The 63,744-nt window shown below is 39.3% G+C and overlaps 6 protein-coding genes across 7 annotated transcripts in view; 1 reads left to right on the top strand and 5 right to left on the bottom strand.

Annotated features, from left to right (window-relative positions):
- Positions 1 to 4,621: 4,621 nt before the first annotated feature.
- Positions 4,622 to 10,584, top strand: LOC147861734 (benzaldehyde dehydrogenase, mitochondrial-like). Its single transcript, XM_087322913.1, has 12 exons — positions 4,622 to 4,737; positions 5,078 to 5,175; positions 5,998 to 6,108; positions 7,067 to 7,209; positions 7,276 to 7,429; positions 7,983 to 8,212; positions 8,646 to 8,735; positions 9,128 to 9,301; positions 9,384 to 9,521; positions 9,634 to 9,771; positions 9,916 to 9,977; positions 10,071 to 10,584. Exons 2-12 carry the CDS (start codon positions 5,094 to 5,096, stop codon positions 10,342 to 10,344), a joined length of 1,596 nt encoding a protein of 531 aa, XP_087179039.1. The 5' UTR covers positions 4,622 to 4,737; positions 5,078 to 5,093; the 3' UTR covers positions 10,345 to 10,584.
- Positions 10,225 to 15,533, bottom strand: LOC147861733 (protein NEN4-like). The gene is made up of 6 exons (XM_087322914.1): positions 14,813 to 15,533; positions 13,142 to 13,299; positions 13,005 to 13,051; positions 12,836 to 12,899; positions 11,536 to 11,664; positions 10,225 to 11,398 (listed from the first exon to the last, which is right to left on the bottom strand). Exons 1-6 carry the CDS (start codon positions 15,417 to 15,419, stop codon positions 11,222 to 11,224), a joined length of 1,182 nt encoding a protein of 393 aa, XP_087179040.1. The 5' UTR covers positions 15,420 to 15,533; the 3' UTR covers positions 10,225 to 11,221.
- Positions 15,534 to 26,414: 10,881 nt separating this feature from the next.
- Positions 26,415 to 28,724, bottom strand: LOC147861732 (uncharacterized). 2 transcript variants are annotated; one of them, XM_087323120.1, is made up of 4 exons: positions 27,774 to 28,724; positions 27,454 to 27,578; positions 27,269 to 27,373; positions 26,415 to 27,114 (listed from the first exon to the last, which is right to left on the bottom strand). In XM_087323120.1, the coding sequence occupies exons 1-4, from the start codon at positions 28,173 to 28,175 to the stop codon at positions 26,763 to 26,765; spliced, it is 984 nt and encodes a 327-aa protein (XP_087179246.1). In that variant the 5' UTR covers positions 28,176 to 28,724; the 3' UTR covers positions 26,415 to 26,762. The 2 variants fall into 2 exon arrangements, with proteins under 2 accessions (XP_087179246.1, XP_087179247.1); XM_087323121.1 differs by having other exon boundaries at positions 27,454 to 27,575; positions 27,774 to 28,723.
- Positions 28,725 to 34,013: 5,289 nt separating this feature from the next.
- On the bottom strand, positions 34,014 to 35,324 carry LOC147861731 (uncharacterized). Its single transcript, XM_087322725.1, has 4 exons — positions 35,213 to 35,324; positions 34,862 to 35,121; positions 34,205 to 34,781; positions 34,014 to 34,148 (listed from the first exon to the last, which is right to left on the bottom strand). Exons 1-4 carry the CDS (start codon positions 35,288 to 35,290, stop codon positions 34,053 to 34,055), a joined length of 1,011 nt encoding a protein of 336 aa, XP_087178851.1. The 5' UTR covers positions 35,291 to 35,324; the 3' UTR covers positions 34,014 to 34,052.
- Positions 35,325 to 54,821: 19,497 nt separating this feature from the next.
- LOC147861730 (uncharacterized) lies at positions 54,822 to 58,103 on the bottom strand. The gene is made up of 2 exons (XM_087322522.1): positions 55,923 to 58,103; positions 54,822 to 55,835 (listed from the first exon to the last, which is right to left on the bottom strand). The coding sequence occupies exons 1-2, from the start codon at positions 57,966 to 57,968 to the stop codon at positions 55,155 to 55,157; spliced, it is 2,727 nt and encodes a 908-aa protein (XP_087178648.1). The 5' UTR covers positions 57,969 to 58,103; the 3' UTR covers positions 54,822 to 55,154.
- Positions 58,104 to 63,416: 5,313 nt separating this feature from the next.
- The window catches only part of LOC147861729 (putative ADP-ribosylation factor GTPase-activating protein AGD8), a 5,385-nt gene continuing 5,057 nt past the window's right edge, over positions 63,417 to 63,744 (bottom strand). The window contains exon 7 of the mRNA XM_087322332.1: positions 63,417 to 63,744. This exon is cut by the window's right edge and continues 76 nt beyond it. Within this exon, the coding sequence (XP_087178458.1) occupies positions 63,713 to 63,744 (32 nt within the window). The 3' untranslated portion in view covers positions 63,417 to 63,712.

Genomic DNA, 63,744 nt, shown 5'->3' with positions numbered 1-63,744 from the left:
AGTGCCACGCGGCTTGCTTTCTCTTCTCGCCCGTGCTAACAAACATCTCTTGTATCCTCTTGAGCATATTGGGTGGGATGCCCATGAAGCTCCTCCTTGTTAGGTCATGTGATCCAGACGCACCAATCCCCACCTCGGAGCTATCTTTGATCACTATCTGGCACGTATTGGGGTGCGAGTTTCCATCTCTGAGCTCGGCAACTTCATCACCCACATAGACACAAAAATCAAAGGTGTGGAAGCCGACAAGCTCGCCCCTATAGTTAGTGATGACACCCGCATGAGGAGTCGAGAAGCGTAGGCCGAAATGGGCGACAATGCCATAAGAGGAAAGGTCCGGGGGCAAGGACACCGAACCCTGGACAACACAAGGCCGGGGCTGGGGTTCATCACGAGGGAAAGTGAAGCAAAAGACGGGAGCTCCTTGGGAGAGGTCCCGTCCAAGAGGATCCGGGTCTCGTGGTGAGACGGTAAGGAAGGAGGTGATAATATTTAAAGGAGCCGAGGGTGAGACTATACACACTTCGCATGAAGGTGAGGCTGAGGCCGAGGTGATGTCAACGGAGAAGAGGAGGGGTCCTGTGGGGTAACCTGGGTATTTGACAAAGAAGAGAGGCCGGATGCTTCGACCATGATTTGGGCGGACATTGTTGTCACCGATGCAATGATTTGGGCACCCATTTCGATCCCCGAATGAGTGGCTATATCCATCGATTTGGCCATTTCGGCTGGGGCCATTTTCATGAATGCAATTTGGAAATCTATGATTTCCATCCGATGGACTGGTACATTCAGGAATTCCATCATTTAGTCCGTAGTAGTTTGGATCATAACATGAGTGGACACCCCCACAATTATAGTTTGGGCAGACTTGTGGACCATATTCCCCAACGTTTTGTTGGGCGACCTTTATTTTTGAGATGATGGGTGCAGAGGGAACAAGAGATTGGCCACCATCGCCAATCAGGCAAGCAAACCCTAAATACTCTGCACAATGCAAAAACCTAGCAGGCCTGCTCTGAGCTATGAGAAAAGGATCAGAAGCTGAGGTTGAAACCTGATGGAAATTGGAAGAAGAAGAAGAAGAAGTTGAAGAAGAGCTTAGAGATGTCATATCCACATAATACACAGAACCCACCAGGGGAGATACCTTCTCGAACAAACCCATATCTCCGTTTCTGTCGTTTATCTGTCTGTCTTAATTCAAATTTAAGAAAGAAAAACAGAAGGCTCTTTTAACTCTCCAAAGAGAAACGATAAGTGAAAAAAAAAAGCTAGGCGAAAACGCAAAAGAAAAGAAAAGAAAAAACAAACCAAACACAAGAGAAAAAAAAAAAAAGCAAATTGATTTTTGCTTTTTCGCTTCTCAATTAATTTTCTATTTCTATTTCTCCCGGCTTTTGTCGAGCCTTCCGGAAGCTTCCGGAAGAAGGTTTTATCGGTTTCTTTCACATGTGATTCGGATCACGAAGCCTCTAGTTTAATCGGACACATGCATTGCACGGCCAGTCGCAAACACCTTGGAAAGGATAGGCCATAAACATGGCCTTTGAGAATAACATGGTGTCCATAAACACGAAGACAAATGCTTTTTTGAGCGTTTCTTGATCTTTTATGGCCTTCTATAACAAGGATCGTAGGTACGTTTCGCATATGGTTCAGATTTGTCCACCTCCATTATTGATTCACCCAATTATTTTGCTTGAATCTCACCTACGCAACCTGATTACTGAAATTTTGGTCAAAATTCAACATAGGCTTATGACTTTGGTGACGCATGCTCAACCACAAAATAACCTCAGAATTGAAAGGTCGTCTGGGTAGAAACATGGCCGGTCTTTCATAAACGCATGTCATTGTAAACTCAAAAGGAAGATGTAAACAAATATAAATTATTCCTCATCACTAGGGTTTGAACTAAAATATGAACACTAAATAATTTCTTGTTTCTTGTTCTTATGAGATGAGTGTTTCTCCCCCTCTACTCTTGTAGATGTTTAGAATAAGTTTGGATTCACAAGGTGTTGTGAATGTTACTCACACATGATATGGTGGTAAGTGATTGGTTGCATTGCTTGGGGAAGGAACTCGACTTGGACATGAGTGAACCATTAACTTCTCTCCGACTCCATAAATGCAAGATAAAATGGTTAAAAAAAGGAGCTATATGCAAATCCATTTAGAATTAGCAACTTAATCTCTCATTTTTGGTTTCTTCGCATTCAATACAAGTATGTATCTTTTATTTTTGGTCTCTAGTTTTAAAAGGACAGTTATAATGCTTGATTAACATATTAATAGACAACTAGGTTTACATGTGAAAGAAATAGTTGGAAAATGGTTCTAGGTGTTGACATGGTAGGAAATGCTTGCCTGCAAAAGGCCGATTCTCGCAAGACATGAAAAGCAACCCACAAAAAAAGAGATGGGATGGTTACCATTGTAACTCTTTAGTTGAAGAAGAGGTAGGGCGATAAAGTTGTGAGAATCTTTAGTTGCAAAAAGAGGTAGGGCCAATAAGATGATGATAAAGTGCACATTTATTCCCAAGTAGCCCCGAAACAGGGACAAAAGCAAAGATGCATCATGCTAACATGTCAGAAAATGATTGGTTTTCGAAATTTGAAGGGCGGGAGGAAGTTGGTTTTGAACTCTTACCTTAGCACCATAAGATGTTATGGATAAAATATGAGAAGAAATACCAAAAGATTTTACACGCATGCAAAAAAGAGGGTGGATTGACTCATGCTTACATGGAATGGAGCACACAAACGAGAAAAAGAAGAAGATTAATCTATTATTAGCAAAGTACTCGAGCACAATGTTAGAGGTTTGATTCAACAAGAGCTCTAGATGGTGTGCTCCTAAGTGAGCAAATATAGATACAACCTTGATGGGTTAAATGAGAGCTCACTAAATGAATGCACACTTGAAGTTTGTTTGTATACATTAGGTTGTTATACCCAACAACTTATCCACATCCTACATTCAATGCAACCCTGTTCCACTGATTGCACATGTGAGGACTCAATGCTTATTCACACCTAACCTTCTCTATCAAGTGGATTTGCTTTACTTTATGCTTCATCTTTTGTATAGCATTCACACACAACTTGTGAAAACCCAGTTTGTGTACCGATACACATGGAACTTTATTATTGAGGCAGGGTGATGGTATCATGATTACACTAATTATAGTAACAGTTCATATGTAGTATTACATCACTTCAATGATAGTTGTTATAGCCTTTTATATTGTGATTATTGTAATTATCCACATGATAACCAAGAGGCAAGCATGCATTATAGTAGGGGTACTAATAATTGTTATATCATGAAGTTAAAATATCTCAAAACCCATTCCGGTTGAATGCTAATCTTCGATTAACACATTCGAAACCTCTCTTCTAGCGTTGTTCTTCTTGCATATAAATAAATAATCTCTTGTTCTTTCTCTTTTCCGATTCAATATTGTGTTTGGCTTCAACCTTACCAGCATGTGAATAGAATGAAAACAAATTGTGGCCTATATTATGCGCTTTGTGTAGTGTAACAAGTGTGCATACGCAAATTGTTTTTGAGGAAGGGGATTCTAAAGAAAGCATCAGAGTTGATGGTATAAGCTTTAGTTTGAGATGGACACAAACATGTATACACACACACACACAAACAAATGCATAGACATAAACAATGACAGTGACATAGACACAAGCACATAGACTCAAACACATTGACATTGACATTGGCATGGAAATAGACACAAGCACATAATTACAATCACATATAGACCAGAAACATAATAGACACGAAGGACACAAACACAAACATCGACGAACACAGACACACATGTAGATGTATACACATATACAAGCGCATACATAGACACATACACGGATGCATGTACAAGCGCATGCACATGCACATACACAGGTGCATACACAGGCAAATACACATACACATACACATACACATACACAAATGCATACACAGGCACATACACATGCAAATACACAGGGGAATACACATACACATACACATACATCGGCACATACACATACACAGGCACATACACAAGCACATACACATACACATACACATACACATACACATACACATACACATACACATACACATACACATACACATACACATACACATACACATGAGCTTGAGCCTGAGATGATATCAAATAGTTAGGGTTTTAGTGATTGTGGTGATGATGTATGTATGTGTGTGTGTGTGTGACTCATGAGTGACTACAAAACACAGACTTCAAATTGGAAAAGGAATATCATATGACATGCCTTTTCCTTCTTCTATTTTTTTTTTTTTCTTGAAGAAGAAGAATCGAATTGGATGGATAGAAATATATGTATATATGATCATGATCATGATGACCTTTTCTTCTTCTATTTAATTTTTTGTTTAAATTGAAGAAGAAGAAAAAGGAGGAAAATATTTATGTATAAGAATTGAAGGTTCTACTTACAGTACTCTGTTCCTGCTGCATATATATATACATAACATACATACATACTCTGTTCCTGCTGCATATATATATATATATACATATATACAGTATATGCTTCCTTCTTCTGTCTCTGTCTCTGTCTCTGTCTGTCTCTGTCTCTGTCTCGCTGTCACCATTATCTCCTTACATTCTCGTATTTGCCTTAATCCAGAATAAGGAAGAAATTTATAGCCCACTCACCATACTCCAAATCTTTCTCTTCACAGGTATAAAAACAAAAAAAGAAGATAGGAAAGAGAAGAAGAAACATCAATCCTCCCCTCCACTCATTCTCTCTGTCTCTCTCTCTCTCTCTCTCTCTCTCTCTCTCTTGTTTCTTGCTGTTTCTGCAGTCAGGCTCAGGTTGAGGTTGATTTTCTTTCTTTCTTCTTCTTCTTTTTTTGATTTGTTTTTCTGTATTGCCCGTTTTGCTGCGCATGATGGCCTCTTGAAGAAGCCTCTTGTTGCCGAAAGTGTGTGACCTTTGAATCAAACTGTATGATAAGAAGAGCAAGGGGAGAAAGAAAAGATTTCATCTTTGCTAATGTTTTTAGCTTGAATCTGTAGGTAGAAGGGACAGGAAATGGTTATGTCCGCATTTCGTGCTTCATCTCGGCTCTCTCGAGCTTTCATTCGAGCTTCAAAATACGCTCCTGCCAACACAGGTACTGTATCATCTACTCCTTCCGATAATCTGATCATATTTAGATTACATAGCCATGGCTATATGCCGATCCATGTTTCTCTTAATCTTTACTGCTTCCTCCTACAGGGATTAAAAATTAGGTTTCCCCCTATCTTCTCTTTACTTACCTTTCCTTAAGCTGTGATAATCATGAGAGATCCTACCGTTTGTTCATACTATCTTATCCCGAGAAGCTTCACAAACATTCATCAGCTCCTTCTTTATGTGTTTTTAAGTTAGCCTCTCCACAACTTCTGCTGACGGGTTTTCAAAAATTGAGCTCATCATAGTTATGATAGCCACGGGTTTTTCAAAAATTAATCTCATTAGAGCTATGATAGCCATACATATCCTGAGAAATCAGAAGATACATCCTTTGTAGATCTTATGCTGGTTTAAGTAGTACTTATTCTCACACGAATGCTATTGTGTTGTGTTTATGGAAAATTGATCCTTTTTTTTAGGTTCCGTTTTGAAATGATGAAGAGATATGGTTCCAAACCCATTATAGCCATGCAATCTACAACCTGATATATCTTAATTTAAACCTTAGAAGAACAAACAATAATGGTTAGAGAAGCGCTGTGATGTTTGTTATTAGTGTTTTGCTTCAGCTCTGGACTTTCCAATCCCGGAATTATTTAAGAATAAAGATCTAACCCTGTAGAAGGTGCTAAATTTTAACCTGAGAAATAGGAAACAGTGATTTACAGGTCTGTTATGATGCGATGCTATTCAGATATACTTGTTGTGATTTCTGGAAATTTGATTCTCCTTTCCTTTACTGGGTTTTTTATGCCAGTTGGAGGGAATCGTTACATATATAGCCATGCTGCTGAAGTAATAAAGCCATCTGTTTCCATCGAACTGAAACAACTCCTCATTGATGGGAAATTTGTGGACGCAGCTTCTGGTAAAGATTATAGTCTTTAAAATAACATTACACTTAAATCCTATCTTTGTTGCTTAACTCCTACTTTTTCTTCAATAGTTTCATTTTGTGAATTCTTCTTCTGTTTTTCTCTTTCTCTGCATTTCATTTTTCGTATACACATATCAATTATATGCCCATGCCCTTCTTGACTGATATTTTGTTTTTGCTTATCTTATGGTTCAAATGTAGATTTTGTTCCTTTTAACTATCGCTTGTGTGCCAAACTAATGCTCAATGCTATGTATTAGTCCTCCTGGGTTCATATTCTAAAAATTGTAACCGAAATTTTGGCTTTCAATGCTTTCAATGCTTTCAAAGAGTGGTTTAAACATAAAGCAATTGACCATCTGAAATAATTTTGAGCATTAAACAAAAATTTCTGTCAGGATGGGAAGGGGGCTCTTAAGATGTTTCACTGATAGGGCCTAAAGTTGGAATCCAAAGAGGATGATTGAATTTGATACAAGTCAGTTGGTCTCTTCGGTTGCAACTTTCAGGGACTTGAACACTTTTCGTTTGATGCTCTCTGAAACATAGAGTACTTCCCAAGGGACCAAGATGCATCACAAGAAGGAGGGGGATGCAACCTTCAATAGACTCATTTACATAGCCATTGAAGGTCCCATACAATCTCTGGACTGATTTTGAGCATCCCATTCAAACTGAGGCCCAACTTTGTTTCCTCTTATCTAGAAGAATGGTGAAACAGTGTTTTCTATGGTGTAAAAGGTCTGGATGATGTGTCCAATGGTACTATAGGCCCTTCATTGTCTTCTATTATCGTGCTCCTCTTAAGAGGGTTTTGTACGTATTGTAGTTCTTATCGATACCTGTGGCCTCTAGATGCCCATGTGTGATCTTTTCAAGAGAAAGAAAGACATAGATAGATAGATAGAGGTAGATGTAGAGAGAGTGAGAGTCAATATGGTACTTTCAGGCAAGACATTTCCAACTATAGACCCACGGACAGAGGAAGTTATTACATATGTAGCAGAAGGTGATGCGGAAGATGTTGACAGGGCTGTGAAGGCAGCTCGGAAGGCGTTTGACAAAGGACCCTGGCCAAGGATGACTGCATATGTAAGGATAAGAAGATTATAGAAGAGAATGTAAACACTCTTTTAACTTACTAGGTTCCATTTACAGGAGAGATCGAAAATCCTGCTTCGATTTGCTGATTTGATAGATGAACACAATGATGAGATTGCTACTTTAGAGACTTTGGATAACGGGAAGCCCTATGAACAAGCGCGAGCTATCGAAGTTCCAATGATGTCAAGGCTATTCCGTTATTACGCAGGTATAATATCATTTGCCTTCTCTCTGTTTTTTTTCATATTTTAGGAGTGTAGTTTGGTGGGGGTGAAAATCTGTCTTCTATCTACATGTATTATCATATACTTCATATGTTATTACAATATTTAGGGCAAAATTCCAAAATACCCAAGTTTTTCTTTTATCTCCGCAAATGAACCCCAATTGTTGAATTGTTGGTGTATCATGCGGTGCCCTTTGTGAACCCTGAAAGAGAGAATATGTGCCACTTTGTGCAATTGCACAATTCGTCCCGTTTTTCTCATTTATGTGTATTATTTGAGCAGTGATATCGTCAACCATTCCTTTGTTCTCTCTTCTGAGGGTTAACCAAGGGCTTTTCAGAAAATAATGAAAACTCAGGGTTATTTGGGGAAAACTTGAGGGTAGTTCAGGGACATCTTTGGAATGTGATCATTCAGTGATGATTGATTGTTAAGGATATTATTAATGTTGATGGGATGCTATGTGAGAAAATGGCAAGAATTTGTAGAGATATGTCATCATGTACTTATAATACATCATATATGATTTTGCAGGTTGGGCTGATAAGATTCATGGCTTAACTGTGCCGGCGGATGGAGCATATGCTGTTCAAACATTGCACGAACCAATTGGAGTAGCAGGACAGATTATACCATGGAATTTTCCTTTACTTATGTTCGCATGGAAAGTGGGCCCTGCACTGGCCTGTGGTAACACTATCGTTCTGAAAACAGCTGAGCAGACACCACTCTCTGCCTTTCTTGTTGGAAAGCTGTTGCACGAGGTAAGTTGAAGCAAAAATATATGGAAATATACTAAAATACCCACATTGGTTTACGAAAATTCATGTAATACCGCTCCTAGTTTCTCGAAATGCCCAGAATACCCCTGGAATTCTTGGAGTACTTTTCTGTCTACCCTAATTCTATTAAAACATATTTGGTTGTCAATTATCCCCTTAATCATCTCCGTGAATTTCAAATAACCCCTTAAGAGCTGTTAATTAACCTTTAATCACCTCCTATCTTAAGAGGGAAAAGGGTTTTTCAGAATCTTGAAGAAAGATGGGTATATTTTAGAGATTCTGAAAATAGGAGAGGTATTTCAGGAAATGTCTCTAGAATCTATTATGCATATTTTCCTTTGAAGTTTGTAGTAATGTCAAGCTACTGGCTTCTCATTATTAGAAGATAATGTGGGAGACTTAATTTATGCAGGCTGGACTTCCTGAGGGTGTGCTAAATATAATATCAGGATATGGCCCTACGGCAGGTGCAGCTATTGCCAGTCACATGGATATTGATAAGGTCGGTAAGGTTGGGTTCTTGCATGTATATATTATTGAAGAATTCTGTGGCATGGAAGAATGTTGTTCACATGAAAGCTACTTGTTTTTATTCTTTGTATTATGGAAAATATGAAGTTATCCCTACTACTAGGATCATGCTACTAATTTACATGAACAAAAAAATTATGAAGAGTCCTTTACATGAACATGAACATGATGTCAACCCCATTGTTCAAGGCCTCAAATCAACAACCTTAATGTTGCAAAACACAAGTTTTACCATTACACCATCATGTTCACATATTTGAATCGTAGAATGTCAATGAGATTACCTTGTAAATCTAAACTATGATGTATACAGGCCATGTTTTCACATTATATGTGAGTACTTAAACGTCTTATTTGGAATAGGTGGCGTTCACGGGATCAACCGAAGTTGGAAAGCTGGTAGCACAAGCTGCTGCAGCAAGTAATCTAAAGACTGTTACCCTTGAACTGGGGGGCAAGTCCCCATTCATCATAACAGAAGATTCTGACATTGATCAAGCTGTGGAACTCTCTCACTTTGCCCTCTTTTTCAACCAGGTTAAATTCAAAATTGAATTTTTGATCCATCAATTAGTTACATGGACGTTGAAGCTGAATTAATTTGATCCTTTATCTGTAGGGCCAATGTTGCTGTGCTGGATCAAGGACCTTTGTACATGAAAGCATTTACGATGAGTACCTGGAAAAGGCAAAGGCACGAGCTTTGAAGCGTATTGTTGGAGACCCTTTCCATAAAGATGTAGAGCAGGGTCCTCAGGTCACTTCAAGAATCTGGTTTAGATTGAATGGCTATATTGATGTGTAGTATAATCTCATAGCTCTTCAACTTTGGTTGAAATATGAAGCAAATTTGATCTTAATGTGTCCAGATCAGTGACGAACAATTTGACAAAGTGATGGGTTATATCAAGTCTGGTTCGGAAGAAGGTGCAAGATTGGTTACCGGAGGAGAGCGTTTTGGCAGCAAGGGTTATTACATTAAGCCAACTATTTTCGCTGATGTACAGGTATAATCCGACTTAAACCTTTGCTGTGAACTGGAAAATTCTTGTCCTTTTCCGTCTACTTATTTTTGGAGAAAGGAAACTCTTGTCGTTTGCATTCTTCCCCTAATGGTTTCACGTGTATCTGATGGATACTGACACATACAGGATGGGATGAGCATAGCAAAGGACGAAATATTTGGACCCGTGCAATCCGTAACCAAATACAAGTGAGTTTACTTCATTCATTCATTCAATAATCCAAGTTTTACTTTGTGAATGATTTACGAGGAATATTGGGGTGCTGCTAAAAAAATGTGCAGAACTTTAGATGAAGTTATAAGGAGAGCGAATGCCTCTACATATGGATTGGCAGCCGGTGTGTTCACTAAGAATATCGATACCGCGAATACACTTAGTCGCGCATTGAGGGTAGGGACAGTTTGGATCAATTGCTTCGATGTTTTCGATGCCACGATTCCATTTGGAGGTTACAAGATGAGTGGGAATGGAAGAGAGAAGGGAGTATATTCGCTGAACAATTATCTGCAGGTCAAAGCCATTGTTACTCCGATCAAGGATGCAACATGGCTCTAGGGTTTCTCATTCCCAAATGTGGCTTGATGTCTTGAATTACATTAAAGAACTGCAGCTTGGGATAGATATCTTTATGGCATTAAAGATATGAATGGTACTTCGGTACGTACATGACACTGTAGTAATGCTTGCTTACTCCTAGTGTGCTCTTTTGGCTTTTTTTGCTTTTATCCTTGTATGTATTCAATTTTCAAACATGAAAAAGCCTTGTTTACAATAAAAACACCTTGTATTTCTAGACTTTTTAGGGTTCATAGAGTCTGGACAAAACCACGTATATTCGGTAAAAACTCAATGAAGTACTGTATCGTTACAAGAGTCGATCAATTCCTTTTCGAATCTTTTGCGCCCTTTGGAACTTCCATCATTCACTCATTCAATGAAGCTTCAAACCTTTTCACACACCTTTTTAACCTCGGTATTCATTAATGTGTTCCCTTTGAAGCATATGCAGTGCAAACATTCCAATTCCAAAGGTCAAGTGCTCCCAAATATGATTAGTTTAACATGCTCATGTAGAGCATGTGGTTCTTTCAATAAAAAAAATCATGCTCTAAAACAGTTATAATATCTGATTAAGGTTCCATGATAAACCTTCCATTCACTTTAGCTCCCTTCAATGCCATGGTGAAACTTAAAAGCAAAAACAAAGATCTATCCTAAATGCAAAAAGTACATAATACAAACCCTCCCTTCCACATAGCACTCTAGCACGAGATATTGTGACACAATGATATAGTCCTTTGGATAGGGTGAGTAACACATAATAGGCAATGAAGTGAATTTTATGTGTGAAATTAATTGTTTTCGCACAATTATTTTTGTCAATCCCGGTTACCACATAGAAACATTATGAAGCATCATCACATTACACAATTTATTTTGTAAGGCGTGCTATTGTTAAAGTTCGAGATCTTCCTCGAACATATTGAGCTAGTCGGGGTTGCCGCCTTAAGAGACTGTTGGATGAGGAGGAGGTTGCATGTGTTCCAGGTCTTATTGGAGATACTCTTTTCATTTCCGTGGAAATTTTTGGGCTTGGACTTTGTATTGCCTAGAAAAAAAGGTCGATGTGATGATTCATGGCACATGATTAATTAACTAATTATTCTTTTATAATTTCTTGGGAACAATATATATAAAATTGTGTAATACTTGATAAACCTTTTTATGAGGTTGTAAAGTGTTAACCTGATCCCATTTGGGTTTCCATCTCGATGTTGATGGCTCTTCCATTATGGCATGACCCTTCATGAATCGTGTAGATCTTCGTGTGGATGGTTGTTTAGGAGCTTCCAAAATATGAGGAAACCTCGATTCCTAATATTTATTCAAAATATTACTAAATGATTATCTTAAATACTTGTGCATTTGTCCTCTTTAAAAATGACACGCAAAGTACTTACAAGAAACAAATTTTATTTTGGGAATGATATGAAAGATGAGACTAAGAGAGATTGGGGACCCCTCAACATGTAATGATGTAGACAAAATGAAATTGTGCTTAACATTGTTTATAAAGCATCTTTGAACCACAAGAAAGGGACACACATTTCTTAATACCACAACTTATTCTCGAGTAAAAAGTTGGAAGAATTAGATACAATAATCCATGAACATAATGAATTATTAGACCCAATTTCTATTTCTTGGAAGACCCTAACTTTGTGAAATAAGAAGTCTTGAGTGCTCCTTTTTTCAAGTCGTGCCAATTGACTTCATTATCATTCATGGAGGAGAAAGATAAATGTCTACTTTTATCAAGCCAGAAATCTTGATTTTATCAAATGACACAGTGTTTCCCAATATTGTGTTGCGCGTTGTCAAACCATCTTAATAGAAGAAAGTATTTGAAACATATAATAATAATTGGCATGTATGCTCTTGTGCATATTCATTCACATATTACTCGAATAACAATATAATTGACAAGGACGTAGGTTAGGATGAAGTTGAAAGATAATTAAAGATGGTTTTCTATGAATGAAAACCATGACAAGAGCTAACAAGTATTCAATTTTTAGGAACTCCCCAACTATACAAAGAACTCATGTAGTAACCCCTCCTTGCCCACGAAATTTCACGGATGGACATAAATCCTTAATTCAATTGAGTATATGAGACTCAACCTTTACAACTTCGATGTCACTGTAACATAAGCTTCTACAAGTAGACCACTATAGTACCACATTTATGTGTATCAGTCAGAAACAAAAGCTTTTCCGGATTCTAATATATTCTACTGGGAATACACTAGAAAGCAATAAAACAAGGGCTCAAAATGGAGAACATATAGTACACCAAGAAATCCAGTTATAATTCTGAGAAAATCTAGAAGTACTCCATGTTTCATAGAAATGTATGGATTCATTGGTGAGTTTCTTTCATTTTCTTGACATTCATCAAATATTATTATGATACATTGTAAACATAGTTCGGTACTATCATCTTGTAGATTTACATACTTTGGCTAGACCAAAAAAATACTTACCAAAAATAAAATGGTTGCACAGTGCTTCAACACATCTATATTCATACGGACATCAGCAATGCTTCTACGAAAAAGGAAAGTAAGGCACACTTATTAGAATCGATGAAAGGGAGAGTACCAACAATACAAAACAAAGCAAAACTAAAGATGTATGGAAATCACCCTTTACCTGTGTTTTTGTTTTCCAAGGCCACAATACTTAGCGAGTGACTCCAACTAAGAATAGTATCAAATTTGAGTCCCAATTTATTGTTACACCTTGTAGAAGTGTAGGTTGTAGAGAAATTCTTAATAAAATTGCTTTACCTTGAGGTTTCCTGCTCGTTGACCAAATGCCTCTCTAAGCAAAGGTAGTGTATCAATCACACCACTAGGCTCTGGTGGTTTTCTTCCTATGTCTACAAATGCCTCCTTTATCCACACCATGTCCCACCTAATTATGTTGTGTCCAGCCCATATTCGTCCTATGCCCATATCATATCACAATGATAATTGGTTTTGACGCACACTCTATTTTTTGTTATCAATCCTTATTATTGATAGTGATTTATGATGGTTCTATATGGTGTCACGTTAGCATATAACCATCTCTCTAACTCCATTCTCTAAGCATTTCATGGATATAAAATGTGAAGAATGTGGATCATGATGCTAATTGAATTTTAACAATGCATGACTCTATAACAATAAACAATAGTTCATGAAGGTTATTATCCCTCTCCAATTCATTAAAATGGATTGCTTGTTGTATTCAACATCACAAGGATATTGTTTTGATATGACTTTGGTACCTGTGATTAGCCTTTTTATGGGTAATGTGTGCGCTCAAATACACATGCACATACAAGGAGTGGGTCTCCTACCAAAGAGACAAATATTCCGCTAATAACATACTAAGCTAATTGTCATTTACCATTAGGAATTGCTAAGTGTGTAGGGTGTTTATGCCTAATAAGTCCTTACTTAGATTCATTTAATGCACACTAATATAGATTCTTAACATGTATATTAGCATTAAAGAAAATGTATAAAACCAAGTCAAATTATCTAAGTCAAGGGGGGCTCTAGTCTCTATGCATAATTACGAATAGGATCCATAGCATTCCGCATTCCACATTCCACCTTAACAAAGTCTTAATTTGGAAACCGTGAGACATCGGGAAATCTATCTATAGCATGTCAGAAAAATCTAGAGGCCCTCCAAGTGGTATAACTACACGTATCTTGGAAATTTGGGTCCCTGAGACTTTATTTTGTAGTGTGTCTTCATTGTCACGTCTTTTGTGGGGTTAATACCAAATGGTAGAACATGAAACCATATTCATAATTAACTTGATTTGAGCTTGGTGTTGATGGGTCAAAGTTGTATACAACCCTATACATTTTTAACTCAGGATGCCATAAAGCCATGAGTTCATAATTGTGCTTACAATTTTTTCTAGCCAAATGACAATTTTGTAAGTTACTCTTATAATTTTCTTATAAGTAACTAAACTGATATTTAACCACTAGTTGAATTGAAAATTATTATGCATAACTGTACCTTTATTCATGATTGTTTGTTACATCCATTTCCACAATCGCGTTGACAACACACCCCCTAGTCGTTTTCTAAAAGAATTGTCCCACTCTAAACTTTTTTCTATCACATTATGAAAGACTATTGCTTTTTGACTTAAGGAGTATAAACTTTTGAGCTTTACTTAAGGAGTAGAAACAAATCCTCATGAAAATGCAACTTGGTGCTAAGTTTTTATGGCTTCTGTGAGAGTGACGGTGAAAAGCTTATTATTAAACCATAAAAAACATGTGATGGTGATATTTTAAGAGACATATATGAATATAATTCTATGGATAGTGGGCCGCGCTTGACTATACAAATAATCCACAAAACCTAGTTGACAAAATGAAACGAGTAAAGCAAAATTGCATTGATGTATCATGTAGTATTAGATACATTATTATATATATATATACCATGGAGCATGTCAAACACGTGATCGGCAATGTCATTGAAAGAGGGGAGGTGGACGATGCGATGTTGTGCGAGATTGAACTTGGCACCCATATAGAAGATGCCAGGATGGCGTACCATTGTCGAATATGACTCAAGCTCACGAAGGCCCTGCAATGGGGAAAGGACCACTGCCCCAAACTCAAGGACCTTTGGTTTGTCACCGTCACCAGATGCAACTGTTGTCTCAAGATCAAAGAATGCGATTTGGGTTCGCCGAGTACATGCAAGTTGTTCATCGATGTTGTTGATTAGGATGTGATTGAAGTCATTATAAGTCCTCGAACACAAAGTACTAGGATTATGATGATGATGATCATCGTGGTCATGTATGGATGTTATAATGTTGTCATGATCCCCAATATCATCATGAACATGGTGCATTGAGGCTACATGATGCTTACCATTTTCCTCATCAAAAACCTTATCAATAACTAGATTCATGTTATTAACTAGTTTATCCCCATGTAACATACCTCCATAACCACCACCATCATGATCAAAGTCTATTTTTATGGGTAGATATTCAATGGTTGTCCATTTTCCTCCACTATCCGCATTAATTTCCATTGGTTTCAACCCACTAGGCTTTCATTGTCATTTCATCATTAATTCCTCTTCTTGACATTTGATGACAATGCATTATTCATTATATAGGTGAATCTCATTATTTGTCTCATAACCTTAAGCCTTCATTGACAAGGATTCAAATAAATATACCTCCATTAAACTTTACAAGGATTGCTTGAGAACATAGAATACCAAGATAATATATAATAGAAGGAATGAGGATGATTCAATCTTGACATATTCTTTGTGTAGACTTATCCAACTCAACTTTTTGTTAATTTTGTACTCAAAGAACAAAAAGGTTTTGTTGTAACCTTTATTTTTAGTGAATTATCCCATATAGCACAAAACAAAAGAGAAGACTAAGAAGAAGTTTTTTTTTTGAAAAAAAAAAGAGACTAAGAAGAAGAAGAAGCCAATATTAGCTACCAATAGACGACGAACTTTTCCTCTAGGCACACATTATATATAGGCTTTTCTTACTACGATCAATCTTGGCATATATGTCCAACAAAATTAATCATATGTTGGCATGTTACACACACACACATCTATGCCATGTTCATGCATGCTATAGAGTAACCATTCGGTTAAGTGCATGCCACTTAAGTGTGCCATTCTATTAAGTGCGTTTAAAAAAAAAATAGAGGTCAAAATCGAGATCAAGAGAATTACACAGTTTCATCAAAAAAATTGAAACTATGTTCTAAACATTCAAAAACAACAAAATCATTAACAAAAATTGAATTTATGTTCCAAACATAGCTTCTAGCTCTCCATTCATTAGGAATGCCAAAGCATTAGGAAAGAAATCCCTCACAAATAAGTGCAATCCAATTAGATGCACAAGTAAAATGCACAATTAATGCAATCTAGTTAGATGTACAAGCAAAACACGCAATTTCATGATTTCTTATGTTGTTGGAGCCAATTTACATAAAAATATGATGATTTCCACAAAAAGCATTGATAAAATTTTACAAATCAATCTTTGAAGAGAAACAACAATTTATTCAATTTACAATTGTAATGTTTGGAAATTACTATTACATTTTGAAATTTATGTTATAAATCAATGCTTTAATAGAAACTTTCACAAAAATAAAGGAAACCTACACAAATGTCTGCATAAATGCCTCGCAATTTTCTGTTACAAATTAAATTTTAATAGAAACCTTCACAATTTTTTGTAAAAACATTCATAAAATTATGTTTCAAATCACTTCTTTAAAAGAAACCTTCACAAATTTATGCTATACTAATGAATAATTTCAGAAAACATGCTTTATACATAGTATATATGTAAAACCTTCACAATTGGAGCAGAAACTGGCAACAATGTATGCATCAATGTGGTAAGCAACAACGTGGGTCTGATCATAATTGTGGGGTGATTAGAGTGGACGTGGAGGCTGCTTTTTCCGAAATGTGCAAAGAAAAACATTTTGCGAAAAAACAAATTCATGTAAAAAGCCCTAAGTGCCAACTTGGCGCGCTTCTTCCTTGAGATCAAAGTGCGCACATCGAATGGTTATTGTATGTACATAACAAAGTTTGCAATTAGTCTAATTTCTTCTCTCATTTGGAAAACAAAACATGTTTCAAGTTGATGAAAGTACTTTATACATGATTATAAAAGTTGATTATCTTGTTATGCTTTTGACACGGGTGAGACTTGTTATTATTAGTATAACGTGGTATTATTATGTACTTGATGGCCCATGCATATATAAGCTCTGAATGCATAACTCACCTAACATTAGGTCATGTTCACATTTATTTTAAGCTTTTACATGTTACATGTTGTTGGGAAGTAACTTATCCCAATACAAAACAAATTTAAGGAGAAAATTTCCAACATTCATGTCGTCTTTGCTTCATTACTATTTCTTATGAAAGGATATTTTTCATTAAAATGAAAATGGTTTTCATTGACAAGGCTTGTCGCAAGTACAATACAAGATCATAGAGGGAGTTGGCATAACCACTTCAAGTTGCAAAGCTCAAATACAATCTACATCGACTAGACACACGGATGCCCCTTGTCCCCGGCTAGGGGGGAAAAGAATTAATATAAATAACAAGCGCATTAAATAGAACATATCAAGATTGGATATTGAACTATTGGAAGATGAGTACCAATTTATACTTCATGACAAGTCGTACATGTGCATATTGATCTAATGTAGCGACACTTTCTTCTCGTCTCATTGAGTTTCATTAGAGTAGGCTTGTAGGTTATGAACATGTTATAACCAAACATATGGATAGATGGGGGATAATAGAAGTGTGTAACAAAAACATAAATAAAATCTAGATGTCAAGTACTTAAGTCAGAGCTTCTATTGGGGCCATTAAAAACCTTGCCCATAACATGATGAAAAGTGGAAGAAGAAGTTTAGGACACATAAGAATGGCAACAATATCAAGAAAAGTTTTTTATTATGACAAGGAAGCCCATAAGTATACGCAAAAATAGATTCGAATAATAAAAGCAAAAACATGTGTTTAGTTAAGAAGACAAATGATGCAAATGTGGAAAAGAAGACATGAACTAAGGCCAAGGAAGAAGTTCACGAGGCTACTGCTTCAATAATCAACATAATTGGCTTCTCTTTTAACTACAAGACTATGAGTTTGTAAGGTGGTCGCATTTGCACTCACATGGATAAAAATTTATTAAGCCTTAAGGTGAAATTGGGGCTCAACAATGTCACCATATATTTTGAAGTGAATCAAAATGAAGGGGAAGTTAGTTGTGGTGTGGTGTACAATGCAATGTTCAAAGGTTGATCATGTGTAAGTTGAAATCTTGATGCAATTTTATTGGTGTTTGTTCTAAATCAATACCTTTATGAGGTGATATGGATATGCTTTGTGATCGTGAGAAGTGTGAGAACATCTTGATAATGCTATAACTCTATGATCTTGCATCAAATTTGAAGTTTGCAAAGTGTTACGTACAAACCTATCTCATGATCAGTACACAAAGCCATTCGAAAGGGGTTTTACCCTTCCTCTGGAAGAGTAAAATTTGAAATGAACTTCAAAACAAATATTAGTTATTTTGCCTTTCGTACAAGAGTGGGCATCATTATAAACATCCAAAAGAAAAATAGGACGATTAACAAGAAACTAAAAATTCCAGACCTTTTTACTCATTTGTGAACCCTTTAATATGAGAACAACCATCATTGTATAAACATCCAAAAGGAAGATAGGTTGATAAAATTGTCCTTTGAAATTCAACATTATTTATATATATCGTTCTTGTGTTTATGGATGTATCCAACAAGGAACAATTTTTTTTGGACCTTCTTACTTGTTTGCAAATAGTTTATACCATATCATGTATAATTTGAACACTAAAAAACAATTTATACTATATCATGTATAATTTCAACGCCAAAAAACAATTTATACCATATCATGTATAATTTGAACGCTAAAAATAATTTATACCATATCATGTATAATTTGAACGCTAAAAACATAGACAACTTTGAATTGTTGGGTTGCATATTAGCCATTTCTTTGTCTACATATGCTTTTCATCGGATCACCCTAGACTTTGGTACCTACTAATAATTTGCAACCACCAATTTTTGCCCAAAAAAAATCTTAAATGGATGCATCTTGGGCTTTTGATAAGTTACACCAACATTGAGCAAAATGTCACTTTGCATGTGGCATGTGACTGAAGGGCTTTTACATACATGACTTTGAAAACAAATGAACTATTATGTTTCACTTCACATGGGAAGGGTTCTTGAAATGTCACTCTTTAGGAGTAAAAGTAAGGGCACCCTTCAAACTAGACAACACGGTATGACTCATTGTTTTGCAAACACTAGCACTTACTTTTGTCAAGGTTTATACAGGCTTTAGAAGCTTTTATGACCAATGACAAAATAATCTCAAAGGTAAATTGATGTGAAATACTCATTCTTATTGAAGATCTATCATCTAAATGTGTGAGTGACAATTTCATTGTACTTGAACACTTTGATTCACTATCACAGTTATGATGAGAGGCCGTGATCTCATCGTCCACACTTACTTTATTCACTATTCAAGGTATCCAAAGAGACAATAAGTTCAAGTAGGTAGGGAGGCTTAGGGATTTCTTAATAAAAAAATGATTTCCTTTTGGTGTATTAGAGTAGGTAGTTAGTAGAACTCTATTGCATCATAAGTTAGAACTAATATGGTGGGGTTGTATCAACCTCTATACTTGAGACCTATAGTAACAAACACCGTTCATTTTCTCACATGCCAATTACGCGCGCGCACACACACACAATTCTCTTAAAGGAGCTCTCTAGAATGGGATACATTCAACACGTGCTTTTTCTTACTCTATCCCTCAATGATTTAATGGCATGCAATTAGAGTAAAGTATTATTGATCTTATGTAAAACTAGAATACATTGAAGTTCATACATCTTATTGTTGCCTTAACCATCAATTGTTCACATTCTTTTGCAAGTTTCCATTGTTGTGGTTTTCTATATTGCATTCCATACTCTTACCTTCAGCCCTAGACTTTGTTTCTTTTGAAATATCTTCAAATTGCAAGAAAATTAAAAAAATTCTTGTGCAACTACCAGGTTTTGTGGAACCTAAGTAATTTTGTGGTCCCATTACACCAAAATGGTTGTGGAAATTGCTACATTGAATGAATACACTTAAGCCCACCCCATGAAACATTTCAATGAGATGAATAACACGTATGGACATTGTGCATTTGAATGTCACCAAATTTGGAACTTCTATATGAGAATAGGACATAGAAGCATGAATTCATCAATAAACAAACCAAATTAGTTGTCAAAATAAAACATTATGTACAATGTAACATAGTATTTCCTTGAAAACGCAAGGAAACATTGCTTCATATGGATTTGAAAGAGACTCTTGAATTTTCAAACTTTTAATGAGATGCAAATAAAGTTTAAAATTGTCACCTCGTCCAGCTCGAACATGATACCCTCATTACATTTAAAACACCCAAAAAGGTTCCACATCTGATTTATGGATATTTATTGCTAGTAGTTTGGACTACACTGACTAAGAAGGTGTGCATCAACGTACCATTTACAGATATAGCAAAATCACTCATTTCGTTTGTATGTTCTGGAACGTTATTTGGTATTGAATGAATTGGTTCATCAGTGGCATTGATGTCTAGTGCACAATGGCTTGTGGTTTTGGTTATCCCATTTTCTTTTCTATATCTATATGCATTTAAACTTTCAAAACAAGCACACATGTGAAGTAACAATGGACACAACAACCATTCCTGTAAAGACCATATTGATTGCATAATACAAACGAGTGTGGAGAAGAAGAATTCATCCAATACTATCATTTTGTAATAGAATCCAAATTTTGAACGGTATCTTAGAAGTTCGTCAAACACATGCAACTTGCATTAGAACATGAAATTCACCATAATCAAATGAACACGAGATCATCCATTCCTTTAGAAAGAACAATATTCCTCTACTTCTAGTGTAAAATGTACTTCAAAGCTTTTCAAACAAAGATTCAAGAAGGATCCAAATATTTTGATTTGCCTATTTCTTAGATTTGAATTAAATATTAAGACCAATAACAATGAATACGTGTTGTATGAGATTCATCAACAACCAATGAATAATAGCAAAGTAAATATAACCACAACAAATTAAACCTTGAAAGTAAGGCAACAACATTAAATAAATGTTCACATACAGGACTAGTTAATGTCAAGATTACTTTCCCAATCTGGGCAACAAGAGCATCTCCATGAGCAATATGATAATCAAGTATCTATATTAAGTTATTAACATATACCATGAAGAGACATACCGAAGCACAATTTGTAACAACAATGTTGGGACATCAATATGACAATGGTGTAGATCTAAATACAAAGAAACTTGCAAGGCATTGATGAGTGAAACAACACAATATTGTCATGCATTGTTCACATTGGCAAACGTGGTGATGACTTGACCTTTGTAAGCAAATTAGGAATTGGGAGAATTTAGCAATATGCTATGACTATTGAGAAATATTGTATGACCGACATAATGAGGGATTGGATAAGTTGGAGGGTCAAATAATACTACTTTTCGATAGCTCCTATCAACAATCATCTTGAGATATCTAAGTGCTCCTATACTTCTTTTCCAATGTGAGAATCTCAATTGCACACTTCATAAGTGATTCCAAATCAAGAGGTCTCAGACAACAAGGTGCATCCAATGTAAATATACAAATGATTATAAATTAGCATATCATTATCACATGTTCTATTGGGATTCTAAACTTATTATGATAATTTACTTATGTTACATGGAATGTTTTATGGCATATGTGTCTATTTAGATTGTACATCAAAATATGTAATATATGTAATTTGTTGTTGAAGGGAATGCCAATTACATGTTGAAGGGCAAGTTGAAAGGTAAAAATTCATTTGCGTTGATCTTACAAAACATTTGACATTCTCAAGAAGGGACCCTCCTTCCCCACCCCCTCCTCCCCATTTCAAGATTGGGGCGCAACAAGTGCTCACTTAGGACTAATATTAAGTATTTTACATACCTTATTTCATACATGGATTTTCTTTGTTGCCACCCTGAAGAGATAGGCAAACCTAATAAGTCTAAATGTAGCCAATGAGTTTAAGATTTAAACAATGTCATAGGGATTCAAAACCATACACATACATTATGGACATCATCTCTCCCTTAATTACATATATAAACAAATCTCTTGTAACTTACAATTATTTGAAATACATACATACAAATACATATAGTGATGAGAGGATGTGAAATGTATTGTGCAAAATTTCTTGTTATGGAACCCTTAAGAATACTTGAGTTTCTCTTCTTATAATGTGTCCTTGAAGTGATTAAATGATTTCATTAATTGTGATACCATCATAAATCAATTGTGAAGAGGGTTGGGTCCTGTTGGGACAAACCTTTTGTTGGCCCGTTGGTATTGAGGATTTCTATTATAGTTCTTCTTTGATCCATTCCTTCTCCACAAAATGTTCCCATTAATTGATAATGAATTACTTGATGAACTCCATTGTGAAGGCAAGCCATTGATTGGAGATTTCGGTTGCAATTGCATAGGAGACTTAATATTTAGTGATGATATTGAATTGGATGATATAGAAGACATGTCGATAATAAGATGATGATGATGATGATGATGATGATGATGATGATGACGACGATGATGAGGGTTATGATGAGCTAGACTTCTGACACCTAGGGGTGCCTCATTGTTTAAAGTACTAGTTAACATTAAGACTCGTGAATGAGCTAGATTGATAAGGTTAATGAGCAAGAGGTAATGAAGTATAAGGAGTAATAATAGATGAGATATATAATTTGCACATAATGAACTTAATTTCCTTGAACTCATTTAAAAGTCTTGTGGAATGGCAATTGGGGGGTGGGTAGTGGGGGAAAGGGGGATGTATATATTGTTGAAAAAATGTGATGATGTACACACACACACACACACACACACACACACACACACACACACACACACATTGAATGCTCTATGTATGTATGTGTGTAAATTGTATATATGTGTGTAAATTGTATATATGTGTGTCACCTTTATAACCGGGTATATTGAGTATACCCCCAACCTTGTATATAACTTATTATTAGATATTAGGGAGACTAGTAATAGATAATTTATACTAACTTCTTACTTTCAAAGGTTGTGTTGGTAATATTATTACCATATATCTCGAGCACAACTCTATGTATGTGTCTTCATGGCATTATTTGTTATCATCCTACGAGGTAGATACCTCAAAGATTTTCAAGGTCTTTTTCCTTTTGTCGGGGGAGGGTGTAGGTCTATTGTATATCACATCTCCCTTAGAAAGCGTAGGCGTCATGTTGTACTAGCTTTGATTTCAAACCTTGCAAAGTGATTCATGAGTAACACATTTGGTGCAAATTCACACTTATCTTGAGTTTTCTTCAAACATTGTCACTCAACATTTGTGTTTTTTTGTCCCTGTCTCTCATGAACACATTTATTTATTTACATCTATTAAAAGTATCAGCAAATGGCTCACAATCGTATTTGCACCATTGCCATTAGGGAGAATGACTTCTCAATAATGCATTCACAAATCCAAGTTTATGATGACCATGAATATTAGACCTTAATTGAGATGTCTATCAATAAAGTATTAGCATAAGTAGGGAACAACATGCAAAACCACTAAGATTGGAGTCAATCTTGATGAAGATTCTTCCATATAGACCATAAGCCGACCATCTTTGATGTTTCTTGATAGTTTTTCATGCACATCTTGATTGCTGGTGAAGCAATTTGGGTACTAATTTTGACCATAAAAAAGGTACATTGTAGATGGGAAATCAATGTTTATTTACGATGAACACTTCACAATACATAGACATGAGATGATTCCTTTTGAGTTTTGCTATAGAAGTGTATAACATTTGTCATTTCTTTCAAGGTATAATATTGTTGTGTTGTTCAAACTAGCTAGTTTATGTCACATATAACAACTTGAGATCAATTAATTGACATCAACATCTAGACATTTTGTGGCTCATTGCATACTTGAAAACTACTCTAGACATTTCTACCACATGTGGCATAATCCCCCAACTACTCCATACATTGGAGAGGTGTTCTAAGTCATGTTCAATTATATTTCAAAACTTAATAGGGGACACTAAAGAAAACCATCAAGATTTAACACTACATACATCTGGTTATATACATGCATGTAGAAATTAACTTCTTCCATGTACATTTTAACTTTAGTGGTCATTACACATATGTATGTACACACAAAGTACATAAAAGACCAAAATACAAATGTTCAATAATAGATAAGTTTGAACCACTGTTTATGGTACACTCAAGCCATTGCTTATCAAATGAGAGTTATGAGCATGAAAATATGGTACATTGTTTATGTAGATGCACATAATGCATACAATGTGTACATCACTGTGAAATTTAAGTAACTAAAAATTCTCTTGAATTATGTGTGTTGTCTTAGACATTAAATACCATTCATGCTCTATTCTTAAAATGGTATGCAATCACGACCAAACCTAACATAAGACAATGGACAATAATATACACCAACGTTTGCATATAGAGTGTATGTATGTGATATGAATGAAGAGAAGTGTGTCGCTCTATCTACATAATACACTGTCACTACCAAAATACACAAGATAGAGGTACACACCTTAGATCCACATTGTCACGCACATTTGAATTGTACCAAAACTCACTCTAAATTCTTGTTCTTGAATTGAGGCACAAGACTAAAGGCCCTAGTCACATGAAAGTTTGAAACTATGAGCATGGTGCTTCGTGATATATAGGAACATCAATGAAGGTATTAAAAAGCTTATAAAAATAGCCAAATATATATTGTGTTGATTTTCTCTAGGGCCGAGGCTCTCTCTCTCTCTCTCTCTCTCTCTCTCTCTCTATGGACGGTCATAAAGGTGAAAAAAAAATGGTCATTGGGTTAGTGGTAGTTTTTATTTGGCAATGCTTTGATCTCTTACATGAAGGTTATCATTTGTTACGTGTCCAAAAAACATCTCAATGAGTAATATTGGTTGATTTTTGAAATTAAATGTACTCACTACAACAAAATTAAAGAAATTTGGTTTTGTCACTATTTCCTTGCGTTTACTATTCAAACACAATATTTTGGATGCCTCTTTTATTGACTGCATGTATTGGCTTATTTTCCTTCATTATACACACACAACACACACACACACACATTGAACCTTAGCATCATTCAATGAATTAAAAAATTGATACAACAACTCTCATAATGGTTGCCATTCTTTAGTTAATTTTATTTCCTTATAAAATGTTAGATATGTTTCAAACCTTTTCTTTAGTATGACAATCAAGCTAGAAGCTAATTTCAACCTTTCTGATTGCCAAGATAAGGATTGGATTAAAAGAAACTAGAGTAAAACAAAAATACCTAAACCATCATGTCAAAGCATAGTATATATATATATATATATATAAAGACTTAAGACAACTCAATGTTTTTTTTTTTGCCAAAAAACAAAACTGTTTCCATTAGTTATAAAATTTGACAGCTGAGAAGGTTATATACAAATCCCAGAAGGGACTCAATAGTTCCATCTTATGTGGAGGCCCATTAACTCAAGAAAGATAGAGGACAACCATTGTTTGATGAAGGCTAATCATCGTCTTTCATGTCCATCAAATCCACCCATGATGCCATCATATTGGCTATTTAGCGTACAACTCAATGTTTTAGATGTAGTCATGTTTTCTGTTTATAGATTTACAAATTTAAATTATAAATTTAAGTATATATACATAGTGGTACCTGTACTAGTACATCTTGTAGCTAAACATTTAGTTTTGGCATTTCTAGAAAAAACATTGCTATAGACAAGGGAAATGAAGCTTCCAACCTTCACATTCCAATCCCACTGCATTTGAACTGTAGAATTCATCCCTATGTGCTTTACTTCTAGTTAATTGATTAGAAAAGAAAATGGATAAATGGAGGGTAAACATGCCATTGAGAACAATCACAATCATGTTTTTACACAATACATTATACATGAACTATCATTCATGTAAACATGTGACCACCTCTAAATTACAACAATTCCATATAGATAAATGAAAAAAAATAAGGAATTGAAACTTTCCATGATCAAATACAAATGCATTTCTATGCAAAATCTAGTTTTTCCTTGTATGAAAATCATCATACTAGGCTTAGAATTATCACACCAATTAATGCAGCTGAGATTTGTTTTATGGTAGACCATAACAATCTTTTCACTATCGATTTTCAAAAAGTAGTCAAACGGTTATACTGTGCAAAAACTTATCAAACTTGACATGGATGCTGAATAACTCCAGCAACACAGGAAAGTATGTTTGCAATTCCTAAATCGCAAATATTTTCTTCAAAACTGTAGTAGTTTTCATTTGAACTAGTCAAATTTCCCATTTTTTGAAGTCAATTATATATGGAAGTTGTTCACAGTTATACATCATACGATTTCGACAACCCCAAGTATTTTCTACTTAATGAAAATCAAACTGTTAACGCACTTTTGAGATGACCCAGTAGTTTTTTGAGCTTAACTCAAGTTAAAGAAATCATCAATTTCTTACCTTTCTCAAGTTCATGTTTTTGAGGCTGATGAATTCCCAACCCAAGGCTTATTGTAATTGTCCTTTACCTCTTGATTCTCTTGGTCAGCTGTAAATCAAATTTAACTAATGATCAATTTGCTCCCTTTGTCACTTTTCCTCAAGTTGTTCACGCTTTTGAGCCCGACGAGCTCGCCGACCCAATGCTTCTTTAGCTTTTTCTTTACCTTTTGATTCTCTTGATGAGCTTGCACTACAACCTGGTTCTATAACTTTTTTGGCAGTAACTGGTTTTGCTTCGCGACGACCTGCACGAACATAGCCTGAGTCTCCCCACCTTCTATTCCCTAAACGTATACTAGGATTGTGGTATGGCTCTTCGTACATATCATCATCATCTCCATAATCATCTTGCTCTTCGGGAGCTTGAAGGATCAATGGTTTGAACCAAGATGCTCTTAGAAGAAGGCATACGCTCTCCTCAAACATGTAATCTGAAAGGCTAGAAAGTGAGGGATATAACGTTAAGAGTAGACCTATTTACATTTACAAAATAAGCAACTGTGTTTTGAAATGCTATATATGATAAGTGATAAAACATTGGCATGCATGTAATGAAAATGGAAAATCTTATAGTTGCAATTAATATGACTCACGTTCCATCCAATGCTCGGTATACATAGAGAAAAGAAAATGGGCATCGGCATTGAGGGCACCATGGCTCTACCTTACAGGAGGCCCATCGCAGGATGCAAATCACACTACAAAAATACATGCATATTTTATCAGGACATATTTATTTATTTTCAGTAATGCTTTAATCACAAAAAGAGGTAATTACCAGTATGAATGCTCACAGCCCTTTATCTGTGCAGTCTCTTCAAGTTTGATCTTACTATGGCATATTGCACACACTTCCATGCTGTTGAAAAATGGGGTCTTGCACACAACTTCTCTTTCATTCTGCTGGGTTTCCGAGGTAAATTTTTTTAATTATTCAATGATAAGATCAATAGCATTCACATACATAAAAAAACATTTATAAACCGTTCTAAACTTGATTAAAAATGCTTAATAATAATCCTTAATTTAGGTCTTTCATGCTTTAAAAAACAGAATCCAAATTTGGCATAGCAGTAATTAAATCTCTAGTGAGCATACCAGATATTCAGTTATGTCACTGTATGCCTCCATGCCCTGACTCATAGCAGGGGATGCTTCATCGATAGACAGAAGGAGCATGTCTTTAGTCTTCAAATCATTTCCCCCTCCTTTCCATAGAGAATAAGTATTCTCGTCTATGGAATTTGCCACATCATTGATAGACAGATGCTCAAGTCCACTAATGGTTATATCATTGCACTCAGCGGCTGACAAATATTTACCAATCTTTGATGAGCTCTCTGTGGTGTCGAAAACCACGGGGATTACAGTATTTTCCATGCCTTGAATTGTTTCTCTTTGATCCGTTTTAGCAATGATATTACCTAAATACTTTATGTTCGGCGTTCTCTCTATGATGTCTGAAGATTCAATATTTTCCATATCTTGAAGCCTTTCCATTCAATGCATTTCAAAATTCCACAATTTGCCAAAAATCTACGTATTGGCCTTCAAACAATGCAAATTTCTAACCTCCTCCCTTCTCAATAAATACCTCGTAAATTCACAAAGATTCAATATTTTCCATATTTTGAAGCTTTCCATTCAATGCATTTCAAAATTCCACAATGGCCAAAAATCTACGTATTGGTCTTCAAACAATGTAAAATTTTAACCTCCTCCCTTATCAATAAATACCTTGTAAATTCACAATAGCCAATAATCCATAAATAGGCCTTCCAAAAATAATGTGTTCAACCTCCTTCCTTGTCAAGAAACACTGAAAAGAGACAAAACAGTCCTTTCTCTTCTTCTTGTTCTTCTTCTCTTTCTCGTTCTAATGCTAGAGACCATTCGATGAAATGAGACCTTTGTACGCCTCTGATTTCCCAGATGGATTCAATCTGCAGGTTGTTGCTGGTCTTCTTCAAGAAACAAAAAATCGATGGATGAAAAACGTAGAAGAGCATGATAGGTTATCTTCTCTGAGAAATGGAATCAATATGCAGCTTCCATGGGAACTATTAAAATTTACCATGCAATAAAGTAAAGTAAAATTGATAGAGGAACCTGCACAATAAAGGACAATATCTACAGGTGCGATTTTAAGAGGCCTCCGGCATAAAATATATAGATGGAAAAAAAAACAACAACAGCGAAGACAGGGGAAGGCGCCTTCCTTCTGTGCAGCCGCTTCGCTGATCCTCGCGAAAGAAACTATACACACAGTGAAAAACAGTGCTGAGATTTTAGGGTTTAGGGTTTAGGGTTTTGCAAGGGGCAGGGGAAAACTTTCTCTCAAAACTTCCCAATCATAAGATACACATACCATATACATATACATACATACATACACACATGTGACACATACGCTCGTGACTAACTGCTACCAAATATTAAAGAGGGCAAGTGAGGGAATCGCGGAGAGGGACGGTGCAGGTCGCACCGTTGTTGGCGCATTCGATCTCCACCGTCCAAGATGGATAAAAAGCTGACAACGTCTGTCACAAGGAGCCCGACTCTGTGAAAGGGAGCCCGACTCTGTCAAAAGGAGCCCCGCTGTCAAACAGCCTCTACAAGAGGGAGCCCGACTCTGTCAGAAGGAGCCCCGCTGTCAGACCACATCAGTAAGAAGGAGCCCGACTCTGACAAAAGGAGCCCGACTCTGTAGCAACAAACATCAAAAACGCCACAAAATTGTAAGTGTACAACAAATATTTGCCATGAAACTGATCATAAAATTTCTCAACAAAACCTAAAGATTCAAATAACAAGTCTTACATAAAATATTAAAATGTCAAATGTTGACAACCCTAAAATGAAATATGAATATACACGTTACATATTAAGATTATGGCTCATGTCGGGATGATTGCAAGATGCAACCACAATTTTTACAGCATGTAACATTTGAGTCCCTTGAAGTCAAGGTCAAGCCATCACAACGCAAACACCGAACCTTCTCATGGTCAACCAATGGCAATCTCCTCCTAGCCCGACTAGCACCTCTTTGTAGTTTTCCGGAGTGGGATTTGGAAGTGTTTGGGGAGCTGCTAATAAGTTCTTGCGAGATGTCTATTGTTGCACTTCTTTTGGCACCGATTTGTTGGTTGCGACTTATTGATCTACCATCTTCTTTATTGGTTGATTTTGGTGCACCAACGTGATACACCTTCTCAGCCACATCTTCCAATGTTTGTATACCTTCGACAATAGTTGCACGGTCGAAGGTTCCTAACCCTTGCTCGAGACATTGAAGTGCTTTCATGACCGTTTGTATTTTGGACTTGAATGATTCAATCTCGGATATTGTGGGGTTTGTCTCCTCTACTTGCTCTACCTCTGCCTCCACTTCTATTTCTGTATTATGGTCCATTCTCATTTGGGTCGCGTGATCTATAAAAGGCAATGAGCCACATAAATGTGGCATATGCCTCTCAATAATCATTCGGATACCTAGTAAATGCTTACATTTACTCACAATGTCTTGGCAATCACAATATGAGCATTGGAGTGAGACATTATACCATAGAGTGGGAGTCGTCATGCTCAAGATTCTAAACCAATATCGGGCCTCGTCGACAATTTCAATTGTGGAAGTATTGTTGACATACCTTTCCAATATTCTCTCCGCTTCTTTAAGTCGGGACCTTTGATCCCTACAATTCGCACGGGGTGCAAACCGACCACTCTCACATATTTCTTGTCGTTGCTTGTACCACTCTATTACCGTTCCTCCTATGCAAGTGCCAGTTTCACTATCCCCGATTAAGACATGCAGAAGGTCGGTAATTGATCGGTTTATTCTTCCCCTCAAGGCAGTATACTTGATAAACTGCCAATGTCTTTCCACAATATTGGTAGTGTCAACATGTCCATAGTTGAACATTCTACCAAACTTGGGCCAGAGTTTCCTCCACACACATGTCAAGCCACACCATCCTCCTTCTATATATTGCCAAACACCGGGCTTGTCCACATATTCTAACTTTAACTCCTCACACATTGCATTGAATGATGATTCAGTAATGCATTGCATCAGTTGGCACATTCGTTGATAAAGATGGATTCTCTCATTTGCACTTACTTTTGGCAACAAGTTGTCCACCCATGACTTTTTGGCGTGAAACTGACACAACAAAAGTCGACAATGTGTTTGGGACCGTTGCCCATTTACAACAATCCAAGATTGACGGTCTGTTGCAACCACATTAGTTATGGCATTATATGATGTCCAACATTTATCGATCACTATCGCATTTGGCCTCACCATGGGCATCCTTGCGAATATGACTCTCAAACAAGTTTCTAATGCCACTTGCTCATGGTTTGACCCCTTATCAGAACTACAAAGCATGTACCATAATGGGATCCCAATTCCCATGGCGTTGGGGGCAACTGCTGCATATAATGGTAGCCCGAATTGGTTTGTTTTAAATGTCGAGTCGATTGCCCAAGAGTTATTTAGGGTCAACCGCTCACACATTTCCAACATCCATTGATCTTGAAGTATCAAGACAAATGGTTGTATGGGGGGAGATCCTGGTTCACCAGTCAAGTAGGGTTGAACATGAGCCACTTTCCCAAGATCTCGGAGTGCATAGGCATCTTGCATCATCAAAGCCCAATCAACCTTAGTCATGACACTCCCGATTTTTAACCTATTTGCCATGTTATGGACCTCCTTTGGTATCATAAAGAACCGATAGGTAACAAGCTCTAATGGACTAGCCTTGGACTTATGATATGCTTCCTTACGCATGCTCATTCGTGCCACATGCCTTGCACACCCAACATCAAATAGATCATCTTTGCAACAACTTATGACATTGGGGTGTACTGACAAATGGTACACATCTGACCTACTACATGGTACATGACCACTATGAGGTCCATATATTGAAATGGTAAGTGTCTCAATGTCAACATCATTATTGATTCTAACATCCACATGGAATGTGCACCCACATCGGGGTGTGCACCTGCGTCGTCGAGTGGAATTAGACGCAAGTCGAGATGTCCCAGCACGATGGCAACTATACCTAGTCACACGCATACCCTTCTTGACTCCTTTCCTTAAACGTGTGTGGTACTTGGTTTGCAAATACGTGAGCGCATCATCTAATTGGTGGGTTTCTACCTTGATCACTTCTATGGGTAGGGTCTTGTTATATTTGGCCATGCTTGATCCCAAACCTTCTATCGAGTCGACCTTCAATACCGTTTGGCAACCACAACTTGTAATGAGTGCTTTCACATACTCCGGTGGGATGCCATAATCACGTACATCAGTCGCATAAACTAGCTTTAACTCTTTAAGAGTCTTTGAAAACGTGTGATGGGATGTGTCACCATGTGACGCTAATACTACTTCCCTCCATTTCTCGACGTATAAGACTTGAAGATTAGGTGATGCTTTAAGGTAAATTGCACTCTCAAACCTGAGAATGAGACGACTCTTCATGCGCCTCCATGCATGAAGTGAAAGAGGTGCTCCCCTCGTGACATCACGTAATGCTTCCAATGTTACCTTAACTTGTCCCAATAAATCTTTAATCATCAAATTATACGTACCTCTTGAAAATGCAAAATACCTGGGGGAACAATACATGAAGGGATCGACCACCTCATCCTCACGATTGGAATCTGATGACTCAAAAGGATCCTCCAATTCGTCCTCGGATGCATTGGATGACCATGACGTATCCTCCAATTCATCTTCTGACATGGCGAAGACACCATGATGCATTGTGCTCTCCATAGCAAATACAATATGATCAAGAATGCCAATGATTGAGGTGAATGAAATCAAATGAATTCAAGTGAATGAATTCAAATAATTCACATGAATGGAGTAGATTAATGATCGAGAATGAGAGTGAATGAAATCAAATGGCCTACAATATGATCAAATGAAATCAAATACAATATGATCAAGAATGCCAATGATTGAGGTGAATGAAGTGAATGAAATCAAATGAATTCAAGTGAATGAAATCAAATGAATTCAAGTGAATGAATTCAAATAATTCACATGAATGTAGTAGATTAACGATCGAGAATGAGAGTGAATGATATGAGTGCGAGTGATTAATAGACTATTAAGGAAGGGAATGGGTTAATTGGGAATGATGGGAAGACTCTTAGTGCATGCTACTGAATTTGGTGAATTAATTTACTGTAGTCGTTAATATGACTGTTGAGACGCCATCATTACACGTAGTTGGGCACTTCCCTATTACTGTGTCGGGCTCCCTTTTTTAATGAGTCGGGCTCCACATTATCAGTCGGGCTCCCTTTTTACCAGAGTCGGGCTCCCTTTTTAATGAATGGGGCTCCCTTTTTTAATGAACATGAATGAGTCGGGCTCCCTTTTTACCAGAGTCGGGCTCCCTTTTTAATGAGTGGGGCTCCCTTTTTTAATGAACAAGAATGAGTCTGGCTCCACATTAATCAGTCGGGCTCCCTTTTTACCAGAGTCGGGCTCCCTTTTTAATGAGTGGGGCTCCCTTTTTTAATGAACAAGAATGAGTCGAGCTCCACATTAATCAGTCGGGCTCCCTTTTTACCAGAGTCGGGTTCCCTTTTTAATGAGTGGGGCTCCCTTTTTTAATGAACATGAATGAGTCGAGCTCCACACTAATCACATTGAGTCTTGTTATGTCTTTGAAGAAGATTGACATCGAGTCTTGTTATGTCTTTGAATAAGATTGACATTGAGTCTTGTTATGTCTTTCGTATTGTTTACAACAAGGACCGAAGCACTCTTTCTATATACTTACTCTTTCTACAACAACATTCTTTGATTACAACACTCTTTCTATATACTTACTCTTTCTTGGCCTTTCTCAAAAACCATTGCCGTGACTACTTGTCAATAAGCTATTAGTTTTATTCTTTTGACACCCAAAACATACAACCAAATATACAACCAAAATGAGATTCAAAATGAGATTCATAATGAGATTCAACTATTTACCAGATATTACAAAATGATTTTCAGATAGAGTCCACATTGAGTCATTTACAACCAAAATGAGATTCAAATATTGATTTGATATTACAAAAATGAGAATGTACATCAAATTGAGTCATATACAACCAAAATGAGATTCAAATAATAAGACTCACAACCAGAATGTACATCAACAAAGACATATACAACCAAAATGAGATTCACACAATAAGACTCACAACCAGAATGTACATCAAATTGAGTCATATACAACCAAAATGAGATTCAACTATTTACCAGATATTACAAAAAAGTTAACAATCCACATGAGATAGTAAATCGAGATCATATGTTTGATGTTACAAAGTACAACATGCTAGTGATTAAAATAACCCTATGCCCAGAGTCCTTCGTGTCCATTTTGCCATGATTTTCCGAAGGAGTTGCACATCTTCGAATCCAAACCATTGCTCCTTACCCTACACCACAAGATGCCATCAACCTAAGCCCAAATTCAATTCTCATAAATACTTACAAATTGATCAGACTCAAATCCTTGAATGAACTCCTCGACCAACATTCGAATGGTTTGCATCACGTAATACCCACAATCCGTCCCATTAGGTTGGGTTGGGATATGCAATACCTGGAACCGCTCGTTGTTGATGATGCAATGGTCATGTGTGGCGCTAGAGATATGTCGTACAACCAAATCACCCAATGTCTTCATGCCGGCAGTCGGATGATGATTTAGTGGATCGCAAAAAATAATATGGCTCCTCACCTTGGCATCGAGACCTATAGGAGTCTGTCGCATCTTCAACCAAAGCACCCAATGCCCTGAGTGCAATATTGGAATGAAGACATATTCCCGTTCAGGGACCCGAGTGAGTATGTCTTCACCCTTATCACTTTGGTCTTCTAGTTGTACCCATAGTGGATCCACAATATGAAACCGCTTGTTGATCTCGGGGGGCAACGAGTACTCCATCCATAAGTGGAAGAGGGTCATCATCCATGTGGATGCCATCTCCCCTACAGTGCACAACGAACATAGTTCTACCTCCGTCAAAAAGACCGCTAGATCTAATCGTCGACAAGCCACCTGAAACCTGTTTATTAGGCCAGATTAGTAACTACAAAAAAAACATGAAGTTAACTATTGATCTCATGCCCCACCATAACGGCATACCTAGTGAACTTTTTTCTTGTTGTGTTATCCCATGTTTTTGTGATTGTCCCAGGACCAATAAAGACAATCCCAATGTCCGCACCCTCATCTGTGTCAGATGATGTAATGAACGACAACTTACTAGGGTCCACTGTTTTCTTGCGGATTTGGATTTTAGGCCTCCTTGGTTGTTGGGTTGTCGATTCTGACAGTTGGTCTTGACCACCATCGATCTCGACATGTGTCTCATCTTCTGGCATGGGAATTCCATGATTCTTACACTAAAATTCATACATAAGATTCACACATAATCATTCACACACTAGATTTAGACTCACATAAGATGCACACATAATCATAAACCTTACTTACATAAGCTTCAGACACAGCCGCAATCTTCAACTTCAATTTTGCCATCCTATGCTCCTTTCCCTCATCATACCTGGCCATCTGTTGGCTGACGAATTGGGCAATGAAATCGGCCTCCTTGGATGTTTGAAGTGCGTTCGGAGTGGCTTTGAAGATCTTAATCGCTCTTGTCCTCAACTTCCTCATGTGTGATTGGCGTGACCTGTTGTACTTTAGCTCCGGATCCAAAAAACGTTTTATTGATCGTTGTCTTTCGTAGTGGCTGAAGAATGACGTGGCTGTACTCCTCATGGAGGTCGATTGCTCTTCTTCTTCTATCTTTAGCCCTCGAGGCAGTACTACACGGATGCCATGTGCCTTCTGTAAGTGAGCCTCCATGTCAACTTTTTTGCGAAACCATCGTACCTCTTTTCTACATGAATCTCCAACGATACATGTGCGACATTTGATACCTGTTGAGTCTCTTCCCGCCTTGAAGAGGGACATGGGGTCCACTACAACAATGGTGTGACATTTGCATTAGAAAAACCCAATATATACTTACTTCAATAATGATTATAAGAATGTACATCAACTCACCATTTACACTGATATCTTCAACACCTGGCCCCACGTCATGTATGGGGTTCGTATCCATGTTCGAGTCTTCAGTAATGATGTTTTCAGCATCCATATTGTTGGATTTGGGGCACCTAGCACCCTTTCTTACAAAAACCCAAAACCATCATTCAAGTTAGCACACAAACATCACTATTTATACACAATATAAAGTTGAGAAATGATTCATGCCATACCTCCCTTCATAGGGTATTGTTTCACCCCAATCCGCATCAAAGTCTATGAAGGTCTTGGACCGACTAGCCATCTATACAAAACACATGCCAAAACATTACCATATGTTTGTCTTTAAATTCAAGAATACTTGAGTCTATCCTATTGTTTCTACACAATACATTAGTGTTAAGGATTTTGAAATGGACAAAAATTGTCAATGATTTCAAAAAATAGATCAATCTTAACAAATTCTAACATATCAATGTCAATAATTTAAAATTCATGAATGCTACTTGCAGTTTTTATTTTAGTTTTTGTAATATATATACATAGAGGGCACATTCTAAATTAAGGGAGATAGCCATAATAATGATACGTATTTAAATCATAGTCATAGTTCATGAGTTCATGACAAATAGTTGGTCTTCATGGAGAATCCTAATTTCATTCAGCAAGAATTTATCATTTATCATTTAGAATACTATAATGGACACAACGTTTTACTTCCAACTTAAAACATACTTACGTAGACTTACATAGCACACAACTTTTTTTAGTAAGGCATTCATTACATTATTATTATTTGGGGTCAAGCCATCGCAAAGAATGTATACAAGATTTGAGATTTGACCTCTAAATGTGGGCATAAAAAAGCCCAATAATGCATGAATCACATGAGCAAATTCAAGCATTCAAATAATGACATTCAAACCTAATATGGATGATGATTGCTTGAATACACATAGACAAGTATTATTTTTATTCCATGTCTACTCAAAACCATGGTTGATTGCTTGAAGACACAATAGAAGGAATAAAATCATATTAGGTTCAAGCAATCATCCATATTAGGTTGATGGTTTTTATGACATGGAATAAAACCTAAACCTAATAGAAGGAATATGATACCTAATAAAACCCTAAACCTAATAGAAGGAATATGATACCTACCTCTAGATTGCAGGTGCTCGCGGACAACCGGTGTTGTGCCTCACGGAAGATGTCTGCAACAGGTGCTGCCAAACAACAGGTGGTGCGGCGCGCTCAAAAACCCTAAACCCTAAAGCTCACGCTTCTTGTTTGAAAACAGGAAAAAAATGACAGAAAAAGGCTTTTTATACTTCCCTCAAACTAATGAGAAGGGCTCCCTTTCACAAAGTGGAGCCCTTCTTTAATGAGACGGGCTCCTTTTTCTGTGAGACGGGCTCCCTCTTTAATTGGTGCGCTTTTTCGCACCTTTTCCACAAGGGCTCCCTTTCACAAAGTGGAGCCCTTCTTTAATGAGACGGGCTCCTTTTTTTGTGAGACGGGCTCCCTCTTTAATTGGCGCGCTTTTTCGCGCCTTTTCCACAGCCACATTGGACGGTGCAGATCGCACGCGCCCTCATCTAGCGACTTGCACCGTCCCTCTCCGCGATTCCCTCACTTGCCCTCTTTAATATTTGGTAGTAGTTAGACACCACGGACTCATACATACATACATACATACATACATACATACATACACACATGTGACACATACATACATACATACACACATGTGACACATACATACATACCCACATGTGACACATACATACATACATACATACATACATACACACATGTGACACATACATACATACACACATGTGACACACACATACATACACACACACACACACACACACACACACACACACATACATACATACATTACATGCTTGTGTCTATTTGTAGCTAAATATTAAATCGACTTGGTAGAATGGCTTCGATACTCTCGTGAATTCTGCAAAACGTCTGATAATTATCTACCTAAACCGTGTGTCCATTTCTAACCTGGCTCTCTATCAACCATCTATCACATCTAACCCGGCTTTGTTCCTGCCTCTGTCAGTTTCAACCCGGCACTATGTTCTAACCTAATTGATTATTTTTTCTAACATGTCCCCAAGCCAATTCAATTTTCCAATAAGGCTACTTGCATCTCACTCAACCAAAGTTTATAACCCCGCTAACCTGACCCAAGTTTGTAACCCTACTTCCATCTAGCCTAACCCAATTTTCTAAAGCGAGTAGAACTTCAAAGATCTCAAAATTTTAGTCACCAAAACTTTCGAAGGTCATACATATTTAGGAAAACCAAAAACTTCAAAGATCATTATCAATTGTTTGCATGTACAGTAAAGACTTTGCAGTAAACTAATTTACAATATGGACATACAATATCAGAATTTACATGGGGAAATGTCTTTTGGATGGACATAAATGTGGATAAACATAATTATGAAAGGGAAAAGATAATGTTTACCCTTCAAACTAGGGGAAGGCAAGTTAAGGACATACCATATTCAAGCCCAAATCGGTTGAATGTGGATGCCACAGTATGGGCTACGATATCGTCGGTGGTTCTATGGAATATTTGGATAGGTCGATACCAAAATGTGTTTCGACAAATAAAGCAAAATCTTGTTCATTGTGTGAAGGAAATATGGTTGATGCTTATCTCAACTCTAAAAGGTCAATATGACTCCTTCACGGGTAACGAAGATATGATTTTTCTAAAACAACAATCCTTTAAAGGCAAATGGAAGGATTTGCTAGTTTTTGTGGAGAGAAATGACAAAATGGAATGGCAATATGTACCCCCGTGATGGTTGTTCCCTCCATAGGTGGAGGTTCGTTTCAATTTTAACATAAGGGGGGATATCTTACCCGCCACTAAAATGTACCATTATAGGTTTGTATTTGCTTATGGCATTGGTAATGGAAACTATGGTGTAGTTTATGTTTAAAAATAAATAAATCAGAATTTACAACTACCTATAACCCCCTATAGTGATAGATTATTGGCAATTGCATGTCCAAAACACGATGTGCCCATCGGGTGATATTAGTGTGTATATTTTTTGGAACTTCAGTTTGATAAGAGGATGTACATTGAGATGATTTTTTGGAATTTCAATTTGATAAGAGTATGTACGTTGACAGGATTTTTTTGAATTTCATTTTGATAAGAGGATTCTTTGTGTATATTCACATTGATCCAATTCAGTTGTTGTGCTCTGTGGATGGGCATAATGTTGTGAATTTTTTGTCTATATTTAGATTGTTACGGATGTTGGAAATGTCCCAACCAATATTCCAACAAGAGAGTGTATACTTCAAGTAACCCAACGGGTCCATAAATAGAACTTGGCTCGACACTTTTTTAGCATTCATACCCTTTGGAGCACTCTTCATCTTCATCCAAAGGACCCAAAGCCCAACATGCAACGTGGGTAGGACACGAATGAGTACGTCGTCCACATTTTTGCTTTGATTGTACAGTTGAACCCAAAGTGGATCTAAAAACCAAAATTGATTAGAAAAGTCTTGTGGAAGCGAATAGTCCATCCACATGTTGAAGTTCATGGTCCACGTAGATGCCATCTCCCTCGTTTTGCACAATGACAGCAATTCTGTGTCACCTATGTAGATCGACAGATTCAATCTTCTACAAGCAAGTTGGAACCTATTTTGTAAACCAAAAAAACCAAATGAACAAACCCTTCAATTGATGCCAACATGTACACTAAACCCTTATACCTTTGTCATACCTAGCGATTCTCTTACACTTTGCATTCTAGTTGATCTCGTGGCTTTCCATATGAATTTGAACAAGTTCTACATCCTTAGGTTCATCATTTGTATTAAATTGGATCACCACACATTGGCTTGGGCCCAGCTCTTTATGTCGAACTTAAATTTTTGTTCTTCTCATAATTGGTTGGGAATCTAATTGTTCATCTGACTCCCGCTTGAGATATTCCCACCATCTTTGAGGTTCACAACTTGTGAACCCTTCAGTGCAATTATGAAGATTGGAAAGTGCATATTAGTCTCAAAATTAGAAGAATAAATTTTCAGAAAAACACAATATTTGGTGTGAGATTCATTTTCTTATAGTATGATTGTGATAGATGCTAGAAAAGGTAGTTTCTTTAAGAGGATGTTTTGTGTCAAGGCAAAATTTTGGTTCATGAAGTAACAAGAGTTCCTAAATCTAAGAGAGCAAGAAGAAATGACTTGATGACATCTAGACTTATAAGTTATAAAAATCAATTCAGCTTGTGCCACAAAATGCCTACTTTGATTCAATAAAATGAAACCATTACTTTGGACCAACTCTACAAATTTTAGTTGTCTAATCAAATGATTCCTATTTTGGTTGTCTTACTCGTTTCACACTTCATCTAGTTGCCTATGCAAGGCTACTGGGATTGCTTAGATGTTGTTGAGCGGCAAGCTCAACCGGAGCCGGATCAGCTGAATAAGCCGGAGCCGGTAAGCGAGACGGATCGGGCGAAACGGATCGGTATGACGGTGAGCAACCGAACCGGCAAGCAGTGGAGGCCGGGTGCAATCCGTAACCGGCAGTCCAATCGGAAGCCTAGTACAGGATAGACTACTAGGTAGCTATAGTCTCGTAGTAAGTGTCAGATGCTCATGTGAGCATTGAAGTACATGGTACTTCTGTCAGTCCCAAGAGGACTTGTATAAATAGTGCTACTTAGCACAGTGTATATACAGAGTCTTGATATAATTTTGAAATAGTGTTCTACTCTCTCTCTCTCTCTCTCTCTCTCTCTCTCTCTCTCTCTCTGTTGTTCTCTGTTTGACGCTTCCACAAACACTTACGTTTACATGGTATCAGAGCGCGAGGGTTGAGAACCTCTGCTGTAGACATTTACTCTTGAGAAGAAAACCCTAACAGGTGGAAAACAGACATAGTAGAAGACATGAATAGAGGCATGGCTACGTCGCTCCCGGTGGAGAAGCTCGACAGGAGCAACTACGCATCCTGGTCTTACAAGATGCACCAGTACCTGCTTGGACACGGGTACTGGAGTTATGTCGAAGGAGCGAATGATGCGGCGCCAGACTCGGCACACAAGGACTTCCCGGTATGGGAACAGGCGGCAAGCAGGGTGATGTACTGCTTCGCGTCCAGTGTCGGCGATCAGCTGCTCAGCCACATCCGTGACGCCAAGACACCGAAGGATGCTTGGGGGAACCTGAAAAAGGTTTTCGCCGCAAGCACCACTGCCCGGAAGCTGCAACTCAGACAAGAGTTGAGCAATGTTCGACAAAAGAACATGTCCGTAGCAGACTACACGGGCCAGATAAAGGAGATCTGCGACTCGCTCGCCTCTATCAATGTTACCGCAGAGGAAGACGAGATGGTGCAGGTATGTCTCGGAGGCCTGGCGTCCAAGTTCGGAGCGTTCCGGACTGCAGTGTGTACAAGGGAGAATACCCCCTCATTCTTCGACTTACAGTCGATGCTCCTTGTAGAGGAGAACCACGCCGGTGCATCTACCAGTGCATCCCCGGACAGCCGAATGTTGTACACGGGAACGGATCGGCTCCGTGGGCGTGGCGGAAGAGGTGGGTCGGCACACAATGGAGGTGACCGGCAAGAGTAGGAATGGAGGCACTATGAGCGTGCCGACAGCAGTTTCGGGACTTCCACAAGCAGGGGGAGTCAAGGCGGTGCTGGATGCCGGCAAGACAAATCCGCTACGGAATGCTGGTACTGTGGCAAAAAAGGCCACAAGGAAAGCGAGTGCTGGAGAAAGCGTGCCGATTCGAACAAATCCGGATCCGGCAAGACCGGTAAGGATGGCCGGAAAAACTTGCACTACGCAAACGGATCAAGAGGATCTGGAACCGGAATGGCCGGTAAGGGGCCAGCCTTGGTGATGAATCACAAGGCAAACTCAATGAAGAAGACCACTTCCAAAACGGAGGAAGTGTGGTATGTTGATTCTGGCGCGTCCAACCACATGACGAGCCACAAAGAGTGGTTCTCCTTTCTGAAGAAACCGGATCAACCAAGAGTAGTCGAAACCGGAGACGACACTCCTCACCCAATCGTGCACGTCGGAGAGGTCCCTCTAAGCCACGTCGGACAGAAAGGGAAGCTGATGAACGTATTACAAGTTCCGACAATCACGAAGAACCTGGTGTCCGTCGGTTAGATTGTCGACCAGGGGATGCAGGTGCGGTTTATGCCCCTCGGGTGCTTCATTGAGGATGAGGGCGAAGTCATTGCGCAAGGGCACAGAGACGGGAGGATGTTTATCCTCAACACCAATGACTTTGGCACCGCTCTGTTCGCGGAATGACAGAAGGTCGAGTCGAACATCGACCTGTGGCACAAGCGGATAGGCTACGTCACCTACCGGAGGCTTCAAGACCTGCAAACGAAACAAGTCGTTTTTGGTTTGCCGAAGTTCAGCGGCCGGAGAGCCGAAATTTGTGAAGCCTGCCAACTTGGGAAGCAACATCGACTTCCATTCCCCACCGAACGGAACCGGAGCCGTAACAAGCTCGATCTCATCCATTTGGATGTGTGGGGACCGGCACAAAGTGTAAGCCTTGGCGGGAGCCGATACTTCGTCTCCTTCATCGACGACTATACTCGGCATACTTGGATCTACCTCATTGAGTGGAAGAGTGAAGTCTTCGACTGTTTCCGGAGCCTCCAGAAGATGGTGGAACGGGAATCGGAGAGGAAGATCAAATGCCTTCGGTCGGATGGCGGAAAGGAATATTTTTCCGGCCAATTTACTGGTTATCTGCAGCAGAAGGGAATTCGGCGAGAGTTCAGCTGCAGATACACACCGGAGCAAAACGGTGTGGCCGAAAGGAAGAACCGGACACTCGTCGAAGCGGCAAGGGCAATGCTGGAGGAGAAGAGCATGCCCCGGTTCTACTGGGCGGAGGCGGTCCAGACGGCCGTCTACATACAAAACCGCATTGGTGACAAGGTGTCGGCTCATGAGCTGTATTTCGGGCGCAAGCCAAACTTAAGACACCTTCGGATATTCGGCAGCATAGCGTATGTGCATGTACCGGATCAGAAGCGGAGAAAGTTGGATGCAAAATCGGAAAAATGCATCCTAGTCGGCTATGCTCAAGAGCAAAAGGGGTATAAGTGCTATAACCCCCGGACGAAGGAAGTCCGAGTTAGCCGGGATGTCGAGTTCGATGAATCGGCATCTTGGTACTCCGTACCGACTCCGACTTCCGATCCCGACCCAATGCCGGAAGATCAGGCCAGTGAGCCTGAATCAGCCCTGGCAGAGGATGATGAAGCCGGGACTCAAGATGAGAGTCCGGAATCGTTACTGTTGAGTGGACCGAACGAGCGACTGAGTCGGTTGGACCAGTCGGATGAAGAGACGGCAAGTGGTGGAGACTTTGCCGTGCTCTCCCCGCGCAAGGCACCGAGGAAACGGTTCACGCGCAAAGAGAAGGGGAAGAGGAAGATGCCGGAATTCGAAACCGGCAACGATGAGTCGGATCGGTGCGTATCCGACTCCGGAAAGGAGAAAGGCGGATCTTCGGCAACGAAGACCGAACTGGCCAAGAAGGGCCTCAAATCAGGTGACGGTGCGTTGCGCCGATCAACCCGTCAAAAGGATCCCGTCGTGCGGTACGGGTACAATGAATACATGGCGCATCATTATGCGTACATGACTAAAGTGACAGAGGTGCGTGAGCCGGAGAGCTACGCAGAAGCGGCAAGGGACACAAATTGGCGTGCCACTATGGACGAAGAAATGCGGGCACTCGATGCCAACAAAACTTGGGACCTAGTTGATCCTCCCCGTCACTGTAAACCGATCGGATGCAAGTGGGTGTACAAGGTCAAGTACAACGCCGACGGTTCTGTTAACCGGTACAAAGCCCGGTTAGTGGCGAAGGGATACGCGCAGACTCACGGAATCGACTACAACGAGACCTTCGCTCCTGTGGCGAAGATGATGACGGTTCGTGTGGTACTGGCGGTTGTTGCAGCAAGGGGGTGGCATCTTCACCAGATGGATGTGAAGAACGCCTTCCTTCAAGGAGAACTTGAAGAAGAAGTCTTTATGACTCAGCCCCCCGGATTTCAATCGGAGATGAACAAATCGGCGGTCTGCCGACTGAAGAAGTCGCTTTACGGCCTGAAGCAAGGCCCCCGAGCTTGGAACGCGAAGATCACACACCGGTTGCGTAAGCTGGGGTTTGTTGTCTCTAAGTCGGACTCTTCGTTGTTCATCCGGCAAGGCTCTGACGGTCCGGTATGTATACTCTTGTATGTGGATGATTTAGTCATCACCGGACCAGGTCTTCCCGAAATCAACCGCATCAAGTCCCAGTTGTCAGACGCATTCGAAATGAAGGACCTGGGGGACCTTCATTATTTTCTTGGGATCGAAGTGATCCGGACCCCCGACGCCATATTGCTCTCACAACGACATTACGTGTTGAATATGCTGTATAAGTTCGGCATGACGGATTGCCGACCTGTCTCCACACCCCTGGACCGGAACCAGAAGCTCTGTCCCAACTCCGGACCAACCTGCAATGAGAAACGGTTCCGAAAGGTTGTGGGAAGCCTGATATACTTAACCATCACCCGACCCGACATCAGCTATCCGGTCGGCATGGTAAGTCAGTTCATGCAGAAGCCGACCGTGGAGCACCTTCTGTCAGGAACAGTACTAAGACAGAGAAGGATTTAGTACTAAAAGAAGTATTAGTACTAAGAGAGGTGAAGAACTCTCGAGAGAAGGAAAGAGTGAGGGAGAGAGAGAGAGATCGAGAGAGAGAGATGATAAGAAAAGATATATATTATGTGAAGAGAATGTACAGTAGCTTAGGAGGCTTAAGACTGGCGTTGAACCGATTTGGTTCGAAATAATGCCTCGTGCCTCCTTTTATAGTGTTCCAAGGAATACTCTTGAAGTTTCTAGAATGTTCCAGAGAAATCTGGAATATACATCAATTTTCTGAAATAAAACATAAATGAAAATAATATTCTACGTATTACAATGTATAGTCTGATGGTCAAGAGCTCGACCCATGTAGCATAAGGTCATGGGTTCGAGTCTTGCCATATCATGACACTATCCCCCCTTTAAAACGACGAGTGTAACGAGTCGTTTTGGATTGAGGACCCGGTTTGTCTGGATCTTGATGATGGAAGTCTTCAAGAAGTGCACGAGCATTGGTGACATTCTCTATCGGCTCCCAAGTACGCTCACTAGGACTATATCCTAGCCAATCGACTAGATAGTATAGCTTGTTGCGAACAATCTTGGAATCAAGGATGGCGGCAACTTCGTACTCAGGTCCATCTTCAAGCTCGATCGGGGGTGGAGGCTGTGTAATACGTCCTGGGATGGTGCTCTCTTGATAGGGTTCAAGGAGAGAACTATGAAACACCGGATGTATCCGAAGTTGTGGAGGTAGATCGAGACGAAAAGCGACATCATTAATCTTTCCTGTGATACGGAAAGGACCTAAGCGCCGATAATCCAACTTCTCGCATGGGCGAGTAGTCTTGATGTGTCGTCGGAGTAGCCATACCCGATCTCCAATGTTAAAACTCGATGGGAGTCGATGACGATCTGCATAAACCTTGTGTGTTTGCTCAGCTTGTTGGAGATGAGTAGCTAAATCCGCTTGTATCTTACGTAACCGCTCCAAACGATCCTCCGCGCAAGGATTTGTGGACACCTCTGGGATTTCAAGTACACACCACCGGGGGTGACATCCGGTATAAGCATAAAATGGCGTAACTTTAGTCGATGCGTGGATAGAGTTATTATAGGCGAATTCGGCGAAGTGGAGAATATCTGCCCAGTCATCCTGATGATAGCTGAGGAAGCACCGCAGGTACTGCTCCAACGTTTGATTTGTTCGTTCGGCTTGGCCGTCGGTTTGTGGGTGGTAGCCGGAGGAGAGGTTACAAGTGACCTTGAGCATTTTAAAAAGGTGCTTCCAGAATTTTGACACGAATTGGGGTCCACGGTCGCTGACGATACTATCGGGAAGTCCATGATGCCGACATACTTCACGCATGACAATTTCGGCGGTGTCTTCACTGGAGATTTCCTTAGTACATGGCAAAAAATGAGCCATCTTCGTATATCGATCTACCACTGTTAGAATCGCATTGAATCCCTTAGAGACTGGAAGATCTGTGATGAAGTCTAGAGCAATGGATTGTCACGGCTTGCTTGGAATTGGTAATGGTTCTAATAAACCATATGGATGATGCCTTGGCATTTTCGCTCTGCAGCATGTGTCACAAGTCCGAACAAAGTTTTCGACAAATTGTCGCATACGGGGCCACCAGAATGATCGTTGTACTAAATCTAATGTTTTAGTACTACCGAAATGCCCAGCTGTATATGTGTCATGACAGTTTTGTACTACTTGAAGGCGGGAAGAACCATTAGGAACATACAAAAGTTCTTTAAAGAAGAGTAATCCATCATGGTATTTGAATTGCCGATAGTCCGTACCTGGTGGTTGCGACTGTGAACACGACGCTCGAGAGGGATCAATTTGTGCTAGTATAGCTTGAGCGAAAGCATCTGTCTTCAGGTCCGCACGTATGATATCGATAACGTGGGAATCCATGGGCATGCCAAAGACCTGTGTTGCTTGCAGTCGTGCCGGTCCCAAGATTACTTGCTTTTGGTTATCAAAAGTTGGCTCGCTAGGACGCGGTGCTAGGTACGAACGCCGTGATAATGCATCTGCTTTCCCTTGATGTTTCCCAGGTCGATATGTAATCTTGAAGTCGAAACGCGTGAGAAAATGGGCCCACCGAGCTTGACGTCGATTTAACACACGAGCGTCTTGAAAATAGGCGAGGTTTTTGTGGTCACTGAATACAGTGACTTGATGAGAAGATCCCTCTAGAAAATGCCTCCATTGCATAAAAGAGTCCACTATAGCCAATAACTCTTTATCATGAATTTCGTAGTTGATTTCGGCGGCGTCAAACTTGCGTGAGTGAAAAGCCACAGGATGTAGCTTTTCATCATTACCTCGTTGTGATAGAATGCTTCCCAATGCAAAATCCGATGCGTCTGCTTCGATGATGAATGGTTTTTCTGGATCAACGTGAGCTAGAATCGGAGCCGATGTAAATGCCTGTTTAAGATTCTCAAAAGCCATGTCCGCTTCTTCAGACCAAACGAATGATTGTCCCTTCCTAGTAAGTTGTGTAAGAGGCAAAACGAGCTTTGAGTAATCCTTTATAAACTTCCGGTAAAAATTGGCAAAGCTTAGAAAGCATTGCACATCCCGCACCGAACGTGGAGTCTGCCATTCTACCACCGTTTTGACCTTAGCTGGGTCCATGGAGATGCCTTCTGAGGAAATGACATAGCCGAGAAATTCCACTTGGTTGCACCCGAAACTACATTTTTCCAGTTTTGCATAGAGACCATGTTCTCGAAGTCGTTTTAGTACTAACAGTACATGAGAATCATGCTCTTCTTGGGTCTTCGAGTAAACCAGTAGATCATCCAAATAGATGATTAGACACACATCCAAGAGATCTCGGAAAATATCATTTGCCATGTGCTGGAAGACTGATGGCGCATTAGTGAGGCCGAACGGCATAACCGTATACTCGAAGTGCCCATATCTGGTGCGGAACGCGGTCTTCCATTCATCTCCTGGTCGGATCCGTACGAGGTTATAGGCTCCCCCGTAAGTCGATCTTCGTGAAGAACCTGGCACCATTGATCCGTTCTAAAAGACTTGAGATAAGGGGGAGTGCATACCTATTTCGGATTGTAACCTTATTCAAGCCACGGTAATCAACAACGAGCCGAAGTGAGCCATCCTTTTTCTTGACGAAGAAAATGGGTGCGCCGGCTGGAGATTTCGAATGTCGTATGAAACCATTCTCCAAATTCCCCTCTATATAGGCTCGAAGGACTTCCAGTTCGGTTGGTGATAAATTGTAGATCGGTCCCCAAGGTGGCTCTTTCCCCGGTTGTAAATCGATGGGGCAATCATATGGTCGATGGTGAGGAAGCGTACTGGCTTGTACTTTATCAAACACATGGGCATACTGATGATACTTCTCTGGAAGTTGAACGATGGAATCCTCTTTAGGGGTGCTGGAGGGGTTTACTGATATTGCAAAGAGAAACATTTCTTCCTTGCATCCTTCCTCACGCAACTGATGTAGTGAAATCGTTGCAATCTCATGAGTAGAACCTCGGGCTTTTCGATGCCGGATTTCTCTTGTCCGCCAATCTATGTCTGGGTTATGTAATTCGAACCATGGTAATCGTAAGACAATGGGGTGTTCTGGGATGCTAATTATATTAAATTATATGACACATGCTAGATTATCTAGGACAACATTAACGGGTTCTGACTCTTCTATGATATTTCCTGAGGCAATGGGACGACCATCGACAACTACTACAAGGGCAGGACACGGGAGTTTTCTGAGAGATATCTGATGAGCTTGGGCAAATTTCCTATCCATGAAGCAAGAATTAGCTCCGGAATCTAGAAGTGCTAAGACATGTACTGGAGGAGTACTTTTAGTACTAACTGTTACTTGGGCTACGAACACATCGCTAACTTGCTTAGAGGGAATGGAACCACTAATGGGTTGCACAGATCTAGGGCTGTCCAACCAAACGGCTCCTATTTTGGCTGGACTTAGTCGTTTAACTCTTCTTCTAACTGACTAAGGACATCAAATTTGTTCGCTAGATTTGGGCTATTAGTACTATTAGGGCTATCAGATATCCCTACTGAAATAGACTCGGGTTTAGTACAATCAGAACTAGCAACTATTTGGTTTACCTGCCTTCTTGGCCTATGGGGACAGTTTACCGCGATATGCCCTGGTCCACCGCAATAAAGACATAATCGGTTTGCTCGGCGTCGTTGCTTTTCTTCTTCCGATAGCGGTCCACGACGACGTGTGGTGTCAATTTCCATTGGAGTTGGAGTACTTGCTGGAGGCGCAGTATATGACTCCCTCGGAAAAGGTTTCGCTACCACTGAGGCATAGGTAGGCTCTGATCTTGCCCTCGGAATCTGGAATTGTCGTTCCGAACGTCGTTCGAAGAGGCGGTTGTCGCATCTCACCGCGCGACTAATTGCTTCTGTTAATGACTTTGGCTCTTCGGGGAAGGTCAAGAGTAAATCCTTGACATCGTTGCGTAAGCCATAACGGAATTGCTCCATCAATGCGTGATCATCCCAAGGGATATCGGCAGCGAGTAGGCGGAAATCTGCAGCGTATGCGGAAGCTGGACGATCACCTTGGCGTAATCGCCGGATTTTGTTGATTGCAGTCCTTATGCTGTCAGTATCTCCAAAACAGGCCTTAAACTCACTTATAAATTCTTCAAAACTGTTTAATAATGGAGAATCCTTTTCCAACAATGGAGCAAACCATGCTAACGTTGAGCCACTAAGGAGAGTGCCTACTAGTCCCACTCGTGATGCATCGGTGGGATATCGAGAAGGATGCATTTGTATCACTAAACGTACCTGATTTAAAAACCCTCTAAACTGTGATCGGGTCCCATCAAATTTTGCAGGAAGACCGATCTTGGGTTCTTTGTGAATCCCTTGAGTGCTTGATCCTTGTTGTTGTAATGATATGATAGTCGCTTTGAGTTGTTGTACACGTAGTGTCAGCTCCCCGTGTTGTTGTTGTTTTTCCAACGCTATTTGTTGAAGATCCCCCAACAAGCGATGATTTTCTTGTTCTAGTGCTACAAATTTCTCTTTTAAGCACTGGCGCTCCGAGAAGACAGATTGGTATTCCTGAGCGCTAACAGTTTCCATTTTACTAGGGAGGATAAGAGGATTAATAAGAAGATAAAAGGAACAGGAGGAAAGGAAGATCGGCGCAAATCGGTTAAAACTGTCAGGAACAGTACTAAGACAGAGAAGGATTTAGTACTAAAAGAAGTATTAGTACTAAGAGAGGTGAAGAACTCTCGAGAGAAGGAAAGAGTGAGTGAGGGAGAGAGAGAGAGATCGAGAGAGAGAGATGATAAGAAAAGATATATATTATGTGAAGAGAATGTACAGTAGCTTAGGAGGCTTAAGACTGGCGTTGAACCGATTTGGTTCGAAATAATGCCTCGTGCCTCCTTTTATAGTGTTCCAAGGAATACTCTTGAAGTTTCTAGAATGTTCCAGAGAAATCTGGAATATACATCAATTTTCTGAAATAAAACATAAATGAAAATAATATTCTACGTATTACAATGTATAGTCTGATGGTCAAGAGCTCGACCCATGTAGCATAAGGTCATGGGTTCGAGTCTTGCCATATCATGACACCTTCAGTGCACACAATGAAAATTACGGTATGTCAGCGGCACTAAGGACCGGGGACTGCTATACCGGCGAGGTATACCCGAAGAGCTTGTCGGTTACACAGATGCTGACTGGGTCGGCGATGCGTCTGATTGCCGCTCCACTTCCGGATACATGTTCTCCATAGGTAGCGCGGCTGTTGCGTGGAGCAGCAAGAAGCAGCCCACAGTGGCTTTGTCAAACACTGAGGCTGAGTACCGGGCCGCTACCGTTGCCACTTGTGAAGCCATCTGGCTTCGGCGACTGCTGCGAGACTTGCGGAGCAAGTCTCGAGGTACCGACCCCGATCCCGATCCTGATTTACTGCGATAACATGAGCAGCCTGCAGCTCGCCAGGAACCCTGTGTTCCATGCTCGCACAAAGCACATCGAGGTGCACTACCACTTCGTGCGTGAGCGGGTCCTGAGCGGTGAAGTTGACCTACGGTATGTTCATACGGATCAGCAAGTTGCCGACATCTTCACCAAGCCGCTCGGATCGGACAAGTTGCAGCACTTTACCGACATGCTTGGTATTCAGCATCTCGACGTGCCGCACTTGAGGGGGAGAAGCAAGGGCAAAGTCTCTACCGAAACATGCAAAGGCCAAAAAACTGTTGAACCCGTCGGTAAGAGGAGAGCCGGAAGAAGAGGAGACAAGAAGATGAAGGAAGCCGAGTCGACGAAGGAAGTCGACACATCCGAACAGGTCGGAGCAAGCGGCTGTGAAGAAGAGTTGTGCACTCAGGAAGAGAAGTGCATGTTGTGCGGAGGTCATCACGTCGGTACTGACCATGATGCGGAGTCGAATGAAGAATTCGATTTCGGTTCACCGGCTGAAGAAGCTGAGGGAAGCATGGAGAAGGCCAAGACTCGGAAGTGGTCCGATGTGGTGAGAGGCCTGAAACCGAAAGTTGAATCGGAGTGTACCGATTCGGACAAGAGCTGGAACGAGTCGGAGACAGCTGACTCGGATCAACAGATGGATCCGGATGAGTCGGATCGATTGAAGGCCAAGGGGACACAGACACAACGGAAGTCGATGCCATCGTGGGAGAACCGACGGATCGGCAAGCGCCGGAGTCACAGCAACGTGAGTGCTGAGATGGGCCTATTGAGCAGACATGCCGACTGAGAGGGTCGAGGCGCGCAGAACCAAAGGGGTCGCGGCAAACGGGACCGGACCGGACGAGGAGCGCGAGCAAGGCGGAGTGACGCCAGGAGAAGTCGGTTGGAAGAACCGACTGCCACAGAGGTCGACACTACGACCCCACCTCAGGTTGAGCTTGAGGGGGAGTGTTGAGCGGCAAGCTCAACCGGAGCCGGATCGGCTGCATAAGCCGGAGCCGGTAAGCGAGACGGATCGGGCGAAACGGATCGGTATGACGGTGAGCAACCGAACCGGCAAGCAATGGAGGCCGGGTGCAATCCGTAACCGGCAGTCCAATCGGAAGCCTAGTACAGGATAGACTACTAGGTAGCTATAGTCTCGTAGTAAGTGTCAGATGCTCGTGTGAGCATTGAAGTACATGGTACTTCTGTCAGTCCCAAGAGGACTTGTATAAATAGTGCTACTTAGCACAGTGTATATACAGAGTCTTGATATAATTTTGAAATAGTGTTCTGCTCTCTCTCTGTCTCTCTCTCTCTCTCTCTCTCTCTCTCTCTCTCTCTCTCTTTGTGTTGTTCTCTGTTTTACGCTTCCGCAAACACTTACGTTTACAGATGTAACAAGAAAATCAATATTAAACGTACCACAATCTTGTTGTAATAGGTAAGATGTGTAAAAGACTTTTGAAGGTAATGCACAAGCAATGACTGAAATCAGTCCCCATGTTGTCTAGATTAGGCATTGAAAAGTTCCTAACCAATATGAACTCATCAAACCTTATGAATTGGTCATTACACTCATCAAGGCTTCCCAAGTTTTGAAAGATACTCGTGTGGACATTGCTTTGATGTCCACCACAACTGATAGGTGGACTTCTTAAATATGGCACGATAAATATAGGACCCAAGGTTTAGTGTTGGTTCCAGATGTTATTGCCATAGGTGTCTTGGGTGTCACAAAAATAACGTGTGCATCTTCTCTACGTGAGCGGGACCAATGAGCATTTAAACTAGAGAGGATGGTAAAGTGTAATGGAGGGAAAGGTAGATGTGACGTGTCAATATCGGTTTTCCCACAACCAGTTCTTCTTTACCTTGAGTTTGATATGAAAACACCAAGTTTTGGTAGATAAAAGAATTTTGTGTATGTGGCACAAAAATATGGAAATGACTAGTTAGAAAACATATTAAGCAAATGTATAAGCAGATATGTGTTATTGCACTTATCTCACAGTTGGCGTAGCTCGAGGAGTTCATTCCCATACTTTTAAGAAGAGCTATTAGCAAAATTACCAAATCAAAGGCTATATAAATAAGTTCACAAAAGTTAGCAAATTTATCCATCCCTCATTTGATGGATTAAAAATCGTAGAATTACATTTTTGACTCTTCTTGTCAAGTGTCGTCCAGTGGATGAAATGCCAGCTTTGGTTGGCATGACGAGTTCAACTCCCGTCGTTCGTGAATTTTTTAGTGTATTCGTAACTTTTTGCTCACTGATTGAAATCGTGACCCGAAAATTCCATCACAACCCATGAGACCGAAATATTGATGTTGGTGAGTCGTGCCTTTTGCTGTGATGACCTAGAGATTCATTTTTCACCAATATAGCTCCAAAATCACATAACTTTGTGCCCCATACTCAAAATTTCGGACCAAAAAGTATGATGTGATCCTTGTTTGATAATGAATGCCATTAGGTAGTACATTATGCATACAAAAAGTTGACTGTCCGCACCATTACATAGAGTGGCTTAGATAAGATATGAGAGTAAAAGTTTTGTGGGTAAAGTTTCAAGGGAAAATCCTTGAGTTTTGGCGTAATGTCCCAACATAAAATGATTTTGTTGCCCCAACATACAACGATTTTGTTGCCTCTTGTAATTATTGGTCTTGTATGCCCTCTTTATTCGGAATCCTCAACATGTTTGAAATTCTAACACTTTTGCCTTGATCCAAAATCTGACTCCCTGAGCTCAAACTATGAGCTCTCTTCTCCTTTTTATTAGCCTCTAGAGCTCTTAATGCAAATAAAAGTAATCTATCTTCTCTTACCGTACACCTTTACTTATCTTCCTAAGTGTGAGCATTTTGGCCATCCATTCGCAATTCCCATTCGGGTTCACATAACCTACCCAATTTTGAACAAGACTCGAAATCTTGACCTTTCATTCCTAACATAAGCTCTTATCGATTGAGTTATGTTTGTCTTTTCTCCCTCTTAAGCTTCATCCTTTGTCATGTCCTTCTTACCATATTTTTGCCCTATCCTTCAACCTTATATATATCATAAGTTTGGCGTATTTTCTCTAGTGAGCTCCCCACATCACGACTGTGGACTGTATGTTTCAAGTCTAGTTTGGGCATTCTAAAGGTCAGTCCCCAATTGTGCAACATTGACTTCATATTTTGATTCATTCTTGAATATCCCTTTGTCGATTGGAGAGTAAATATTCCAAAGTAAATATACCATAATACCATTGTAGGTTACTTCCATTGACAAACCCGAGTAGGTCAAGGCCATCAATGTCTCTTAAGACGCATGCCCCTATTTTTGTGATCTTGGGGTCCTTCGTCTCAGAGTTTAGTGAAATAAACAACATTGTTCCTTAATTGTATTCTTAAGTTCAAGGAAAGTGAGTTTATCAGTAACTCAAATCTAAACTTAACTTTTATCTCTCCCTAACATCAATGATGGAAATGATGGATTGTTAGATGGCTTGAATTTTATTTTTCTTGGCATAAGCACTCTCTACCTCAGATCAATGATGGAAACGATGGATTGTTAGATATCTTGAATTTTATTTTTCTTGGCATAATGCTTATAATGTGGGTCTCCTTCGCCAAGTAGATGAAGAACCTTGCTCACCTTAGGTAATAAATAATCTTGATAAATTTCTTGATCATTCCAATCTTCAACTTGACGACCTGCATTGGAACAATTCCCTCTCGGTCTGCTCCTTCCTTGAAGTGTCAATATGATCTCTACGATAAGATGTTTAATTTATTTTTGTGCATGGCTTGGGTGAACTTTTGATGCATCGATCTTATCTGAACTCCTTCAATCAAGTTTCACTTACCTAAAAGGGAAGTTTCCCTAGAAGAGAAACTCTTCAAATAATGAATTAGCAAATCTTGTGTTTGCATTCCCATTGTTGAATGGGAATGCATTCCCACTTACCAAGTTTTTGGAAAACTGAACAAGTCTAAGCATATACATGTACCTAAATGCTCAGATCCGATTAAGTAGTCAGAAAATTTCTGTACATCCATTACTGGATGTATGTGCTCAATGTTGTTCATTCTTACCATTAATGTCCTCAATCCATCTATTTTATGTGAAACTAAGGTACAAATTACTCACATCCATGGTAATTAAGTAATTGGGAGGGTCTGGTTTCAAACCGGAAGTTGCTTGTGCCCAATCATAATAATGAATTTGCACTAATCCCCTAACTCTTCCAACATTCATGAACTGCCCTAAATAATTCCATTCAATCATAGGATACTACCACATTACAAAGAAATATATTAGCTGTTTCTGTATTATAAAGAAAAAAATCCATCCTGTTATAGATCCATCTGAATGTCTTATATAAAAAATGAACAAATCTAATACATATATCTAATGATTGGGGATTTAGGCCACATATATAGACCCATTCTTCTACAGAAGAAGACTTCAATTCAATGTCTCATATAATTACTAAATGCACTTTACAAGAATTGTCTAACAATAGCATTCCAGCTGTTAGACCCATTAATAGAAATACTATCTACAAAATAAACTTGATTGATATATAACTACCAAATGCACTTTTACAAGCATATAGCCACTAGACAATCTTTTTCTTGTAAAGAATAAATTGGGATGTTAAGAATCACTTGAAATAAGATTGACTCAAGTGGGCACTAGCAAGTGAGACTCTTTTTGAGTATTCGCACAATTTAGAATTGTAATGAGTGTAGCAAAAACCAATACTGCAAGCAGAGCCCCAAGTAGAAGAACCTCAACAACCTTCCCAAATCTTTGTCCATACGCTGCAAATTTCCTCAAACTTCGTTGCAAAAGACTGGCTTCATGCGAACCCACCCGTGGTAAGGTATCATCTCTGTGACCACAAACATGATCAACATGCCCTTTCATATTTAAATCTTCGGGATTCAAATCATCATCATCATGCGGTCTTTCATAGGCCGGAAAATGTGAACCAAAGTGTCCCGTAGAAGCCGCAACACGAGAGCTTTTTCCAATATAATCTCCATCAACATTGTTTGTTAAAATGGAACCTTGCGCAAATGAATGTCTTACAAGAGGAGGATCCTCTTTCTTATGTAAAAGCGTATGCATCCAAGTGAACCTCGGAGAAGAGGAATCTGTATCACTACTATCACCCGCAATTGGATTATCTCTTACACTCCAACCCGATTCACTAATAGTTTCAAAATCCGTATCCATCCCACAAAGCTTTTTATCAGTAGAATGCAGAGGAGAGCTTCCCGATTGTTGTAAAGGCTTTACGGATCTCCTCGGTGTTGAAAAGGTGAGAAAATCTTTGATCGATGTGTCATTCTTTGATACCTAAAAAAGAATATACTCCAACATTTCAAAAGAAGAAGCAAACAAACCAATTTTATATTATTTTCAGATCATCTGGCCTTTACAAACCTGATCAGGAGTTTTGGGATTCTCTAAAAGTGGTTTATGATCCTGGTTGGTTAGGCTTCTATGCTCTTCAGGTGGTTTGTGATCTTCCTCGAGGTTCACACAGGCATTATGGCATACCATCAATAAGGAATCTTTTATTGCTTCTTCCTTTGCCTCTTCATCTGATTCTATTTCTAGAGCTTTGTGCTCACCATCTTCTACAATGCAGCTCTCCCTCCCACACATTTCTCGCTCTGAATCTTCTTTTTCCGCCTCTTGTTTTGAAAAGGACCCAATAGAGCTATCACCCTTCACACAATATTCTCCACACGGATCTGCTGCGTCCACAACATCATGTTTTTCCTCCTCTCCGAAAACCTCTTTTTCCGGTTCCCCGGAAACAGAATTATTCTCCACCGAATGGTCTATTTGTTGAACATTGTCTCCACCTATGTCCTTAGAAATCTTAGACCCACTATTGAAGTGTATATACCCTAACTCATCAGACTTGAGCAATGGCAATGGCAATGGCTCTCTAACCAAAGGTGCATTTTCCTTCGAGTCAGGAGACTTAATATGAGCCAGCAAATAGTCCAATTCAGATTCGACCATATACCGATCCATGGAAGGCGTGACCGGAGATTGTTTGGCAGGGTAAAGAGGTGACCGCCCAAGCTTAACACTGGAACAAGAAGCTGGGGATGGAGGCAATGGAGACCCATAAGAAGGGGTTTTGTCTATGGCCATGGATTTAGTCCCATGATGCATTTCTTTTGATTCTTTCGAATTAGCCACAATGTCATCACATAGAGAATTTGAATTAGTGCTAGAGTTGGAAGACTCCTCTATTTTCCATAGCCTCTTTCTTCGGGCACCTTTCTTTCTTGGGTCAGGAGACCCCTCACTCTCGACGATCCCATAAGAAAGGGGGCTAAGCTTACTATTACATCCCAAATCTTTGTCTTTATATAAAGAGATGGCCTTAGTAACAGCTTGTCGAACCATTGGGGCCTTATCACAACGGCAACTCTCCAATGCATTGGTCGCGATAAGCAGAACCTCAGAGGATAGGCTGTGAGGATCGAAACCACAAAGTATGGTGCCAATAAGATGGGCTGCTGCCACTCGGTGTTGCCATGAAACAGAACCTAGACCCGAAGGAGAGCTCAAACCCAAACCAAAACCTGAACCTGAACCCGATGTTGAGGTTAGGATGATATCCGAAGCAAGCTTGAGTAATGAAGATCCATAGCCTTGGAGACCATTTCCATTGAATTTGGCTACAGCTGCCACTAGCCGTATATGGGCCGGCGTCTTCTTCCCTTTCTCCAGAAAGCAAATGGACACCACATGGCAGACCTCGGCCACAATGTCGGCCCCCGCATATTTCCAATTCTCGGCTTCTATCAGAGATTGTAGGCAAATCGCCGAGCCGACACTCACATGCTCTATGTTGGAAGTAAGAGATCCAAGCAAAGGCTGGCATAGTGCATGAAGCACATTACTTGATGGACAAGAAGAAGAAGAAGTGCTGTTTATGTTGATGGTGTTAGGCGTTGGTCCAATGGCATACCTTGCTACTGCAGACACTACCCTCGAACATGCATCATGCAGATTGTTGCTGTTACTGTTCCCAGATGGACATGACAGGCATCTGATGACTGTGGACATGATCCGAGGTATGAATGGTATAACAGCTCCAGTGTGGACACGGGCCACTTCCACAAAGAGAGAGATGGCATACACATTACTGCTATTACCACTACTACTACCTCCATTACTACTACTACTACTACTACTACTATTACTTCCTCCTGCTCCTCCTCCTCCACCGCCTGTAGAGACTTGATCTAAGAAAGAAAGCATGGTTTTGGCATCAAGTTGCCCTTGTATGAAGCTTTTCAGAGCTTCCATGGATCTTCTTCGAGTATCGGGGTCTTTATCTGCGAGCTTGGCGAGGTCATGGCGAAGCTGTAAGGCGAGCTTTGATGAAGGAGAAGGAGAAGAAGAAGAAGAAGAAGCAGGAGAAGGAGAAGCTGAGAGGTTAGTGTAAGGTCTTGTGGCCATAGCTGGATGAGGGGGGAGATGGTTCTATGGGTAGATATGGAGCTTATATACAAAACCCCAGCAGCCCATTTCCATGGCCAAGGATCGCCATAGCTCTGCAACATTAGGGTTTCTAATAAAGAGCCCAACAAAGTAGGGGGTGGAGACAGAGAGAGAGAGAGAGAGAGAGAGACTGTATGTGTGTGTGGGACCTTTCACAGACATATGTTTCAGTTTTCCATAATTACAGAAATACCCCTGCCCCCCCCCCCCCATCTTTTCTTTCCTTTGATTGAGATAGACTCATGTGGGTGGATGGATGGATGGACCATTCATTGATATGCATGCATCCATTTCTAGGCCTAATTTACTTACTATGGACCAATGTCCCTCCCATCACATCCACCAGAGAGACTAGGCCCTCCTAATAGTCCTCAGAGTTACTTAACAAGTAACTTTCTCCTGTTGTGTGATTTGAGCATAAACTATTGATGGTTTAGATCTGGAAACCGACCGTCTGCCCGCGGCCCGCAACTCAACCATGCCATGCCTTTCAGCTCTTCCTTTCTGAACCAGGAAAAACCATACCTCTTCACTCGATCACGTCATTTCCCAACCTTCTTCTCATCACTTACATGAACAAACATTAACCTAGCTAGCAATCCGCCCAAGTAGGCAGCCAAGTGACTTCTTCCTCTGACAAAAAACTATTAACGTGGAACCTTTATGGCAACCTTACAATCAAGCAACCGATTCAATGTGACCCAACTCGTTCAAACTAATTCATTACGATGCAAACTATGAAAAGCCTTATATTATCATGCAACTTAACTAGATTATCATGGAATAGATGATAATTACTCTACCTAGAGTATTGTCGCCATTCACGGTTGTGTAAAATACATAGGGGAGCTTATCACAGCACTTTCTAAATTTGCCTACAAATGTTGTGCAACAATTGGCAATCACAAACATCCATCTTTTGTTTGAGAACAATACATGGAGCTCATGTCCTCTCTTACATATACATAGTCACTTAGGTGCCTAGTCAATTTTTTATGCCTTTGAAAGTTATAATTCAATTGTTTTTGAGTTATTGTGACGTCTTGTGTATTTATGGGATTGAATTGTGATAAATTTTCATCTTCTTGATGCTTCCTATTAGCTTCACATTCCACATGTGTTTTTTATTTTGACCATGTAGCTAATTGTGATATATAGATACAATTTACAGAGTCAACCCACATCATGTACGTAATCAAATGATTGACGGTGAGGAGCATCTCAAATAATAATGTGAAGTGTTCACAATCATTTGATAGTGCTTCACATGGTCATCTACCTCATGCACAAACATCAAATAACTTTTACAAGTTTGACCTAATCACATGTCTCTTTTAGGCATATGCATACATACATACGTACATACATACATATATATAACCAACCTTAAGACACATGCACTAGCCAAATGTGGTTAAATCCTTTGCAACAACAAAAGACACTCTTTCTAGATCCTCCCTTATACATAGGTCATGCCCTACCTCTCCAAAACCACTAAAGTAGCATCATATACATCTCTCTCATATGCACAAACATCCACGAATAAATGTTCCTTTTTTGTTGCACAATCTTCTAGGTTGACCATCAAAAAACTTGAACATAAAGTAGTTGATGATTCCCCCAAACATGTTTCATGCACCCCATTTCACATATGAACCCGTTTATCTTTGGAGTCATAAACATTATAATCATGAAGCTTTACAATTGTAGTATTTTATCATTCAAGTTCTAGAAATGTCACTACTTGAAGAAGCAAACATGAAGTGCTTTTTAAGCAAATGATTGCATGCTTTCACAACGTACCACATCATGTAAATAGTAGTATACCTTTTCATTTTGAAGCATGAGACGTTTTGAAGTTGTGGAGTCTCAAAGAAGACATCAATTTGTAAAAATAAATTGTTATTGGGCATAGAAACCAATGATAAACCCAATAAATTAAAGGTTAGAAGGGTAAATTGGAATAGAAGATTATAAAGTGTTGGCATTGAGAATCTAAGAGGACGTGTTTAAGCTATACATGGTCCAAGTTATGCAAAGTTTTATGTAAAATGTCAAGTGTGGTGCATGTGATGGTATTAATTTACTTATCTAAACTTACTATTATTGTACTCACCAAGGAATTGGTAGGCATGATCATCAAGGGTATCGAAAGTAGAAGAGCAAGATGAAGATGTCAATATGGCCTATGATACACATTTTATAGCTTGTTCTCTTGTTTGACAAACGAAAACTAAGAAACCTTGAATCAATATAAAAAGTGAAAAGGCTACATTGGTCATGCTAACTCATTCTATAGGCCCATGAGATGGCTCATCTTGATTTTGCTATCATGCTTGACGAACATCAAATCAGGCCTCTAATGCTTCCCAATGATGTCTCTTCTCTATTTTTATAGTCTCATTCTTCTAATTAACATTGTGTACATACATACATACATACATACATACATACATACATACATACATACATACATACATACATGCACGCGCACGCGCACGCGGACACACATATATTATGGTTCTCCAAGACACAATGTCACATCATATGTATGGCACGCACATTGCAATTACAAGAGAAATGTATGGTTCGGGTTTACAACATAGAGAATGCAAAATTAAATTCCATTGGAGGTAGCGCAATGTAGTAGAGTGTGATCCCTAGCGTCATGAACTTGTAGTCGAAGAGTCTCCTCGCTTGTACCCAACATAGAGTTATATGGAGACCCTAACATTGAGTAAGAGGTAATGGATAGGTAATTGTGTTGGTTTCTTCAGATCAAAATCTTCGGGCAACTAAAAGAAATTAGTCTATGCATGCTCATGATTGCATGTTTATCACGCATGTGACATTCATGATTCAATCCATGAGTTAATGCAAGTTGCAACATACCCTCAGGTTGAAGTTTTTTGCATATTGGGATTCGGGAATTTGCGCCGCTGAATGCAAATTAATATCAATACATCCATGCATAAGTGGATACACTCATTAATAGGGGTTCCTTCTACATCAATTTATTTAATGTGAAATGGTGTTAATGGAGGTGTACCTTATAACCAACTTGTAACTTGTGCTCTAATCATGAGTTGTGTGTTCAAGTTATGACAAAACTTAGATAAGGTATTGTGTTGGTCGAGTTGACTTTACACACTTAAATAAGCTTAATTACCAAGCCACATTCTCATTTCCCCAGAAGAGCATCCTAAGCCTTCGTTCACACTTATTGGAACAAAACACACATGGTTGGAGTATGGAAATGTGATAGACATATGGATTTGACAATGATGAATTAATTATATAAAAGATGTATGCACACCACATTGAAATTGAACTGCGATGGGCTCCTAATTTCAAAGTGAGTTAGTGCACAAGAGTTATGAGTGAGGTGTGTGTGTGTGTGTGTGTGTGTGTGTGTGTGTGTTGGGTCAAAAATAGAGTGATTAAAAGCTATATATAACCAAGGGTTTTCAATGTCCATACACTAATAAATTCAGTTTACTTAGATGCAATTCTTTTTTTGTTTTCATTAACAACGACAAATGTTGTCTTCTCTATATTGGCTTGTTCGTATCCCAAAAAGTGTTTTTGATTGATTGGGCATCCGGGAAGATGAGATAAGAAAATTCTTAAGCTTAGTGACTAAAGTATTTTCCTTTTGGGTTTGGGTGCTTCTGGGATGTGGGCCACAACACACCCACTAAGGCTGCAAAGCCAAAAGGTTGATCTACCACATGTAACAAGACATGCTTACTAACCATATCCCAAAAATGGAATAAAAAATGGATCAATTCAATATTCAAAGTTGTCTATTTAGTCAAGAGAAAGGAAGCCGAGGTCATTGGTTTTCCTCATACTAGTAAGCATTTGCGTCTTGAATTTATTGTCAATGTTGGTGGTTTTGTTTATTTATCGTATGCTGCTAGCATTACCATCATGAATGAGTGACATTGCATATGTTGAGCCAAATTGTAAATTAGCCAAATAAGCCTACTAGACCTCCCAAGGTAGCAAACATCTAGTGAGAAAATCCAATAAATACACAAGTTCTAATTGTCAATCAACAAGCAAAGAATCTGAAAAATACTCCAACAAACAACCATAAAAAGTCTTTTAAGGTCACCCAAAAAAATATTCTCATTTACTACCCACAAAAATGAGACAAGTTCAAAGATGTTACATGGGATAGTTTTGCGAAAGGTCATTTGTAGATGTACTTAGAGAAGTGTTATTTGCATCCACATGGTTCAAATGCTTTAAAATTTTGCATGTGGCTCGAGAAGGGCCAATATGAATATCTAGTTTTTTATTCGAACCAAATGCATGACATATAACACTTGTGGGCTATGTTATTCCAAAACATTTCTGAAATTACATTTTATAGGAGCATAATCAAGGTTATTTTAGGGGTCAAATCTACATGTTTTAGACTTGCAACATACAATCATTCATTGAGTGTTTAATATTTCATAGATGACAAAGTTTATTAGTTCGCAAGGAAAAAGGACATTAGGATTTCACAAATGAAAATGAATTGGATCAGGTCACACTCTTATGTTTTTAGTAGAGCAAAAGAGAAACCAGATGCAACTTGTCATACAAGACAACAATTAGTTGGTTCATGTTAAAACGCGGCATGGTGTTTACGGAAGGTGGATTGCCAACAATTAATTATCCTTATCAATGCCCTCAAGCTACTGCCAAGGAAATTGATCTACGTATAGTTTATGATGAACTTCAAGCACACGAGATTGGAGGACATGCACTTGGAAGGGGCTTTCACTACATAAAAGTCACAAAAGCTATGAATGAATAAGAGCTTAAGAACACTAAAAAACCCTTGATTGGGAATAGAAATGGCAATGGGCAAGGGCCAAAAATGGAGAAATAATGGGCATGCATAAAGAGCTTCCACCACAATAAATATCAAAGTGAGACGTTTTCCCTTGTGAGTTGTTTATAGATAATGCTCAGTTTTTGAGAATTTTATTAATGAACACTATAGCAGACATTGACAAGACATTGAGAATGAGAATGAAAATGAGAGAATTTGTCACAGGACGGGCTCTAGCTGATTAGTGGGCATGTTTTGCCCATTCAGAGAAGATGATAGTTTTCTCGTTTGGTACAACAAATGTAATTTACTGTGTAAAGAGAGATAGAATAAGTATTATTTGACACGGCAATTCCCAGATCGTAATCTATTTCGACACATGATAACATCAATGAAAAACTGTTGCCACATGTTTCGATATAGATACACCTACAATATCATAAGCAAAAAAATGCTTACTTGATCTTCCTCTCGATGTAAAAATGATTCTTCAATCAATGACCATAAATGAATTGTCTAGATTGCAGAACATATCTGAGACAGCACGAAGCCTTATGTTATGGGCAAGGGTTGAATGAGGCATATAATCAATAAATATTTTAAAAAATAGGATGCTTTCTCAGCTTATAAAAGAATAATGAGTTTGGTAATGAATGAGATACAATCCAAATAATTATATCTTTAGTGTTACAAATAGCAGTGTAATCTCCCAAAATGTCAAGTTAAAGAAAAAATAACCCAAGCTTTTTTCTATTTATGGTAACTTCCTCTTCAGATTCGATAATTGCTTGGAAGGAAGCATCATAAAAATATTACTTAACAAAGAAGATCCATTATTTAGCATTATAGGAGGTATCCATACTCGTGAAGACTAGCCCATTCTATCTTGTAAATCTGTGATAA

This window comes from Azolla caroliniana, unplaced genomic scaffold (genome assembly GCF_043228905.1).
Source record: "Azolla caroliniana isolate FFs.n. ecotype wild unplaced genomic scaffold, voAzoCaro1.0.p SCAF_7, whole genome shotgun sequence".
Lineage (NCBI taxonomy): Eukaryota > Viridiplantae > Streptophyta > Polypodiopsida > Salviniales > Salviniaceae > Azolla > Azolla caroliniana.
This window is presented reverse-complemented; position numbering and strand designations above follow the sequence as displayed.

Bases quoted from the DNA above. Each gene is read 5' to 3' on its own strand.
- LOC147861733 (XM_087322914.1), bottom strand. From the start codon at position 15,419: ATGGAAATTAATGCGGATAGTGGAGGAAAATGGACAACCATTGAATAT. The intron at 11,665-12,835 runs GTAAGTATTTTT...AATAAATATTAG, and splicing joins GTGCAACCATTTTATTTTTG to GAATCGAGGTTTCCTCATAT. The intron at 11,399-11,535 runs GTTAACACTTTA...CTTTTTTTCTAG, and splicing joins GGAAACCCAAATGGGATCAG to GCAATACAAAGTCCAAGCCC.
- LOC147861732 (XM_087323120.1), bottom strand. From the start codon at position 28,175: ATGGAAAGGCTTCAAGATATGGAAAATATTGAATCTTCAGACATCATA. The intron at 27,579-27,773 runs GTATGCTCACTA...TCGGAAACCCAG, and splicing joins GTGACATAACTGAATATCTG to CAGAATGAAAGAGAAGTTGT. The intron at 27,374-27,453 runs GTAATTACCTCT...GTATTTTTGTAG, and splicing joins GGCTGTGAGCATTCATACTG to TGTGATTTGCATCCTGCGAT.
- LOC147861731 (XM_087322725.1), bottom strand. From the start codon at position 35,290: ATGGCCAGGTATGATGAGGGAAAGGAGCATAGGATGGCAAAATTGAAG. The intron at 34,782-34,861 runs GTATGCCGTTAT...CCTAATAAACAG, and splicing joins ACAAGAAAAAAGTTCACTAG to GTTTCAGGTGGCTTGTCGAC. The intron at 34,149-34,204 runs GTAAGTATTTAT...CTTGTGGTGTAG, and splicing joins GATTTGAGTCTGATCAATTT to GGTAAGGAGCAATGGTTTGG.
- LOC147861734 (XM_087322913.1), top strand. From the start codon at position 5,094: ATGGTTATGTCCGCATTTCGTGCTTCATCTCGGCTCTCTCGAGCTTTC. The intron at 9,772-9,915 runs GTATAATCCGAC...TGACACATACAG, and splicing joins CTATTTTCGCTGATGTACAG to GATGGGATGAGCATAGCAAA. The intron at 9,978-10,070 runs GTGAGTTTACTT...AAAAATGTGCAG, and splicing joins CAATCCGTAACCAAATACAA to AACTTTAGATGAAGTTATAA.
- LOC147861730 (XM_087322522.1), bottom strand. From the start codon at position 57,968: ATGGCCACAAGACCTTACACTAACCTCTCAGCTTCTCCTTCTCCTGCT. The intron at 55,836-55,922 runs GTTTGTAAAGGC...ATTCTTTTTTAG, and splicing joins ATCCCAAAACTCCTGATCAG to GTATCAAAGAATGACACATC.